General features: G+C 33.3%; 2 protein-coding genes across 2 annotated transcripts in view; one reads left to right on the top strand and one right to left on the bottom strand.

The window, feature by feature from the left end:
* LOC145284576 (uncharacterized) overlaps positions 1–16076 on the top strand; it is a 103129-nt gene extending 87053 nt beyond the window's left edge. The window contains exon 4 of the mRNA XM_080133490.1: positions 13517–16076. Within this exon, the coding sequence (XP_079989616.1) occupies positions 13517–14158 (642 nt within the window). The 3' untranslated portion in view covers positions 14159–16076. The remainder of the gene's footprint in view (positions 1–13516) is intronic.
* A 15277-nt stretch (positions 16077–31353) lies between these two features.
* Positions 31354–57541, bottom strand: LOC145284577 (26S proteasome non-ATPase regulatory subunit 7-like). Its single transcript, XM_080133491.1, has 6 exons — positions 56760–57541; positions 52272–52364; positions 51268–51365; positions 41076–41156; positions 38047–38138; positions 31354–31880 (listed from the first exon to the last, which is right to left on the bottom strand). The coding sequence occupies exons 1-6, from the start codon at positions 56932–56934 to the stop codon at positions 31421–31423; spliced, it is 999 nt and encodes a 332-aa protein (XP_079989617.1). The 5' UTR covers positions 56935–57541; the 3' UTR covers positions 31354–31420.
* Positions 57542–72089: the final 14548 nt, after the last annotated feature.

Consider the following 72089-nt stretch of genomic DNA (forward strand, 5'->3'; position numbering starts at 1 on the left):
AGTTACATTTGTAGTTAGTTCTCCTTCAAAATTTATTTTTTCTCCAGTTACCGTTTTTGCTGACGCCAGTTTTATGCATAGTCGGCCTATTTAAATTTCTCCACGTCTGTAAATTTATTATCGATGTCCGACCCTGAGTCTAACTGTAATTTAACGTCCTTGTTTAAAATTCTAACTAGGACGTATTTTCGACTGTTATTTTCGTCTTTCTTGTTCATTCTCGTCTGTTGAACCCGAATTTTACTTTTCTTCTGCCATTTGCAGTGTGAGCTTTTGTGACCTAGTTTTTTTGCAATTAAAACATTCTTTTGTACGAAAAAGGCAATCCTTAGACCAATGCAAGTTTCCGCAGCGAAAACAAGGGGTTGAAGCCTTCTGGGTACCTTGTCTTTTGTGCTTAAGTGGAAGATAGCGTTTAGTTTTCGTTTTGTTTTTTGGAGAGTACCCCTAAGTTCTTCTCTGTATGTTCTTTATGTGTGCAATACCAGATTCTTCGGTGTTCTTTGAGTCATTCTTGATACTAATGACTATTTGGCAATCTTCCGCCAGCTTTTGTACAGTTAAACCTGGTTCACTTTCCAGTTTTGACAAAACTCTTCACCGGATCTCAGAGTCTCTTGTCGAAATTAACCCCTGGACGAATATGAGGCACTTGAAATCATCGGCACTCAATTCTGACAATTTAAAATCGTCACAGTGTTTGTTAACAATTGAGGCGAAAGTCAAGTAGTTCACATCGTCTTTTTTTCGTAAGGTCCAAGCATGTCTACCGTCTATGGAACAGTGGCGATTTTGAACTAAATAGTTCAGTTAGCCATTTAACGGTTTCCGTAAACGTCAGATCGCTAGTCTTGTGGCAAGATATAGTCAAATTTGTCGCGTTCCGTAGCCCCTAATTTGCTGAGTAACAAACGGACATCTTTTTGCCCTGCCCAATTTCCACAGTCGATATTGTACAGATCTTCATACCGTCTGAAATACGTTTCAACTGTTTGATTTTCTTCAGGACAGTAGGTGAAATTATTTATTGTACTTAGTACCGCAATCTGGGAAAACGCTGTATCGCTCTCTGTAGCTTGATTCTTATTCTTTAAGACATGGAGTAGTGCTTCAATTCTCTCTTTCTGCTCTGTTTGCAATACAAAAAATCTGTCATCAGCTCTTTTGCATTTGGATCATTCTTTTTTCTGCTTGCTGTAGTCTATCGTCAGCTCTTCTTTGCTGGTCCATTTGAAATTCAATTAGACGGGCTATCGTCTCTTTCACATCTTCCATTGTGTCTTTATTTTATTTTCTCAAAGAGAATTTCTAAAAAATTCTTTTAAGAGTATTTATAACTTAAACGAAAGTCACAACAAGGGAAAACTTTTAGAATTTATGGACTAGTATACTCTTCAGTAGCTGTAGCAGAAATGCAAAAATTTTAGACTCATTTTGCATACACTTATTTTCTCGTTGACACGTGTTCCTCTTGTCTGATATGCCAATAGTTCAGAAATGAGGACAGATTTGTTTTACCGTAGAGAAAAAAATAGTACAATATACTACATACACCATGCAATATACAACATGAAATATACAATAAAATATAAAATATACAATATTAAACATGCAATGTAAAATATACGATATAACATCAAATATACGATATAACACATACAATGTAAAATATACAAGTGGACTGGTGTTCAGCAAAGTTACGGTTAAAAAAGAAATTGTTCCGAGTTCCAGTTTTCAATAATAGATATCGTTATGCGGGCAGTATTTTTCTCACTCCGCTGGCGAGAAAAAGTTTAACCAACCGAAAAGAGTCTTTATTTTAAAGTGTTTTAAAAAATTGACAGGTGAAAAAAAAATAGAAAGTATCATTTCCTTTCGGTGTCCGTGCATGCCGTTGCAAAAAAAAGAAATGGGTTGGACGAAAAAAATAAACAGATTCTTTTTTTTTTAAGTCATCAAAACAAAAAATGGCTTCCCAGCCCGTAAAAAGAATATTTGCCTTTTTCACACTGTCTCTTTTCCTTGTCATCTCTCGGTATAGTTCAAACAAACAACTAGTCGATCACAATAACCACTTTGTCATAAAACAAGAATTCATTTCCCGAAATTTCCGTAACAGAGAAAAAAATCTTCAACATAAAGCCCATATGTAATTTGCATAAACAATTGCGTCGACCCGTTCTACGGCAAATTAATCAAGATTTCTTTTTTTTCTTCTTCTTTTCTAGCAAGCAGGAAAAAAAATCCACTTACAATTTCTTTGAGTAGATAAATTTAAGTGTAGACTTCTTTTGTATGTTGCAGTTTTTCGTCGTTGAATTTTTGAGATTTTGCGTTGTAACTTAGAGAGTTTGCAATTGACTATTTCGTACAGATGGAAAGTTGAAGTTTTTGCGCGTGAGTTCTTTTTTAAAAAAAAATTTTTTTTTTTTTACATCCTTGTCGCCATTTTAGTGGAGTCGGTAAAGGTGAAAGTAGGAAAATACGACGACTGGTGAGAATACGAAGAGCATTTATATCCAGAACAGGGTTAGTGATACAGGAAGATTAGTAAGTCCGTGGGGAGTCGTCTCTGTACGACATCCGGGTAGCTCTCATTGAGCGGTCTATACTTGCTGCTTAAATCGTTATAATATATGCAGATATATTGTGTTTGTATTTCGGCAGATGTGATTCTAGTGTGTTAATATTTTCTCGTTATTGTTCTATGCAAAAATAGGTAATAAAATGCCATGTTTTAATGAACAATAATAAACTTGCCATAAAAATACACTATGCGCACACTTTCAAATTTATTTTGCATGATTAATAAATAAAACGTTTGTACCATTCCAATGAAAAGTGTAATGCCATAGGCTCGGCTCGCGAGGCTGAAACAAAGGCAAAAGAAAAAAGAATCAAAGACAAAAAGATAGACGCATAGTTTCAATAACCGCCGGAGTGAAACTGCCTTTTTATTTCCGGTACTTGAAATGCACGTGTAAATATTTGTGTGTTATAAAAATAATTTGAAAAAAATAAATAAGTCATATTTATTTGTAAAAGATATTAGCCTTTATGGGATCGGATACAGGCAGAGCAGTGTAAAATTTTATTTTTATAAATTTTATGTCATAAACGAGAAATTCCTTCATTAAAAAAAATCTTCATTGTCGGTCTATAAAAGAAATGAAATCGAATTACATTTTTTAAAGCAAAGATAAAAAGGCATAAATAGCTGGTCAGAAACAAACGTCGATTTGTCAGATGCAACGCTATTACAGCTTTATTCAACATATGGAAAATTCTAAATTGTATTCAGAGAAAATATATTACAAAGTGTAAACGTTTGAGTCGCTAGTTAAGTTTCCTAAGGTCATATTTTAATTGGTTAAGTTTCCTAAGGTCATATTTTAATTGGTTAAGTTTTCTAAGGTCATATTTTAATTAGTTAAGTTTCCTAAGGTCATATTTTAATTGGTTAAGTTTTCTAAGGTCATATTTTAATTGGTTAAGGAAGGCATCATAATGATGTTGGTAGTTGGTGTTTACTTTCATTCTCTCCATTTACTACATTTTCATGTGACCTCTGATACTTTATCATAAAATCACTGTATAACTCTATCTTTACAATTCACACGAGTTTGAGGATGATTTCTTGAAAGACTGAAAGTACTCAGTCAAGCACCAACCACCATAAGGATCCTTCTCTATTTTCAATCTGGTGTTAGAAACTTTATTTGAACGAATCTCCTACAGAATGTTTCAACAGAAAATGGACCAGCTTCATTTTCTTCTTTTTTTTTTTATATCTTTAACCGAAACAAATCAGTTCCCATCATCGCGAAACCGCATTTAACAGAAACGCAATAAATAGACACTTATTTAATAGACATAAATAAATACAAATAAAATAGGTCCTGGATATGACCTTAAACTTTATCCGATGGTGAGGCCCCAGCTTGCGGGCTTTGGGGAGTGTGGAGCCACCCTTTAATTACCATTGCTCCCAGGTTTACTCTGACCCGGAGTGGTAGTACCTGTTAGGGTCCCAACTATGGGTTAAATAGAAACCGACTTGAAAAAAAGTAAATATATTCTATTTAAAAAATTTTCTTCAAAATCACTGGATTCGGCATTAAATAACCTGAAAAGGGTTGATATGCCGTAAAACAACCAACCAAACAACAAATAAAATAGATCGTATACAGAATAAAATAAATAAATGGATGAATAATAAATAAATGAATAAATAAATAAAACCAATAAAAAAATTACAAATAAAAACAAATAAAAAATAAAACAATCGTTAAGACCCTATTTGCTTGGCAAAGACGATTTTCCTTGACCAATCAATATGCACTTAATATTTCTAGGTTAAATAAAAAAAAAACAAAGTTATTATTCCTCTTTTTGAATGGGAGACCGATAAATCAACAAATAAGGAAAATTCTCTTCCTTAATTTGAATATAACAAATTGAGTTTGAATATTCATAGGTCGTCCATTTTCTTGGACGTTAAAGAGCTTTTTTTTTACATTATAATTGGTTAGCTTAATTTGCAAACACAATTACTTTTGCAAAGACTTTTTATATTATTGTTAAATTTAATACACGTTATCCTTTATATCTTCTGCGTGTTTTTTCAACGTTTTTCTAACTTTGCCAAGCAACAAATGAACCATTCTCTTGCCAAATCATGTTATCAGTTGCAAATCCATTACATCAGAAATGCTCACTTCTCGCAGCTGTAAGCCCATTCTTTACTTTTGAACTGTACAAAGATATGTTGTCTTTGCTTTTAACTGATCACCCAATGCTGTTGTTGTCCTTTTCTTTACACGCTTTGCAATTAAATAAAGATTGTCAAGTTGTCCGTTAACGAGCGTTGAATATTAAGTGAAGTCGTTCTGGTGATGTTACTCAACAGAGCAGAACATGAAAATCACCAATGGTTTTATTCGAAATCGATCAGCGGCTGAGCGAAGTGCGTGTATCTGTTCGTCTGTCACGTACACGTAGACCACCTGCTGGAAGCTCAGCTATAGCAAATAAACCCCGTCTTGAATCGACATGTTGACTAACGCCAGGTCAAGATTCGATCAATTATTTATTTATTGTTTTTTTTTGCATATATGCGTGCGTGCCTGTAAATGTTGGTTAATCCACAAACAAGACCTTACTTATTAAGCGGCACATCGTTTGTACAATGGATACAGATGTGGACTATGAAATTTATATAATCATGTTGTCTTATGAACTGCTTAAGGTTCATAAGAAAGACCCAACTCAGTATTTAGTGGAAGCAAAATATATTGCAAAAAAAAGACAAATATAAGGAAAGTGTCTGCACGTAAGTCTCTCTGTCAAGTACGCTTAACTTGTGGATTAACCCTAACCCTATCGACGCAAGGCATATTCTCCTAGTCTTTATATTAAGACGAAGTGTTCTTTGTAATCTGGAAAGTGACTACCATAACATGTTAACACACTGGTTCCTATCAGATCACTAAAGTTAAGCGACACTGAACGTGGTCAATACCAGATGAGTGGCTATTTGGGAATAACAGGCGCTGTATATATGAGGACGTTAAAAAGCAACATCATCATGTACCCTGGCCAGATTATTCATGCGACTGGGGACCGCTTGTGAATTTAATTCCCTAGTAAATTCCTCTTGTGAAGTAAGCTACCTCATTCTAAGCAGAGTGAATTTCACTCCAGGTATCACCAAGAACATAGCTTAATTTAAAACTTATTGGAATCTTCTTTAGAAGAGCCCTACCATTAACAGAAAAAATGCGTTAATATAATCAGATCCTTTCAAGACAAGAGAAAAATCCAGGTTCTCGATGACCGTACGTTCAAACATGATATTAATACAGGTGTGTTTCAGGGGTTGATCTTTAGACCTTTATCATTCCTGATATTCATGAACGAACTTCCTGGCAAAATTGTATCTGAGATTGATATATTTTCTGATGACACCATACTCTGTCAAACATGAGAGAAAAAAGGATGTACACATATCCGAAACAATGGTAGAAACTTTAGAAAACGACCTTCAGTCTGAAGTGGAATGTGGCCACAAATGGGTGGTAACAAAATGGCGGTTTTTCCTCATTTTCTCCACTAACTATTAATATGCTGTTGTTTCAGTGATTACTGTACGCTCATTAACTCTTATCCTTGGGCCTTGATAATAGGTGACTCCCATGTCAAAAAAACAAAAAGAAAAAAAAACAAAAAAAAACAAATAACATCCTACATAAGAGTTGATCCTTCAAACTCCTCGGTTCAACATTCACAGGCAACATGAATTGGAACAAAAAAATTGACGACATTGTCAAAGCTGCTATAAGAAAGTGGGTTCCCTCTATCGTGCTAGAAAATTACTCACACCAGAGAGTATCATTTACCTTTACAAAACCACCATTCACCCATGCACGGAGTATTGTTGCCACATCTGAGCTGGTGCATCTACCACTGGTCTCTCACTCTTGAACAGGGCCCAAAAAAAGAGTCTCAAATCTAATAGGTACCACACTATCGGTGAAGCTCCAACCTCCAAGTCGCATCACTGCAATATTGCGCCTGTATCTGTTTTACAAGTATTTTAATGGAATGTGCTCTGATGAACTTATGATACTTGCGCCCCCTCGACGCCAATACTCCTGGCTAGCCTGAAAAGCAGAAAAATCCCACCCCTTCACTGTAGAGATCCTTAGATGCCGAAAAGACTTCTACTCTAATAGTTTCTTTCCTCAGAGTGCTAGACTTTGTAATTCTATCCCTGTTTTCTGTTTCCAAACTAACCCGCTGAAGTTTAAATGTGATGTAAACAGACGTTTCGCTGCTCAATTCCCCACAGTCCTCTGTTAGGCATGATCCCAAATAGTAACCCCTTACACCCAAGTAGTAATATGCCTTATTTGGTATAAATGAAAAAAAAATTTGGTGTTAGAAACCTTATTTGAACGAATCTACAACAGGATGTGTCAACAGAAAATAGCTCAGCTGTGTTTTGGGTTTTTTAAAAAAATTTTTAATCTCATATAGAGATAACCCCAGGAACTTTAACCGAAACAAATCAGTTTCAATCATCGCGAAACCGCATTTAATAGAAACACAATAAATAAACACATATTTAATAGACTTAAATAAATACAAATAAAATAGATCTTATACAGAATAAAATAAATAAATAAATGAATAATAAATAAATAGATATTCGAATGTTCCATCAATGTTCAAACATAACTTTCTTCTCCCCAATTGAGCAATGAAATACGTTATAATATATCTTTCTTGTTGTATCTTATTCTTGCTGCATTCCTGGACAAGAAATCATCTAGTATAACGGAAAACCTAGCTTCGTGCTATTACTTGATGTAATATCACTTGGAGACCGTGCGCCATTTCTCATAAAAGCCAGTGTTGGTTAGCCATACTGAGAAGATCTTATTTGAGCCGTGAATACTTTATTATTTTCAATATTTACCGTTTATTTGTAGGGAAAATTATCTTCATACCAGGTTGTCCTGACAAACCCCTATACACTCGGTGATAGTGTTTCCTAGGAATTCAAGTTCTCTCCAGTAGATATTCAAGTTCTCTCAAGTGGGCATTGAAATAAGTTTAAATTTGTTTTAGAAATCATTGTCATTCATTGAATTTAATCATGTAGAGACAGTATTAATATTTTGTTTAATTAAATTTGATTTATTTTTTGTATTTTTTAAAACATTATTTGTATTATTTAAAATTTGTATTATTTAAAATTTGTCGTTATTTATTTTATATTCGCTGTGTCCTTTCTAAGCCCCTATATAAAAGGGAGACAACAATGATGCTATTCTCTATCTATATAAGAGCCAGGTACGTCCAAGGATGGAATACTGTTGCCACATCTGGGCAGGAGCTGCTAGAAAGGACTTGTTCTGCCTTGATAGAGTTCAAAATAGACTTCGTAGCTTCGTAGGAGATGTCCTTTTCTCCTCCTTGCAACCTCTATCTCACAGAAGAGATGTTGCGAGTTTGTCTATGTATCGTTATTTTCATGGAAAGTGTTCGACTGAGCTTCAATCTATGGTCCTCCCTCGCCAAACTTTCACCAAAAACACTCGTCTAGCTGTAAACACTATCAATAATTCCCCCCACTCTTTATCTGTGCCTAAACCTAAACGTAGATTCCATGAACAAAGCTTCTTTCATAGAACTGCACGCCTGTGGAATTGTCTTCCGTTTTCCTGCTTTCCGGCTGACTACAATATGGTTGTGTTCAAGTCTAACGTAAATAAGTTCTTGATGAGCCGTTCCATATAAGTTATCAAATTTACTAAATTTTCATTACTAATGATTACTATATTGTCCAATTTCTACTGTACACTCTTTAACCCTTATCCTTGAGTGGCCTCTTGGCCTTGATAATGTGGTGATGCCTTTGTAAAAAAAAAAAAAAAAAATTATTATGTATAAACTTATGTTTGATTAATTATATGCAATGAATCGCCTTAAATAGTTAATGTGCTTTAGCAATGTTACGTGGTTGAAAGTGTAGCAAAATAAGAAATTAAATGAGAATAACGAGGAGATTTAAATATAAGCTTTACTTAACACATACACACACATACAAACACACACACACATACACACACACACATTAGCATGCACAAAAAACAAATACGAAAATATCTTTATTTAAGCTAACAACAAAATCGCTAAACCTAATGTTAGAAAAGTGAATGCGGGTATTATGAAAAGGAGTTCAAAGTATTCTAAGAAGTAGTTAATTAGTCACGAAAAGAAATCTCAAAATTTTTAATTCATGGTATCTTTGGTCAGAAAAATATTTCAAAAGATGTGAACTTTTGTTAACAGGAAGTTAAAAAGAGGATTCTATCGATTGGAATCACAACAGACCAGAGATTGAACTCACCACGTCGAGACAAACCAACAGTTGCAGAGTTAGTGTGAAAACCTCTTTTATACAGAGCTCCACACAGTATTAGAATATGCTAGAACGCTCTCGATCCTTCTTGAAGGTTCTGTAAAGTTCTTGGACTTTCTGGATTTTTCTAAATCTTTCTACTTGCTTTTCTCCATTATTGTAGACTTTTATGAAAGAAAATCTTTCTGAAACAGCAGATAAAACTTCTTTATATATATATATATATATATATATATATATATATATATATATATATATATATATATATATATATATATATATATATATATATATAGGGAAGATAAATTAAACTCTCATATCAGCAGTAAATAACCCAGAACGGGTTGATACACCATAAAACATCCAATCCAAGCGAGGTCTGTAGGTATCAGACCGTGACAGATTTCTGAAGATTTGATTATGCAATTGCAGAGTTCTTTTTTCCAATAGATCAATAAATACATATCTGGGGGAGGCTTGTGTAACCAACGTTTTTGCTGTGCAGATTGTCATCTTTCAGCATGACTGCAACATACCAGCCGAGCATTTTATCGTTTTGATCAGTTTCTGACTATTGGCTTGAAGTATACAACTAAATTACATGAAGAAAGGCTTGCATGGAGAATATTGCTGATGTCTAGATGAGATTAGATAGTCAGACACGCATACAACACAATTAACTGTCACCATTTGGATTGATTTAAGCATTGCTTTCATTGCATATGCTCCTCATTTAGTGTTCTTTTTATAATCATGTACTTTCACACGACACTGACTCAACATTTATTAAGGTTTTGGAGCCACTCGAGGATAAGTGTAAAAAAAAGAATTGTTGGTTAGATGATGATCGCCACCATAGGAGGGGGGATTGGAAATAGTGTGTGGAACAAGCAGATGGTTACATGAGAGAACTTGATTTTCTAAAAGAACGCGTCAGAAAGTATTTATTTACATTAGACTTGGAAACGACCATGCTGTAGTTGGTTGGGAAGCAGACTCGTGGTATCTTGACCCACAGATAGCGTGTTCTAGGAAAGAAACTTTGTTCATGGAAGTTCCGTTTGACTTTTGGTAAAGATAGAAAGAAATGAAATTTTGTTGCTGGGGCTGTAGCTATGAATACTTTTCATAAAGTGGAGGGGGCAGGGATTTGAGTTCAGTCAAACACTTACCATGAACATAGCAATACAAGAGAGAGACTAGCAACATTACCTTTGTGTTAACCCCATCGAATATCTCTGGTCAATATTAAAAAGAGGAGTTTATGAGGGAGGAGAGCAATTTACTTCAAAGGATGTCTTGTCGAGGAGTATAGTTGATGACTCCTTTTAAGATCAAAGAATTGATTTTCTCTGGAGACAAAAGGTTGTTTAAAGTTATTTAAAACATTGTTGATGTGTCGATAAATAATTTATATGAGGCCCATACCTAGGATATGTTTTTGTTTATTATTCTTTGACAGAAAAATATAATAAAAAGTAAAGTTCACAAGATAAGATGTTGTATTTTTGCACTAAAACAAAATTTTAAGAGACCTGCAATAAAGCGATGGACAGTGGAAATTCTTCAATAAAGAATAAACTGTTATAACGTTGTGAATATTGCATGAATTTGAATTAAATTTTTAGAAATAACTAACTTTAAAGGAGTCGTTTGATGATATAATTTTCATTTTGTTGGGACGTATATTTAGTGAAATATTGATATTTTACTAATCTGCAATAAAGCGATTGACACAGTATATATAAAGGTAATTTATATTAAAAAAAAATCTACAAAAACTTTACGTTGTTTCTGTGTTCATCTAAAACGAAAAGACATTATTCCTATGTGCATCTAAGACGAAAACTTCTCATGTGTAGGACACACTGCTGTGAGACTGTTTACCTGAAGACTACAACAAGATAACCTTTAAGTTTAATGTTAAGAAATACCTGTCAAATTCTTCTCTTACATAATCAAATTTTGTCCCGTCCGTCTTCTCCTAATCCAAACTAGCAACCTCGTTAACAGTTGATTTATTCGGACTACTGTTGTCGTCTTAAGTGTCATTTTCACAATGTTCCAGTCGATGTAACCTCTGACCTTTTTTGAGTGTATCTCGTCAAACTCGGGGAATTTTTCTGTTGAACTTGGAAATCTCTACAGAATTTTGAACAGCACGCTTATTTAATCCATGGTGTTGGCATGTTCTTATTCTGTCAGTCACGACTGAGTAAAAATCTTAAGTAATTTGCAATTGTATTTTGAGCATCACTCATCATACTGAGCATTGATTCAGGTATGTCCAAGGATGGAGTACTGTTGTCACATCTGGGCATGAGCTGCTTTGAGTTCAAAATAGACTTTGTAGCCTAGTGGGGATGCCCTTTTCTCTTCCCTGCAACCTCTTTCTCACAAAAGAGATGTTACGAGCCTGTCTCTGCTTTATCATTATTTTCATAGCAAGTGCTCATCTGAGCTCCAATCTATGGTCCCACCTCACCAAACTTGCATGAGAAACACTCGTCTAGCTGAAAACACTTATCAATAATTCCCCCTACTCTTTATCCGTGCCTAAACCTAAACGTAGATTCCATGAACAAAGCTTCTTTCTTAGATCTACACACCTGTGGAACTCTCTTCCGTTTGCCTGCTTTCCGTCTGACTATAATATGGTCGTCTTCAAGTCCAACGTAAATAAGTTCTTGAGGATCCGTCCCCCTTAAGTAATCCAATTTACCAAATTTCCACTACTAACGATTACTACGTCATTGTCCCATTGACCACTGTACACTTATTAACCCTTATCCCCGAGTGGCCTCTAAGCCTTGATAAATGGTGACTCTTTTGTAAAAAAAAAAAAAAATCTGTAACTTCTAAAACGATGTCACTTAGAACTGAATTTTACTTAATACATTATTAGTTATACCATGGCTTCTTATGGACAATGGTAGTATGAATTTTGGAAGCCTTAAACCTATTCTTGCTTTTAAATGTGCAGTCTTACTATGTATCACCATCACTACTTATTCCTACATATTACTATTTATACATGATGGACTCTCCTGTCGATTCGACACGTGAGCTTCTGGCACAACAACTAAGTTGCTCAGAAATCCACACAGATGATTTTTTATAGCGGTGAAGGCTTTGTGTAGAACCACCCACACTTTTTGGTATATTACTGCTAATTTTTGTCGGTGCAGATGACTGCCACAGGATAGGGTATACAGTAAACCACAGGTTTTTACATTAGTTTCCTTCTTTTAGATGCACATCTTAACGAAGACTGGAGATGCATCTCTCCCAGTGAATTAATGTGCTCCGGATACTAACCTGGAAATTTCTACGACTCGGTATGGTACATACAGCGCCTAGCCTTCCCAAATGATCACCCATCTGGTACTAGCCAGGCTCGACATTGCTTAACTGCGGTGATCTAGTGAGAACTGGTGTGTCAACATGATTGTGCCACACACACACACACACACGTGTGTGTACATGTGTGTGTGTGTGTGTGTGTGTGTGTGTATAATTCCAAGATGGCATAACTAAAAGAAAACAATTGCAACTTCTCTTCCAATTTTGTAATCATATTTCTTTATTTTCTTTTAAAGTTGATGAGTTCCTTTTGATAAGTTAAAGGTGGAATAAATTTAAAAAAATTGACATAATAATTACATGAATGATTCTGCGCTATGAAAGGTGCTGTCAAGAATTGAACATGTTTAACATGTTGAAAGAAATAAATGGTAAGGTGGACAACATCTTGACATTTGGTATATAGACTTTTTGTCATTTATTTATATGCATGTATGTGGATCTTTTTTTGTTGGTGATCTTATTATTTATACTTATAAGAATTCTATAAAGATTTCCGAATTCAACAAGATACACCCGAAGAATGTTGGTTATATCAGCTGAAATGTTGTGAGAATAGCACCCAAGCTGAACAATCTAAAAAATACAAATTATGAATCCTAATCTAAAAAATTAAGAAATCATTACCCCTTATCCACGAATGGCTTTTGGCCTTAGCAAGTGGTAACTCATTATTATAATCAAATTTTGTTATTAAAGTTCTGAATTTTTTATTACTTGTATTCTGAATTGTTTATATTACTTGTATTGAACGGACTAGTGTTCTCATCTTGAGTGTTATTTGAGTGTTGTTTGTTGTTTGGAAAAGGAAAGAGAAAAGTCATTGGCTCCGTTGAGATTTTTGTATTCTTTGAGTTAGTCTCTATTTTATGGCCATGGTTTCGTATCTGTGAAAAAATTAGTTGACAAAGAGGAGGCAATACTAATAAAAATCGACAGTGGATTATTCCCCTTTCATCGCCGAAATTTCCAGGGTGTACAATGTTTTATTTTCTCTACAATTAGAGGCTCTCAAATGCTACTAATCTCAAGACTTGGTAATTTTTTACATATGTGTTGCCTCCTTGAGTCGTCTGACCTTCCGCCTGCATCCCCATTAATTATGTTGACCTTGTTCCACAAAGGGAAGTGTGTTTCCTTTTCAAATGATATAAACAGATTTTGTTAGTCGATAAACATTCATGAGTAAGTTATTTAACTTTGCATTGGTTTGTCTCTTTACAGAACCCCCAACAAAATGGAGAATCAGAAGCAAATCCGGAAAACACAGAGGAGAACCAACCATCCATTATGAAGATGAATAACCAGCTTCCTCAAACAGATGTAGCAGACATGTCACTTGTTAGCTCTGGGGTTCCATTTTCAGATCAAGAATCCCACCCCCTGTCGGACAAAAAATATCCGATACAATCTCCAACACGAAGGAAGTCTTTAGAAAAAAAACAAGACTTAAATCAACAAGAAAACCTTAATGAATACAAAAATGACACTGCAATGAGGCAGACCCCAAACGCTGTTGATAATCAAATAAACAATACCTTAAAAGATAACCCGGTCACTGAACCTAATAAATCTGATCAATCAGTGAAATCAAATGGTGCAAGTGAAAACCATTGGCCAGAAAAATCTAGAAATGGGTTTGTTGGTAAAAGTCCTAAAGAGACAGTTTCTGCAAATGAGGATTTAGACTCAATGGATTATTCTGAATTGGAAGCATTGGAGAAAATGGTTGATCAGGATTTGCAGAGTTTAGTATCAGGAACTAATTCCGAAGAAAACATACCAGTCATAAACAAAGACCTTAAAAATAAAGTGCTCAGTGAAGAATTCCAAAGAAAAATCGACAGATTTTTAAACGATATCTGAAACACAAATACACAAGTGTATATACGATTTAAAGTGAATCTGAGTAAAAGCATCTTTGCTTCATCACGGATTAAAAAAAAAAACAAACAAAAAACAAGTGAAGCATGCATGGTCCCCCGTGAGTGCACAGTGAACGAAGCATAAAAAAAATGACTAAGTTCAGCATTTGCTTCCCCTCCCCATTTAGCCCCAAAAGTCCTCAAGGGACATCAAATCCTGGTGAAAATGAACAAACGGTGCTATTTTAGGCCTTAACATATGTAAATTTGAGTTCTGCATCATGCAAAAAAATAAATGACTAAGTCCATCATTTGCCCCCTCTTCCTGCCAAAAGTGCCCAAGGCCCTAACATATTTAAATTTGAGTTCAGCACCATGCAAAACTGCTAAATAAACATACACAGAAAATTTGGGACAAATATGGTAAAATAGTCCCAAAAATGGAGTGTTTTTATTAGCCCTAAAAGAACTCCTGGCGCACACCCAAGTGTTATTGCGAAGTATAGACAAACAAAATTATACAGAAATCAGTTAGTTACAACTTTTCAGAAAATTTTATCAAAATCCAAGGCATCGATTTTTTTAAATAAGCACAAAAATGTCAATTTTAGCCATTTTAACCCGAAAGGCACCCCTAGGGGGGCAAATCAGAGTTTTCCCCGGAAAATCCGTTCTGTTACTTTTTTACTCATATCATGTTTAAGATTTGTGCAAAATTTCAAAAAATTCCAAGGTTTAGTGTTTAGAGAAAAGTGTCGACAGATGAATGGGCAAGGGTGAATTTACAGATCCACCCTCCTTTTGTTGGGGGACCAAAAACAAAAAAAAAAACTGGTTACTTCCATATTTTTGCCTTGTGCCAGTTGTTTTAGTAATAAAGGATGCTTTGAAACGTGCATAAATTCTGACTCCTGCAACTTGATTTAAATGTTATTTTCTATCCATATACACTGATATGAATTGATTTTAATTTCATCAGCTGAAAAAATATTGAGCTTTCTCCTTTCTCTGCAAGTTTCAAAAGATTTGTACAGAGAACTCCAAGTGAGATTTTTCTAAAAGGGTTTTAAATAAATTAATTATACACAGAGTGGAACAATAAAAGTGTCACCCTCAAAAAAACAACACTACAGCTTTATTTTAAAACTTTTATTGAAAAATCAATTCAGGTAAGTTGATTATGTAGTAGAACTGACATCTATTCAATGTAGCCGTCTTCAGCCTCAATCACCACTTCGATACTGGTCCAGAACTGGGAGCATGCCTTTTCCACAAGCGCCGGTGGGAGCTTAACAGATAGTGGCGATCAGGTTGGTTTTGGTGCTGTGGGAGGTTATGTTGGTGATGTTCTCGACATATGACCAAATGAAGTAGCACGATATGGTTCAGATCGAGTGAGGTGGTGGGGGGTCAGTAATAGAAGGGTACAAAGTTGTAGCACTTCTTCTGAAGTCAAGCCTGGGTCTCTTTGGACTTGTGGACCGGTGCCCTGCTGCTACATTCAGGGTCTGCAGCCACCCGATTGCACCAGGGGATCACCACACTCTTCAGCACATCTAGGTACAGTTTGGTGTTGACTTTCAAACCGACTTCAAAGATGTAAGGTGACATGATATAGCTCTCACTTGATGACCATGGCCGGAAACTTTGTTTTCATCACCCTGGGCATGTCCCTGTTATTCGTGACAATCCAGCAATGCATTTTGAGGGTGCTGGCAATGGTCCTGTTGTCATAACTTGGATCGGTAGAGAGCATGAGTTGTACAGCGGCACATCTCTTATCTTGCTCGTTGAATATTGTGTCACTTTCAGACATGAAAGAAAGCTTATATCGCTTTTGGGATTTGTACACAACTGGCCAACTAGTAGATGGCCTGCAACAAAAAAAAGAAAGCCGGTTTGCATCAAACAGAAATGGAATCATGTTGTCTTTTCTGAGGCGATAATTTTATCGTTCCACCCTATAATTTATACACCTCTCCCTCTAGCTTTCTCTCTATATATATGTATAGAAAAATAGAAAGGCAAAAAAAATTAACACAAGAAGAAATAAAAATCAAACAAGAGATTGATTGGTTTCATCTGAATCAACAAATGTCTTCCGAAAAAGCAAAAACTATAATCTTCCCATTTATCCAAACAAAACTGGGCAATCTCTCGATCAATTTTTATTTCTTCCTGTGTTTGTTTTTCTTTTATGTCTTTCATTTTATGGCATATCATGTATTTTATTTTCATATATGGAAAATGAAAAAAGAGAAAACTAAAATTATTTATATATTCATCAATGTTTCATCTTTATTTCAAGACTTCCTTAAGATGATTGATTTGCAAAAGATAAAATAAGAGTACATCTTCAAATCAATCATCCCAATGATATCTGAAATAAAGATGTAACGTTCATGAATATATAAATACTTTTAGGCTTGGCTTTTTTTTCTCCCATCACAGAGGAATATTATTTTCATAATATATACATATACATATATATATATTTGGGTAGAGCACTGTCATAAATAAACTCACTCGCTACTTAATTGGCTGAAAAATGCGAAGCTTGCTGTTTGTTTATAAACAGGCGGTTTGAGCACTATAAAAGTGGTGGACAGATGTTTGCTTAAAATAGACATTCAGCGAGGTTATTTGCGGACATCGCTTCCGTGGTCGAGTGGTAGAACCGCTGACTGTCAACATGACGGTTCTAGGTTTAATCCTTGACTGGGGAGAGGTGCTAGTCTAGCGGCACTGATGAGTTGTGATACAACAAAACAGGACTGTATGTCGATGACTACATACATATATATATATATATATATATATACATATATATATATATATGTATACACACACACACACACACACACACACACACACACAGATTTATCCAGTATCACCTAGGTATCAAATAAGTTGAAAATAACTAATAAAACTTGGGAAAGGTATGAATTCTCTCATTCTCTCCATGTATATGTTAAATAGTACAAAAACTGTTCTTTCAACTATACGTTTACAAAATTAAAACATTTGTTTCAAAATATGGTTCTGTAAAGGTTGATAAACCATTAAACTAAATAACCCAACTCTTTACATTATTAAAACAGATAAATTTTATATGTTGGATCTTTCGGCTTGTGTGGTAATAAAACTTCTCTAATGTACTTGTGAAGTTAGGCTGCGTAAGATGTTTACTTTGATCAAAATTCATCGGATTATTTCAATTATTGATACTTATCGATAAAAAACCTATTTAAGAACGCTGCAAGGCACATTAAGTACCTTTGTGTGACATTTCATAAAAATCGGTCCAGCCATTTTCGATTCCATAGGAAACAAACATAGGTTGGCAGTATTTTGCGCGAACAGTTGGCAGAGATGGCGGAAATTTTCTGTTTCTATGTCTACCCTTGTAGCCATGTCACTAGTAAGGGTGCTGGAGGTAAACGTTTTGTCTGGGCTGACGTTATCCGCCTGATAGTCAGGGACACGAACCTTGGATTAACCACCAAGGAGGCTGTCCTATCAGCAGGTGCAAAGTACTGGAGTTGCTGTATTGCCATTTGGTGAATGGATTCTGGACCATGCAGTAGCTTTTGGTGGGGCCTCTCGATGCCATACTAGTGGGTAATTGTTACGGCTTTACCTTATCATTAGCTACAAATAAAAAAAAAAAAAATTCTTCGTTTCTTTTTCTCTCTTAGTTTCCCCTCTCTGTCCTGCTCTAAGTAAATCTGACGACCTAGTCCACAAATTCCAAAAATTCATCATGACAAGTTTCAAGAAAAAATACACGATTAAACCCGGTTCTCCAACTTCCAACGTAGACCCCTACTACCATGTCTCCTTCTCCAACATCAGGGGTCTTCGTTCTAACCTTCCAGAGGTTGAAACCCAATTACAGGAGACTAAACCAGACCTTTTATTTTTAAGTGAAACTGGCATTGGACAGGCTATTTCCCTAGAAGAGTTCGCAATTAAAGGATACTCTAACTTAACTTCTAAATCTGACCCCCAAGATCGCCATGGGCATGGAATATGTGCCTATATTAGGGATAACTTTCCATGTGGTAGGGACATCTCCCGGGAAGATCCTAACTTACCCTATATGTGCTTCCGGGTTGCTTTAGCTCACACTACGGCATTTATATTTACTCTCTATCGCCCCCATAACAGCGGAGTTACTATCTTTCAAAGCATATCTAAGAAAATTGACCAAGTCTTATCTGCTTATCCTTCAGCTAACATTCACGTATGTGGTGACTTCAATGTTCACAACGTCGAATGGTTGACCCACTCTAACAAGACCGATGATGAGGGAAGGTTCTGTCATGATTTCTCCATTGCCTATGACCTCACTCAGATTGTTCAGGAACCCACCTGTGTGTCCGACAATGATGGCCAGTATGCGAGCCTACTAGACCTTTTTCTCACAACTTGCCCTGAACTATGTTCAGTTTTGGTTCTGTCGCCTCTTGGATCTTCCGACCACTCTGTTGTATCAATTAAGATAAAAATGAAATGTAATAAGTCCCCAGACATACCTATCCATCGTACAGTCTATCGATACACTAAGGCTGACTGGGATAGCTTCCGTACATTTATATCTGATCTACCTCTGCATTCCATGTTTAAAAAGGATGTGTCCTCTATAGTATTAGACCTGACGGAATGGTTAATTGTAGATATTGACCGTTTCATACCCTCGAAAAAGTTTCAGCAAAAACCTAACAGCCAGCCATGGTTCTCTCCAGAATGTGCTGCTGCCATTGCGCACAGAAATCACTTTTTCCACTGTTTCCAACGTAATAGATGTATGAAAACTAAAGCCTCTTTCAGGACTGCCAGCAACCATTGTAAGAAAGTAATAAAGAATGAAAGAGAGTTGTATGCTCTATCTGTTAAGTCCAAAGTAGCTGAGCAGCGGCTTGGTTCCCACCAGTTTTGGCAAATAGCAAACAGAATCCTGAACAGAAGCGTGTGCTCCATCCCAACTATTATCAATGGACCTGAGGTAATCTCGTCAGCATCAGACAAAGCCAAACTCTTTGTCAAGAACTTCGCAGCTAATTCTACCCTTTGCGATCAAGGCTGCCAACCCCCAATATTTCCTCCTGTATCAGAAAACACGCTATGTGATATACGTATATCTGTACGTGATGTTGCCAAGCTAATCAAAAACTTTGATTCCAGTAAAGCAACTGGCCCTGACGGTATTCCAATTATAGTACTCAAAAAACTTCAACCAGAACTAGCGCCCATACTTACAAAACTGTTTAAACATTGTCTTAAGGAGAATAGTTTCCCATCTCCCTGGAAAATTTCATCAGTATGCCCTGTATTTAAGAATTCAGGTGATCGCTCATCCCCCTCTCAGTACAGGCCAATAAGTCTCCTGTGCGTCATGAGTAAGTTGCTGGAATCTGTATTAAATACAGAAGTAATCAAACATCTCAACAAAAATAACCTTCTTAGTGACACTCAATATGGTTTCCGTTCTGCTAGATCTACAGCAGATGTGCTTACAGTTATATCTCATAGGATTAGCAAATCTCTCGACGGAGGCAACCTTTCTAGGGCAATTGCTCTTGACATATCTAAGGCCTTTGATAGGGTATGGCATAAAGGTTTACTTCATAAGATCTCTAGCTATGGTATTGCTGGAAATGTCTTCTCAATTATTAAATCATTTCTTTCTGATAGGTTCATAAGAGTAGTAGTTGAGGGGCAAAAATCAGAAGCTCACAGTAATAATGCCGGTGTCCCTCAGGGGTCCATCCTGGGCCCAACTCTTTTCCTGATCTACATTAATGATCTTCCAAATCACATCCTTACATCATTTGTAGACATCTATGCTGACGACACTACCATTTATGGTAGCACATCTAAGACAGTAAACGACCTAGTTCTTTCCAATTCTCTCTCCTCTGATCTTGAGCACGTAGTACAATGGGGTAAAGAATGGCTGGTTACTTTTAATGCATCTAAAACCAAGCTTCTCTCTTTACATCATCAACATTCTGATCCACATCTGACATCAATTGAAATGAATGGCTCTCGTCTTCAGGAGGCCTCAAGTTTTGACAAACTTCTTGGCTTGACCATTACTCCTGATCTTAAATGGAACACGTACATCAAATCTGTTGCCAAGGCCGCTGGAAAAATGGTGGGATCTTTCTATCGATCCGGTAGATATCTCACTGCTGATGCAATTCTCTATCTATATAAGAGCCAGGTACGTCCAAGGATGGAATACTGTTGCCACATCTGGGCAGGAGCTGCTAGAAAGGACTTGGCCTGCCTTGATAGAGTTCAAAATAGACTTCGTATCCCCGTAGGAGATGTCCTTTTCTCTTCCTTACAACCTTTATCTCACAGACGAGATGTTGCGAGTTTGTCTCTGATGTATCGTTATTTTCATGGAAAGTGTTCGAATGAGCTTCAATCTATGGTCCCGCCTCGCCAAACTTTCACAAGAAACACTCGTCTAGCTGTAAACACTATCAATAATTCCCCCCACTCTTTATCTGTGCCTAAACCTAAACGTAGATTCCATGAACAAAGCTTTTTTCTTAGAACTGCACGCCTGTGGAATTGTCTTCCGTTTTCCTGCTTTCCGGCTGACTACAATATGGTTGTCTTCAAGTCTAACGTAAATAAGTTCTTGATGAGCCGTTCCATATAAGTTATCAACTTTACCAAATTTTCATTTCTAATGATTACTATATTGTCCAATTTCTACTGTACACTCTTTAACCCTTATCCTTGAGTGGCCTCTTGGCCTTGATAATGTGGTTATGCCTATGTAAAAAAAAAAAAAAAAAAAAAAAACTCACACACGAAGTTCCTTTTATATAACAATATACAAAGAATCATAAGTTTGAGGATGGCTTCTAGGCAGACCTGCACAATTTAAATGTCAAAAAAAAATTTTTTCTTCTTTTTTTCCTCCCAATTCTCTTTATCTTTTCATTTTTGCTGGGGATAGGACATTTTAACGGATACTAGACATTCACTTGCTATTTCAGACACTCCAACCGAGAGATCTTTATAAGATTCTAACTGTCCCTTCAAATGCAATTGTTTGTTTTACTCTTGCATTTAATTCATCAGGAAGATTTTGAAATTTTTTTTTTCATGAAAGTCTGATTGCTCCTATAATTACTGCACTGATGAAAATCTTAAGATTCCGCTGTCTTTTTACATAATTACATACTTTTATACATAAGACCTTGGCATTTTGTTATCTTTTCTCTCACAGCTCTATTTAAACCAGCATCATTAGAGACACTGACTTCAACTAGGGTTGTGTCTGTTGTATTTTAAGTTCGATTATTATTATTTAGATGATGAATGTTCTTTTGTTGTTCATGTTAAGAAGTGATGGGATGGAGACATTAACAAGTATATATAAAGAGAGAGAGAGTACATATAAATACACTTTGAGAAGGTGATTCGATATATAGATAGATAGACCGAGAGATTGGCATTTATGCTATTGACAGTTCTGTATGAAACGGGAGTGTTTATATAACATTTATAGTTTGACACATTCTTTCTAACACATATTTTTTAGATGATGATTTTATCAAAGGTTCTTATACATAAATGGACAATACGTTTTTCCGTTGAATTACAACACAAAGACGCATATTATGAAAAACATGATGATCATTTATTTCTTCCATATGACCGGTCATTGACTTTGCATCGAGGAATTCAAAGTCTTACATGATTTCTTCTTCTAACCTCGCTTCCAAGGTTCCATCAGCTCTCTCTCTCTCTCTTCTCCCCGACTCTGATCTGGCTCTCCGACTCTCTCTAACTAACTTTGAACTCTTTCCTATATTGAGAAATCACATGTATGTCTGGCCAACGTGACTATAATTCACGTGTCATCAACATGCGCGATTTGCACGTTTTTGAAACATTTCTGATGACCAGAAAATTTCCCATTTTCGTTTGTTGTTTTACAAAGGAATTTAACCTACTGATCTAATTCATATAACCCATATTTTATTATGCATTCTTTCTAACAATGTGCATAGTTTCCAGCCAAATTTGTATTTATTAAATATTTTAACAGAATCAACAATTTACTGGATATTCCATTTAAAACCTATTGTTCTTTAAAACTTATCTACAGGGTTCGATTCCCGTTTTATCTGATATTATTTTCATTTAACTAATTCTCTTTATTTTTACTTACATGAAAAAGGCTTGTCCCCTTTTTCATGTAAAACTACTTTCTCCCTCTCATTCAATATCACTGTCAGGTTTAGCAGCTTTATCTTTTATGTACGTAGCAGTAGGAATGGCATAGTCATAGTGAATGGTGCATGACTTATTTCCAACTGTTCTTTCTGGTATATGTTCTCAGGACTTGCTGCTGCATTCGATATTGAATCTTTTACAAGTTATCCAGTGGAGATATTTACACACTCCATTGTGTTGCTTTGTACAGTAGTGATCCGCCAGCAGGACCTTAAAACTGGATGTCATATGGTAGAACCTGTACTTGCTATCATTGCTGAGACCACTCACATTCTTTAAAAGCACTGGTCACCAAGCTTTGATCTTGAGCAGCTATTATCTTCCTTTTCTGATCAGAGTGAAGTAATCATCTTTTCAGCCAGTCTACAGAGCCTTATTTATATTCCTGGGATAGCTCATCCAGAAAATATGACATTCTTAGTTTTTTTTTTGCAATGGAAAGTCTTGCAGTGCTTCTGGTGGCTCTTTTGGGCTATTTCCAAAATGTTTCGCAAGTTTTGTGGTTTTACTGGATCTTGTTTCTTAATGCTCCATCGTAAGGTTTGATTCTGGGACTTTATAAAATATTGGTCGTTGCTCAAAACAAGTGGCTCTATATTGATGATCAATTTTTCTTCCAAGTCTTTGATGTCAGTATTTTCAAGCTGTAAGTTTTCTGTATGGATTTTTTTCAGCTCTAAGAGGGCATTTGATACATTTGTTTAAGTCAAACTTTATTCAAATATTTTTGGAGAAGGTATATACAACCTACAAACGTCAAATTAAGTTAGCATTTGAACTGGCATACAGTTTGACATCATTCACGAAGAGTAGGTGGTTTACGCTTTTGTCTGGGTCTTGTATAAAGTACTAACCTTTAAATGATACATGTCAAAATTTATGCTTAATCTGATTACAAATTAAAGTTATTTAAGTAAAGCTACAATTGGAAATTTTAAAAACAATCAAAAAATTTAAATTTCATGATTTAATAAAGCATTGATGGGAAAAATACTTTTCAAGCAAACCAATGATTTTATGAATGTTATAAGGAATAGAGATACCCCATCGTTCCATACTCTGTTTCTGTAAGTATTAAGCATGATTTATAAGACTGATACGTAAATTGCTAAAAGCCCTTTTTTCTTCTTTTCACTTATAAAGATCAAAAGTCACTTGAGGATAAGAGTTAACGAGATGGATGGATTATCATTTAAATGATCAGAAATATTATGAGAAGACTGAAAATGATGCATAGAGTGGAGAAAATTTGAACACCTATACAAACAGTTAATAACAAATACTTGACATTGGATGCTGTAGTCTGCAGTAAAACAGTCCTGTAATAACAGTCCACAGACAGGAAGTTATCTGAAAGAAATCCTGTTCATGAAAAATCCGTTTGATGGTAGGTACATAGAACAAATAATTTTTGCAGTTGTGGTAGGAAGACGAATTCTTGCTGTGAATGTCTGGCAAGGAGAAACTTGAGATTGGAGCTCAGTCGAGCATCTTCCAGGGAAATAACGACAGAGTAAAGAAAGACTAGCAACATATCTTCAGTGAAAAAAGTATGTAGAAGACAGAAGAGATCATTCCCCACTAGATTATGAAATTGATATTATACTCCGTCAAAAGAAAAAGCCAGGTATGTCAAACATGCGGCCCACACAAATGATCTTTCTCACACAACACATTGGCATGGGGTTTAGTGGGTTTCAGCATAGTAAAAGTGGGAGGAGATAATTTTCAGTTAAGTTTTAGAAAAAATAAAACATTTAAGCTAAATAATAATTTAGTCTAAATGTTTTTGTGTATGGGTACACCTAAATACTAGAATTAACTAAAGTTTCCATATTCTAATGTGCAGTTTTTGCGATTTTAGAATTATATATTTATCATATGGGTGCTACCATCCTTTATGTAAAACTAGCCTGGGTGCCCGACATTGCCTGGGTGTGTGGAGGTGTATGTTGAGCAAAAAAAAAAAAAAAAAAAAGTGGTAGTAGGCAGGCAGGCTCGAACCTGTTCTGCGGAGGAGGAAAAGAATGTGAAAAAAACCCAAAAAACAAAAAGTGACGTTTTTGCTGTTGCGCCCATCGCCAGACCGGAAGTGACATAGGTTTAAATTAAGGCTAGACCATCGAAAATATCGGTGAAAAAAGTGACTCCTTCTTGTAGAAAAGTGCCCAATTGAGAGTGAATGAATTCATGTTTTTGGTCAATTTTTTGATATTTGTCATGTGAAAGGTCGAGTTTCAAAACGATACAGATCTAGTGAAAACCCGTCGCCTCTGCCAAAAGTTTTTGCGAGATATACAAACATACATACATTTAAACAGACAGGTGAGATTTATATTATGAACGTTAGTTATATTAAATTTTGAGGATTATCTCCCTTAAAAAATGCGGTAAAAACTATTTTTTGAATCTGTTTTTACAAAAAATGATTTAATTAAAAAATTTATGAAAGAAATTTTCTTACAATATTTTGTCAATCAAGCATGGAGCCACTTATTAGTCATTATTTTTTGTCATAAGTATTTTTTTGAATTTATTTAGATTTATAAATTTTGAATTTGACTTTGGAATTTAGTGATAAAATTTCTTTTTTTTTTCGTTCAAAGAATTTAAGTATACTACCACAGAACACTAATAAAAAATTGAAATTATGATTCAAACTTACATATTTCAAAGTTAAGAATGGCGAAGTAAACATGAAATCTATTTTAACAACAATCAATATTTGCCATCTTGCCTTTATAACAGCTTTTATTCATTTTTTGCATATGATTGGCTAAATTGTTGCAGGTAATAGGATCTATTTCTTGTCACTCTTCATGAAGTTTGGCCTCTAATTCTTTTTTGATGAACATTTGTGCATTCTCACTCTTTTCTCTAGATGGGACCATGTTTGAATGGGATTTAGGTCTGGGGATTGGGCAGGCCACTTTATTACTGTAATACCTTTTTTCCTCAAACCAACCCATTAAATCTTTTGACATATGTTGGAAGATTACATCACTTGGAAAATATTATTTAATATCTTAGTCAAAGAGGTTTGGTAAACTTGGTCCAGCATGTTAGTATAAATTGTGGCGTTCATTCTGCCCTCACATGAAGAAGGCATGCAGCTCCAAACCATTACTCCTCCTCCAATTTTGACAGTTGGAACCACACAATAAGGATGAAATGCTTCTCCTTCCCTATAGTGAACATAAACCGCTCCAGGGATGCCAAAAATTTGATGAAAAAATGAGAATTTGCTACAGTTTTTGGATATATGTTATGGATTTGTATTTACATAAAAAATTCAATTGTTCCTTTCAAAGTTTAAGAAAGAAGCTGTTAACTTCTCTCAAAGTTACTTTCATCAAACCAAACTATTTTGGCCCAATCATCAAGTGTCCAAGTTTCATGTTTTTTTTTGTTTTTTTTTTGCAAATTCCAGTCATTTTTTCTTGTTGGCCTGAAACAAGTATGGATTCTTCCTTGTTTTGCATCCTTTTAATCCTGCTTCTAATAACCTTCTTACTGGTCGATCTGATATGTATCCTCCCTAAGTTCAGCAGCAAGCCCTGAAGAACTTTTCTTCCTATCTGCAAGGGATGTTTTTTTAAAGATCTGTCTTTGCTGGTTGTTGTAGACTTTTTTTTTTTTTTTTTTTTTTTTACAGCCTTGTCCTTTTCTATTTTTGAAAGACTGTTTGAACTCCCTTCCTTGAACATTCAATCTTCCTGGCAATTTCTACCTGAGAATATCCTTCACCAGATAAAGCAACAATTTGTGCCTTTTTAATCTCTAAAAGCTGCTTCTCTGGAGACATTTTCAATTAAATATACTATTATAGCATTGGAAGGAATCAAATATTACTTGACAAATAAGAAACAACTTTTATCATGACAATGAATCATTTTGAATATTGGAATAAATTTAGTATCAAACTCAGCTAAAACTATTGACAAAGGCTTTAAAGCAAATAAATACTACAATCTATTGTTAAATATTTTACATTTGCTCTCAACTCTTCACTGTACAATTCTTAACCTTAAACTATTTAAGTTGTTTAATATGTGCTCCACAATTTTGACCATGGTTGTATTTTCCTTTTTTCTTATATTATGCCAGGGCAACATACAGTTACCTTGCTGATAGTTGATTTAGGAAATCGACAATTATTAAAAAAGTAAAATGTTAGATAATGAACATTGTTTTGTAACTTATGTATAAAAAAGGTATGCAGAGAGAATGTTATTGAAAGAAAGGAATCTTTAGTAAAATATTTTGGTTAACTTAGAGCAATCAAGGAAAAGAATGTGGTGGGCATAAGCAGAGTAGGGTTTCAAACCTAGGAATAAAAACAATAAATTTGGCCAGAAAATGTGACCAAAATGTCACATGCTGGGTCTTTGTGTAGTCGAGGGATGTAAGCACAAAGGAATAGACATATATATGAGAGTTAAAAAGAGGAGAGAAGAGACAGAGCTAGGAGAGGGCTAGATGGACATGGAAAGTATTGGAGACAGGGTCATAATGGCCCTGTATAGGGATGAAGCAGAGTCTAAGACAAGCGGACAATCTTCCAACAAGGAAACAGTAAAATAAAAGCTATCTGAAATATAACCGGAGACTCCTGGTCTTTTCTTTGGAAGAAATGTTCATTTCAGCTTTTGGCAGATTCATTAACCAAGACCCCAGATGAATAAAAGTAATGTTTCCCTATTTGGCAAGAGATAATTCCCCCAGAAAATGTTCTATCTCTTTGTTGTTAAGGAAATGTTTATTGTTAAATGTTATGTCCTGTTGAGCTGTATATATATATATATATGTGTAAGCATTTATGAACATTAGACGACACGAAGAAACTTCAATATATACACAACACATTTTATATACAACGCCTTTATATATATATATATATATATATATAGATAGAGAGAGAGAGAGACTTTATAACCTTCACAAGGAACCATATTTGTTCTGGCACCGTAATGTCATATGGAATACATGTTTTTTTATTATTAAAGCTTTCATCTTTGCTGGTTTTATTAAAAAAAAATTTTAAATAAAGGCTCAATATGCATTTTTACAGGTAGTAAGGAATTTGACATGCCTGCTTTAAGCAGCAGGCTCCACAAATGTGTCAACAGTGCTCCATCCTAAAATGTTTGAAAACTATGGTATTGCATGCTAGAACTTTGAACACCATGGCATGGGAGATAAACTTGGAATCACATATAACCAAGAGAGATATCCCCTTCCATTATTTACAACTTTTTAAAATAAGTGGGTGAAGGGTCATTCCATTCTCATAAGTATTTTAGGATTGATTCTTAAATTGACAAGAATCTTGAAATAGCTAGAAATTTAATAAAAATTTCCATAATGAGAAAAAGAAAAATACTTATCTACAATATAGGAATGCAATATCAAAATTGATGAGCCATGAAAATAATGAATATTACTCAAGTAAAATAAAATTCTTGATGAAGAAGAGAAAAAAATTAACATTAATATTGAAATCATTAGCTTCCAAATAGGTGTTATTAAGTGATAAAGCCTACTTTTTACTGTCAACCCACATCAATAGCTGGGGACCTCAAGCACCAGATAAGATTTTTCAGGTCACTGCAATCTATGAAGTACAAAAAATTACCATTAATGGACGAATGTAACAGAGTAATTGACAATTATGTCATCAGTGCTGAGGGTCTTGTAAAATTTTAATTTTACACCGAGAGATCGAGTAAACACAGACCTGTGTTTATTCAGAGACTTAATTACCATTTTAGCTTTTCTTATCTGAATGTGTAGATAAGTCATGTTTTTATAGATACACATGTAAAAAAAAAAAAAGTTAGAATTTTATTAATCTGTACAAAGAAAAATATGAGAAGTGGAGATTTTTTACATTGAACCAAGGGAGATACTTTGACAAAAACATATGGAGTTAATTCTCTATTTTCTTTAAACTGCTTTCTTCTTGTGTAATAAACAAGGGAGAAAACTTGGAAAAAACCCAACATTATTCATAACTAGCGGGGGTTTTAAAAAATGTTATGGTAGGTAAGTAGGAAGGATCAAACCCGGAGTCATGAGTAAAAGTAGGAAAATAAAGTGTGGAAAAAAAAAAAAAAAAAACATCTGCAACATTAACAGTTCGGCCACCAAGTAAAGTCCATTCCAGTTGTTTAGGAAAAAAAAAAAACAAAAAAAAAAAAAAAAAAAAAACCGACTACGGTAGGTCGGCGCGAACGTGAAAATATAATGTGAATTGTCCAGCACGCTAACCACTACGCCACAGAGCACTGCAGCTTAGTTTAGTGATTTAAATAACTTCACATGAAAGAACTACGAAGCCAAACCGGTGTTCTCTTCTCAACTGTTCCTTGTGAACGATCCCCAAACGGTGTTAAGTGGTGGCAGGGGGAGGAGGAATTTATTAGAGAGAAAATATTTTACCACTTCCATTGATCTTAACCGATTTTGGCCGTGACTTCTCAGCAGAAAAAGTATAGAAATCTAAGATTATCGAGGAATTTGAGAAATAATAAGCCTATAACACACCTCAGATATTGTTCTGCCGTTTGTGCATATTATATTTGCATGAAATATCTTGATTTTTAATCCTATTAATGTCAAAATCAGACGGGAAAAAATGAGTTCATTTTATTTATATAGAGACTATGACAGTCATAAAACCAGGTAAAGAACAGTGTTAACATTTATTTACTTTCTGATTTTGATTTGTGAATGATCAAAATAAAGTCCGTAAAAAAATTATTTCAACGTTGACAAATATTTTAAAAAGCATTATATGGAGCTCTAAGATCTCATATTCTGGTTTCGGCTCCATTGTCCTCTATTCATTTGACATCACTTTTCGTTTGTTCAGAGGAAAGACGTTTTAATATTATGCAAGCCAGTTGTAACAGTTCAACAGTCTTCAAATTCCACTGTGCAATTTTGTCCAATAACTTGCTCCAAAGTTTTCCTTGGCTGGCCAACCTTCCTACAATTTAAGACATCCATGCTTCTGCAATGTTTTATCTAGGAGGATGAACGTTTCACGCGACTATACCAGCATAATCTATTCATTCTTAGGATAATGTCTATTCTCACCAAATTGTAGCGCTTTAAGCAAATACTCAGAGCTGATGTGTTGTGTTTGATCAAATCTCCAACTGCAAATTAATCTAATCAGATCTGCAGTCGGGTGGTATCATGACACTCCTCACAACTGCTATACAGCTTGCGCCAAATGTTGAGAGGGACAGCATGCGATGTTATCAGAAGAAACTACTCACAAAATTTTGCCCAATGGCAACAATAGGCTTAAAAGTATTAGGGCTTGGTGTTGATTCCATAACCTGTAATAACATCCATTAAAAATTCACACACACAAGATTAAACAACCTATGAAAAAAATGCCTGAATGAAAAAAATGTTCATATGTTTTGAAAATTTCCCTCTTAAATATTAACAATGATCAAGATGGGCAGCTGTGCGCGATGAAAAATTCTACATGCTATTAAAGAAAATATCAGATGCAGACAAAAAAAAAAAAAATGGAATCTTTCTTCAAACCATAAGTCTCCATTGTCATCTTCAACAACAATTATGTTTGAAAAATAAGTGCCCCATGAATTTCATTGATTGTTGTTTTACAACACTTTTCAAGATCTTCAGAGAAAATTAAAGTTTTCAAAGCAAAATTTCATATATAAACAATGATATAATCAACCAAAAAACTTAGCAACTGAAAACAGGAAAAGTATCATTTATCTTAGTTATAAGACAAAGGGACGTAACTCGTTTCGAATATACCGGAAATAATAAGATGCAATTTTAGAAGTATTTATTTAGATTTTATTTGTAATATTCAAAACATGTTTTAGAATTATTTTAATTAATGATTTAAAAAAAAAAAAAAAAAAAAAAGAAAAAAAAAATTATAGTATTTAGATTTTCTTTTAAATATTCCAACACAGATTTTTACTGGATATCAAGGCCTTTCCTTATTTTCAAGATTTTTTCAAGGTAATAATAGAAGTAAAACAGAAGAAAACTAAAACGTCAAGGCCTTTACAAGGGTTGTCCGAACCCTGTCTTAATAGATTATTTTATGCCAGATCTTTATATCAAATTTAATTATATGCATATGTTTATGCATTTTTTTGTACAGGATCCATTCTTAAACTAAGTTTTATGAATTTGGGAATACAGCTACTAGGCATGAGAGTGGATAATGTTGGCTATATTTAATTTTGTTTAGTTTAAGTGCAGAAGTTCTTCATAAAAATTCAGATACCTGTTCATTTGATAAATTTAAAATACAAAATTTTACTTTCTTTGGGGTATTTTAAAACATTTTTAGGGAATATAATATAGACATAACCTTCTATTTTAAAATTCAAATATTTCAGACATGCATTGAATTTGATCCAGTCAGGAGTCATCAATAAAGCAAGATTCCCTAAATCTTAAATTTATAATCATTTTATCGAATCCAAATCATAGAAGGATTTTGATCGAAATTAAAATAAAGATTTGGTAGTATTATATCTTGATTTCTATTTTTGTGAAAGGACAGAAAAGTGGTGCAAAACTGTTGATCAGAAAAATTAATTTTACGTCTTGAAATGAGTATCCTTCTAGTTTATTACAAAGTCACTTGTTTCCTTCTTGTTCTTTTAAAAGAAAAGTTTATAGCAGAGTGGTTTGTGGATTGATTTGGTTTTGATGGCATCTCAAATGTGTTAAATGTTTGATATTTTAAATTTGCTCCTTGAAGACTGTTACCTGCCTAATGAAAGCTACTAATGAAAGCATGCACATCTCAACTTGCAATTGCCTTCATGAAGCACATATTTTCCAAGCTCAAGTCTGATATAAAAAAAAAATAGCGATTATGATGTGAAAGATAGAAGAATGATAAAATTTGTAATATTTAAGATAAATGAAACGTTTGCATTTAATAACACTGTAGTACATAAGAAAAAACTGTTTATAGCTATCACTTGGACTTAGAACCACTAGCATCTTTTTTATCAGAGTCTTTCTTATCCTTATCGCTGTCCTTGTCATCTTTTTTATCTTTCTTATCTTTATCGTCACTCTTGTCTTTCTTATCTTTTCCCTCGCTTTTCTCAGCATCTCGGTTCTGTATTTTGTTGTTGATCAAATTATGCAGGGCAATGATGCAGCGAATGAGGGCAGCCAAGTAGACGACGAGATGTTGATCATTGGTCTTGACATAGACGGCTTTGACGAAATCTTGCAGGTTCACATCAGGAAGCAGGTTGAACACATCCTGAAGATGGTAGATGATTTGATGGTTGACAGGCAATTGACCTGATGCTACCTTCTCCAGATACCTGTTCACATCGTCTATATGACTGTGCAAACCTTTCAGACCCATCAGTTGGTTGGTAATCCTTTGTGATAAGGTGCCTACAGTTGTGTCTTTAATATCCCTACAACAAAGAGAAGGATTTTAGAAGATATTCAACAAGGAAAAGTGAAGGAGGTAACAAGTATTTAAGGGTGTGTAGCAGATTTTATCATGGAATCATAAGTCTGTTTATAAGTTCTTCAATAACTCAAGAATTAATTTAGTTGTTTAACCATCTAAAACAGAAGATTCTAAACGAAGAGTTATTTTTGTGGGGTTGCAAAGCTATCAAGATAATTATAAGAATCATTCAAATATCGAAAACAGAAATAGTAACAAGATTGCTTAAAATGCAGGTACACAACTGGTTTATTTCCTTTTCATTGAAATAAAATTAGAATGGAAGATTAAATCACTGTGTTAACTGTGTCATTAAAAACAAAACTTGTTACTTTTTCAATTTGAAAGTATTTTTCACAAATATTTCATGTATTTTAGTTTTTATGAAAGAAAAGAGAGCTAAGGTAACGCCCTTCAGAGGTTGATTGTGAATAGCCAATCAACAGTCCAACTGGCACTCAGTAGGTGTATATGCAATATGCTTTAGTCAGCTATATCACCATAGAATGCAAACGATGTCTAATGTAAAATTTAGAACTGGTAGGTCTCGGCCACCATAAAAGCTGACGGAGTTGTCAACCACGAAAAAGTGTTGGGTAAGGGAAGAGTATCCACCATAAAACTTTTGCTTTAAAGAAATCTTCATGCATATTTCTGTGCATGCAGCTAGCTAAAAGGGTGTTCATCAATATGGATGATACCCCTCAACCCGCATTATGGAGAAGATAGACTCAGGATACAAAGTTATCTCAGGAGATGAACCCGACACTTAAACTGACATAAACAACTTTGATTCTGACTAACCAATTTTCATTTGTTGTACCATGTTAAGCATTACGATAACATACTTCACTACAGTTTATTAAAAATTAGTCTCACCCATACAACTAGTAATATGGAAACATTTTCAGTCATGATGAAGAAATAAAAATCAGTGAGAAAGCGTATATCATTTTAATTGAAGAACATTTAAAAAGCGGTCTCCCTTAAAACTAAACTTTGTTTTTCTTTAATAAGTTTAAAAAATGCCCAAGCAAATAGAAATTAAAATGATTTCACAATATCCCAGGCAATTCCAAGTATGTGTGTAATTATATGTATATACACACACACACACACATACTTTTTATTTATTTTTCCATAAACATTTAGGTATCACTAAACATTCATGAGTATGTTTCAGTTAACTAGAGACATTATCAGGTGATGTTGCTTTTACAAAAGTTCAGTTCTTAATGGATGTTGGAGAAAGTTCGGCAAAGTTATAGTCTGGAGAACAATCACGATATTAAAAAGAAAAGATTAAAAATTAGGATAACCCAATTTAATTATTGAAGAAAAAATATATAAGAAATACATTGAGAAAAATAAAACAAAAAAAGACAATGTATAAAAGCATAGAAATAAGCCTGCAATGTCTCAAGGGGAAAAAAGGAGTAAGAAGAAAAAGGAAGCGAAATGGAGGAGGTGAGGCAGTGGGTTGAAATTATAGTGGCATGTAGGAGGATATAGGTCACAATAGACATCACATAGACAGGCTGTCTGGCTTTAAACAAGAAACAGTGGCCAGTAATGTAATGCATTCATTTGCTTTTTTTATTTGTTTATTAGTATAAACTTATTTTATGTCTGGCTAGGGTAAATAAATGAAATTAAGTTTTTCATTTAATTGCAAGCGATGAAAAATAGCGATTTAAAAATTCAAATAACAGTTAATTATAAATAAAATGGAAATCCAGTTGGTCATATGTGAAAAATGAATATTCTGATCTATAATACAATAAATGTAATTTTAAACAAGCAGCGCGTGGTCCCTCTTCTCGTGCTGCATGTGAGATGATGCCACAAAAAATAGTGGAAAAATGATGAATGTGAGAAGTGTTAAGGGCCAACATTGCCTTCACATTTTCGCCAAGTTTCAAAAAATCTAACGGATGGGCACAAGTTATGGGGTAAAAAGTATCATTTTTTGCAATTTTGGGGCATTTGTGACCCCTTTTGAACTACCGGGAACATCGAATCCCAGTGAAAAATGGACAAACAATGCAGTTTCACGCCTTAAGACATGTATATTTGAATTCAGCACCATGGAAAACTACTATATAGACACACATATCAAGTTCTTGATTACGAGGCGCATGCAATAAGTAATGCCTCTGACCCACTTCCAGTTGTCTGATCTAGCTGAAATTTTACATGTGCAATAATTTATATCTCTACGGGTTATGTGGCAAATTACAGCTCTGCACTAATTGTGGTTTCTGTTTTACAGGTGCTTGAACTAAGTCAGGTGTGAAATGGAGCCTGTTGAATATCGAGCAGTGATCCAGTTTTTGTATTTGAAAAGATGCACACCACAGGAGACTTGATGAAATGAAAGAAACTTATGGTGATAATGTCCCATCATATGACCTAAAACACTGGCATTGTGAATTCAAACATGGACGGAAGTCTGGAAACAGCTCCAAGACCTGGTCCCCCCACCCCATGCCATTGATGAGGCATCTGTTTGTCAAGTTGAGGCTGCCATTTTGGAAGATTGACACATTACTATTTGCCAAATACCCCAAGATGTCAAGATTAGTACAGGGTCTGTGGAAACTATCATTCATGACCATTTGCATAAGGTGTCTGCCAGATGGATTCCCAGGTTGCTCACACCATTCCAGAAGCGAGAACGTGCCAAGTGCTAGAGGATTAATTTGGAGATGTGCCAAGAAGAGGAATCAAAGTTTTTTTAAAAGACTGATTACATAGGATGAAACCTGGGTCCATCACTATGATCCAGGGACCAAAGCCCAGTCAATGCAGTGGAAGCACTTGGACTCACCACCTTCAAAGAAGGCAAGGGTGCAGCCCTCCGCTGGCAAGGTCATGCTCACAGTCTTCTGGGACCAGGACGGAGTAGTGATGACAGATTTCCTGGCAAAGGGTACCACAATTACAGGAGCCTATTATGCTTCACTTTTGAGGAAATTAAGGGAAGCTATCAAAATCAAGAAGCGTGGCAAGATCAGCAAAGGTACCCTGCTCCTGCAGCACAACGCTCCGGTCCACAACTCGCAAGTCGCCAGATCAGAAGCACGGATGTGTGGTTATGAAATCCTTCCTCATCCTCCCTACTCTCCTGACCTTGCACCCTCTGACTTTCACCTCTTCCCAGCCATGAAGTTGTTTTTGAAAAGAAAGCATGTCCCACATGATGCAGCCTTGATTTCTGAAGTCACGTCATGGTTGGAGGACCAACCTGGGGTGTTCTACAAAAACGGTCTCCAAAGTTGCATCAAACGATGGGAGAAATGCATAACTCTGGGTGGTTCCTATGTAGAGAAAGACTAATAACTGTGCCAAGTTTCGTTGCTCTACTGCTAGGGGCATTACTTATTGCACACCCGTTGTATTATGAAAAAAGAGCTCCAAAAAGTCATGTTTTTTTTAGCCCTAAAAATTCCAGAGGGATGCGAATCAGAATTTTGCTAGGGTCATCCATACAGAATTTATATTAAGAACAATGGCTTCCACATTTTGCCCAAGTTTCAGTAAAATCTAATGGATGGATCAGATGCTATGGGGTAAAAAGTGCCACTTTGGGGCATTTTTGACCTCTTTTGAGCCCCCTGGAGATTCTGAATCCCAGTGTAAATCACCATGAAAAACTTGATATATCTGACTATATAGTGGTTTTTCATGGTGGTCAACTCAAATATACATGTTAAGGCCTGAAACTGCACTGTTATCCATTTACACTGGGATTCAGAATCCTCAGGGACTCAAAAGAGGTCAAAAATGACCCCAAAATGGCCAAAAATGACACTTTGCTCCATAGCGTTTGATCCATCCATTAAATTTTCCTGAAACTTGGGCAAAAAGTTTTTGTTGAGAAACATGAAAAAAGAGCCACAAAAGCAGGCGTTTTAGCACTGAAAATCCCCGAGGATGCGAACCAGAATTTTGCCAGGGTCACACATACTGGATTTATATTAAGAACAATGGGCTCCACATTTTGGTCAAGTTTCAAAAAAAATCTAATGGATGGATCAAAAGTTATGGGGCAAAATGTGCCATTTTTGGCCATTTTGGGGCATTTTTGACGTCTTTGGAGCCCCTGGAGACGCAACGGGAATTTTTGTAAAAAACATTTTTTACTGTGCACATCTATTTAATGAAATACAATTTATGGCAAAATTTCAGGAAAAACTAAAGGACGGTTATCTGGGAATAGTCTGGACTAATGGGCGCCACTGAAAACATAAGTTCCTCACCGATAAATCGGGAGACCAATATATATGGTAAGAATATTAACTGGGAATAAACATATATACACACACATAATGCCCACACTTTAAGTTATCATGCAAGCTTAGAAGGTATACCTGCATAAGAAAGAATACAAGACAAATTTTCCAAATTCACAAAAAAGATTAAGTTTTGTGAACCCATTTTTGTATTACTATTAGTTTTGATCATATCACTCAACATTATATCAGGATTGCTTTGTTTGGCTCAATCTTCAGTTATAAAATAATGGTGTAAAAAACATTTGAAATAATTGTATTAGTAATATATAATAAAGACAAATCTTCATGACTCGATAAGTTGCTTCCTCTATGTATTAGAATTTAAATTCATTACATTTTTATCTGTTAAGATCCGAGATACATATTGATTTTATTATAGATTTAGGACAAAGTAAAGAATAGATTCCCTATAGCAGAAGACAATGATTGATGCACATTTTAAGTGACGCCAGTGATTTGACCTTGACACAACCACATGGTGTTTGTAAACACGTCAAATAGTAGACATAGTTGAATGTTTGCGAGCAAAACTTAAAAAATATATTTACCAAAACTTTTTAAGATTTAAGAGAAAAAAATATATATTAAAAAAAAACATTTTAATATTAAATATTTACAAAACTTAAGGATTAAAAAAAAACAAAAAAAAAACTTTTCTATTTACACAAAATTTTTTAATGTGAGTAACAAAACGAACGTATTTAAACAAAATATATTTAAATATATGGCTGTCTTTCTGAGTGCATTTTTTAAATATATTTACAAAACTTTAATAAAACAAATAATAATGATAATAAAATAAATAAAAAGAATGAACTATATTAATTACAAAACAGACGTTATAACAAAGAATTTCTACATAACATTAAAAGCTTACTTGTATTTATTTTGCCCTTGTGGAGAAGTAAGCAAATAGCTTTTTTTTTTTTAAATAAAAATAAAAGTTTTAAAAAAAATTATGTTCTGTCATATTATATTTCATCTTTATATAATTAAAAGATGAAAAAGATATGTGAATAAAATATATTTTTAATCTCGGTTGCTTATACTTGTGGTTTTATTATACATAACAATTGCCTCGATCTAGAAGGATTTCTCCTTCATGGACCACCGACATACATCGGATTTTAAATAAATATTGAATTGTATTAAAAAACGCACAAACCACTGTACATAAAAATTAATCTTGGTTGCAAAAAACATGAAACATTTGCAAAAATCCCAACAAGTCAGTTATTTTTATATTTGTTTCTACCATTAAAAAGTTTGTTTAAATAATTTTATTTAAAAGCTTTTAAAAATGTATTTTTTTTTTTTAGAGAGAGGAGAGATCAGTGTCCGAAAGGAGTAATATGAAAAAAGAGCCCCCAAAACGGGCGTTTTTAGCACTAAATTTTGCCAGGGTCACCCATACTGGATTTATATTAAGAACAATGGGCTCCACATTTTGGCCAAGTTTCAAAAAAATTTAATAGATGGATAAAAAATTATGGGGCAAAACGTGTCATTTTTACCTCTTTTTTTTTTTTTTTGAGCCCCTGGAGACGCAACGAGAATTTTTGCAAAAAAAAATTTCTTTTTTACTGTACACATTTATTTAACGAAATACAATTTATGGCAAAACTAATAGGTTATCTGGCAATCGTCCGAACTAACGGATGCCACTGAAAACTTAGGTCCCTCTCCGATAAATCAGGTGACCAACAAAATAGAAAATCAAACTGACTTGGAATAGTTGAAATGTTGAAGAGAGGGGAAAAAAAAAAAAAAAAAAAAAAAGGAATATTTTCATGTAAATACTTTTGAAGTAGAAACTATCAACAATGTTACCTTAATAAATGCTCTACACCAACTTCTTCAGCTTCTTCTGCTCCAATTTCACTGCTCACATGTTCAAATGTTTTGGTTGTAGGGGTTCCATCCTAGGAAAAGATACAAATTGAAATTATGAGTTTTTTTGGGGTTTTTTTTTGTTTTAAATCATAGGGAAAATACCGATTGAAAAATTTCCACGAGGCTATTTAAAAAATATAATTACATTGATAGCAAATTTTTTTTTTATAAAATAAAAGCATGATTTTTGATATTTGTGTTTACAATAAAAACATTTATCTTAAATTGGAAGCCATGTTTAATTTCAGAATAATTTCCAATGGGTAGCTTTTCTATACACGTCTTGAATATGAAGAATTTTCAGTAGGCAGCCGTTTTGTACACGTTCTGGACTTCATAATTTCGTAAACAAAGAGCAGAAGATTTTTCTCGCGTCGACACAAAAAAAAAAAAAAAAAAAAAAAAAATCATGTGTTGGAATGCTAAAAGATTCGATTTTTATGATGCAATTCTGGTTTTTGATTGATGTGAATCAATTTGATTCGTCAGTTGTTATTAGCAGTGTTTATAAATACAACATCCCAACTTTCAGGAAGCAGACCCCATTATCAATCAAAAATATTGCAACACGACCCTATTTTATATACGAGAAAATCCTTTCAGTTTATGTTTAATTCTGTTCAAAAATATATAAAATAAAAGTTACAGCATGTAAAATAAAAACAGAAGTCATTTAGATTCTACAATTTTAAGTATATAAAAAGAAAGTCATTTTTGATTTTGTTCAAATGTCAAAAATGTGTGTAAAAAAAGGAGAAATAAAATAATTTTTATTTTTACCTTGAAAAAGGTGAGCATGGGAAATTATAGCCATTTTTTATTTTAATTATGCATTCCCATTCTAAAATACATACATATATATATATATATATATGTATCTCCGTAAAAGAAAATTTATTATTTTTTTTTTATATATATTGTTTTAATTTTACTTAACAAAAAACAAAGCAAAAGGAGAAAATAGGAAATTTTTTTGTAAATTAAAAAGAGTATTGTACACAAAAGAAAAGTAAAAAATTTTTAATTTATGTGTTGCTTAAAATAAGCATATCTAAGAAGTATTTGTAAAAAAAAAAAAAAAGAAAAATGTTTTCAAAAGTGATTTTTTTTGTACAAGTTTCAACATTTGTTACACATTAGTATGTTAAAGTGTTAAATACAAACAAAATGGATGCAGATGTTATGTTGATTTGGGTGTTATTGCACAACGTTTCAGTCGCTGCGACCTTCTTCAGGTGTTAAAAACATGCTTCTTTTTCTCTAAGGAAAAGAGTTAGCTCTGCATTACAAGAATTCAAACCGTGGGTTTGAGAGTGGGTCTGTAGATCATAAAAAAAGGTTCAATCTTCAGGGGTCACTACGATATTTTTTAAAGGCTTAAGAATTAGTATAGATATCTCGAAAAATGGAGTCATAGGAAAGCCTTTAAAAAATATCTTAATGTCCCCTGAAGACGGAACATTCTTTATGATCTACGAACCCACCCTCAAACCCATGGTTCGAATTCTTGTAATGCAGAGCCAACCCTCTTTTCCTTAGTAGAGAAAAAGACGCAAGTTTTCAACACCCGAAGAAGGTCGCAGGTTGCAGCGACCGAAAAGTTGTGCTAATAACACCTAAGATGAGAATAATAGTCCGATTAATCAAAATAACACAAACATTCACATCTCATCTAAAAAATTCAGAATTGCAAAATGGATGCAGTTTAACATCTTGCTCAGGACAATTTTTAATATATATCTGGGCTTGTGAAAAATTATCCAAAGTCAAATTCTGACAAGTTTAGAAGCAAAACGTTTCAATTTTATGTTGTTGCCAGTTTTGTAAATATATCAGCGATATTTTGTTCTGATACTATGTAATTTACAATAATGAATTCCTTTTTTACTTCATTTCTTATGAAGTGATATTTAATATCTATAGGCTTAGATCTTTGATGAATTACTGTGTTCTGCGCTAAGACTATACTGACTTGATTATCACAATTATTACAGGAATGCTTCTCACGCTGTATGTGTGAGCACAATGAATTCCACCTCACGTGTAGAGAGAGAAACAATCTGCAGCTTTTTAGTTTTCCATGAAATAATAGGCCCATTTTTTGATAGTCTGAAATAATACCCAGATATACTTTTTCGAACTTCATCATTTCTCCAATGTGAAAACCTAATTTAAGAGGACTTGATTTTCTAAACACTTAAACGAGGATAAAAGTTAGAGTGTACAGTAGTCAATGGTCATAGTAATCGTTAGAAGTGTAAATTTGGTAAATTGGATCACTTGAGGGGAACGGCTCATCAAGAACTTGTTTGCATTGGACTTCAAAACGATCATATTGTAGTCAGCTGGATAGCAGGCAAACGGAAAACAGTTCCACAGGTGTGCAGTTCTAAGAAAGAAGCTTTGTTCATGGAATCTACGTTTAGGTACAGATAAAGAGTAGGGGAAATTATTGATAAGTGTTTTCAGCTAGACGTGTGTTTATCGTGACAGTTTGGTGTGGGGTGACCATAGATTGGAGCTCAGATGAGCACTTGCCATGAAAATAACGATAAAGCAGACACAGGTTCGCAACGTCTCTTCTGTGAGAAAGAGGTTGCATAAAGACATTCAATAATTTGAAAATAGTTTTTCATGTATTACCCATGACCAAAAATTATAGTATATGTAGAAAAAAAAACCAAAAAAAAAAACCTAAAGAATTGTATATTTATAAAAAAGACAAATATGGCTTACATTCAAATTTTATATAAAAAAACAATAAGCACGAAATGTTGCATGTTAAAAATTGAATAGAATTTTACCAGGTTTGTTTTTGTACTTTAAACTAGGCTAATTTGTGATACCTACTACTGTAGGTATCACAAATTAGCCTAAATCACCTAAAAGTATCAAATTCAGATAAATTTTCATGAATTTTATAAATTAAGAAAAAACTTTCAAGTTGAAAATGAATAAATGCTTACATCATGTACTTCTTCAACAGCAATATATGCTTCAGTTGGTAAACCAAGATCTTTAGGTTTAGCATCAATAACAACCAATACCTAAAAGAAAAGCAAATAAAATAACATTTGTGAGAAAATTAATAAAAATATACAGATATATTGCTTAGAAAAAAAAGGAAAAAAGAAAGGAATCTATATTTTACTCAAAATGTCAATTTGAATATATAATTCCTGAGAAATTCAACAAATAAAGCAAGTTTTTTTTCACTACCATATCAATCAAATTATGACATTTTATGAATGAGGTAGTCATATCTTATTTGCGAGTTGTGTCCACTCAAAAATAATGTTATTTTGATGTATTTTGATAAATAGAATGGCCTTTTTTTTTTTTAATAGAGGTAATTGGTAAGTTAAAATCCTAGATATGTATTGATAAATCAGAGTTTTTTGAATGTGCAATTCAATTTATTTTTTAGGACATTTAGATATAACCAATTGTAGATTTAAAATTGGACTTGTGATGCTGAACTATGACAACATTATGCCCCATACCATAGACTCAACATTGATAATTTAGATTTCTATGTTAAATAATTGAATTGTTAAATATTTCAATTATGCATTTTTAATAAGATTTCATGCAAATAAAGAAATTTTCAGAAAAATCAGGATAACTTTAAATTTTGCCAATAAAAATAGCTGGTCATCATGGAAAAGGATTATAGACCCACTCTCAAAATGCCACTTTTATATACCTTAAACTATGAATTAGAAATTAAATGTGTAAATTTCTAAGTTTTCTTTCAAACATGCATACTGTGAGGCATTTCAATATAGTTTTTATTTCTTTTGTCACAACATAATATCCATATAACAGTGACCATACTATAATATCTGCTTTCAAGAAACTGTAGAATTGAACATTTTTTACACTATTACACCTCACTAGAATGTTTCTTTTCACAAAGTTGAAGCAGGTTAGTTTTAGTGCTTCACGGTAAGATCTGGTATATATTTCCTCCATAAAATACTTGGAAAAATATATTAGATAAAATTGGTAACCCTAGCACTGACACTCGGATGCAAAGTCCGAATGGCAACTAACTCAGATACTAAATTCTTCTAGAACACAGCAATTTCAATTTTAGTTCTAATCCAGAGTGCCCTTTTGGGGAGCTGACAGTTTCCCTATTAAAAACCATCTTGTATCAAATTCTACTCTCTTGGGGAGGCAAGTAAACAGGGAGGGAGGAATAAAAACAATAAAAATTTACTTTAATTTTATCACTTAATTCAGTCTATTTTGCTAATAATAGGTTTGGTTTGATTCTTTTCTTTTATGGCACTTGAACCCTTTTCGAATTATTTAATGCTGAATCCAGTTATTTTGGAAATAGTATTCATGTTGCATACAGTTTTGTAGAATTTTTTTTCTTCTTTAAGTTCTATGTATCTTCAGTCGCTAGATTGCAATGTTTTTTTTTTTTTTTTTTTTTTATTATTATAGTGGATTTTATTGTTTTTGTTCCCTACCCTGCAGAACATGAATGAGTCTTGCAATGGGAGAGGGAAAGGGTTACAGTATTAATGTTTGATACATTTTAAGTTAGGAAACCAGTCAGGAAATGGGGGAGATAGAAATAGAAAGGGGAAATAGGAAGAAAAAGGGGGAAAAGATGGGTCATTGTTTTTGTAGAACACAAGTTTTGCAAAAAAAAAAGTATAAAAACAAAAAGCATCAATGTTAGATGCATTTAGTCTCAGGAAGCCAATATCTTCAGACAGCCTTATCTGGTAGCACCAGTGCTAATAATAACTTTGTAAACAGAATAAAAAGTAAAAAAGACTATTACATAGAAAAACAAAAAGATAAATATGAATTAAAAATGCAAATTTTCATTTTTAAGTAAAATAAGTGGGATACATTAACAAAAAACTTCAAAGAATAAATAACATAAGGACAGTGTGGAAAACTATACAAAAGAGAGACGTTGTCCACTAAAAGTAAGGTTAGAGGAACATCGAAAAGCCGTAATACATAGAGAGATCAAAAAGTCGAGTATAGCTGACCATATATGGAGGAAAATATCTTTTATAGGAAAGAGTAAAAACTATAGACAGAAGAACAGTGGAGAATAAGACGACTCAAACAAGCAGCACATGATGGGTGACAATCAATTACTAAATACATCTAGTATAGAATTTAACACCATATATATTAATACGATAGCATGTGTGTTATTTTCTGTGTCACACTTACATCCGGGTTGATTAACTTTATATACTTCCATTTCTTGTAATAAATAATTTTACCAAGAATTCTTCATAAGTTATGGTTTCGGTTATAGCTGATGGCACTCAAGTCATTTAATTTTTTTATAATTTTACTAAAAATTCCTCATAAGTTTTGGTTTTGATTATAGCTAATGGCACTCCAATAATTTATTTTTAAAAAATAATTTTATCAAGAATTCTTCATAAGTTTTGGTTTCGGTTTTGATTATAGCTAAAAGGAACTAAAGTTTATATATATATAGGTTGGGGATTCGGTTCAAGCTGATGAACCCAAGTCATATAGATATATTTTTTTATTTTTGAAATCGCAACTTTATAATAAAAAAAAAGTATATTAACTCAATAATATATACAAAATCTGCAAGCATTAAAATATATTTAAGCATACTTTACGATCATGCTATGCCGGGTGTCGCTGTTAGCTTAAATAAATACTTTTGCAGTTTTAACAAGAGCTACAATAATATCAGAGCGTATCCATTTACGTTGAACATCTACAGAATGCCAGCATCAATATATTACATACGAATGAGTCCTTTGTGGAATTTCCACAGGTCCCACTAGTTAATCTATAAATATAAAAGCGAAAATGTATGTATGTATGTGTGTGTTCGCTTTTTCTGTATGTATACAAAAGGCTTCTTTCAGAGAAGCGGTCGGTCGCTTCACAACTTTTTAAAACTTTTTATAGCACATATAAATCGTAATATCTCACAGTTAACAAAACTTGCCTGTCTATTTAATTTGCTTGAATTCGGGAAGATAAATATTCAACATTTGGCGCTCGCTGCATGTGGATTAGTCTTTTTCCTATAACATCTTGGGAAAATAAAAATGCCGCAGTCAAACTTGACCTCATTAACTCATTAAAACGGGCACCTGCCAAATCCAAGTAATGAAATAAATTTAAACGTGTTTCCGTTAGCATCTCGTGGTGGGGCAATCGTTAACGTCGCACATTTTTTTTTTTTTTCACACTTTAATTTACAACTTTGCCCCAACGGTTTGGGTTCGATCCTCATATTTACTTTTTTTTTACCCCCCCCCCCCCCCACACCTCCAAACACCCGGGCAACACCGGGATGTCTGCCTAAAACATACGAAAGAGGTGACAAATTTTCACGAGATCGGTATCATTTTGAAGCTCGACGTCTTGGATGACAAATATAAAAAAATTGGCCACTAACATTAATTCCTTCACCCTGAACTGGGCAGTTTCCTACAAGGAGAGGTCGATTTTTTGCGAGCCATTTTTGCAAGTCGTTGTATCGGTTGGATTGACTTTGCCTAATTTTAACGTTCCGAACTTCCGGTCGCGTCAGAGTAGTAAGATGTCAGATTTTCTTTCACTTTCTCTTCCGCCTTTGCATCATGGGTTCGAGCCTGTCTACCTACTACCACTTTTGTTTTTTTGCTCAACACACTCCTCCAAACACCTAGGCAATACCGGGCACCCAGATTAGTTATAACTAATAGAAAATATATACAGTACTACACCTACTACTAATAATATATGCATATATGTACAGTAATATATATAGTAATAAATGATAATTATATTTAGGAATAAAGTAGGCTATATACTCCTAAAATTCATACTAGAATTGTCAGCAAGGACCCATAGCTCAGTGGTTAGAGTACTTAAAAGAAAAAAAAATAAATAAATAAATTGTGAAGGAATATTCTCGTGAAGGTTGAAAGTTTAATCCTCAGTGGCGAATTACTTAGGACCTCTATCCAGTCATAACTGACAGAACAAGAACATGCTATCACTGAAGTAAATAAAGAGTTCAGTTTGGAATTCCATACAGATTCCAGACTTCGACAAGATACACCTGAAGAAGGTCGGAGGTTACATCAATCAAAATGTTGTGAAAATAACACTCAAGATGACAACAGTAGTATGAAGAGTTCAAATAATATGAATAGATCTTTTTAATATCATACTTCCACAGTGTCGTATGCTTTTGATGTCAAAAAGGATTGCTATCAAATGCTCCTTAACAAATCATTCCTTTATAAACGTTTCAAGTTAGATCAATAAGGTGGCTTCTTTTCCTGTAATCTGATCTGTAATAAAGTTTTTCGTTTCTACATACCATGTTAGTCTTTAACTACTCTTTCGAAGGTCTTACACAGGCAACTAGTGAAGGTAATCGATCGATAATTTATTAGATCTGTATGGTCTTTTTTTTGTTTGGGTATTGGAATCACTGCAGCCTGCTTTCAGCTTTCTGAGATACTGTTATTTGTCTATATTTCATTACATATTCGTAGTAGATAGTCAAGAGATGGTTTTGGCAGTCATTTTTTTTTAGGGTCAACAGCTGTATCATGAGAGTTATGCATGGCTTCTTAATTCTATTCGATTGAATGGTTGGTTGTACTTTTAATTTTTTTATCTAACTTTTTTCTTTTCTTTATTCTGTTTTGTTTATGAGAAATTTATAGAAAATTGTTCTGCTTTGTGGTTTGTAATGTTTTCCTTGTTAATGATCTTCATGTTATTGCATGGAAAATGTTTGGTTCTTGTTCTTCCCGACATCTCCAATACTTTTTTGGGTTTAGTGTTTACATTTATTTTTGATAGATAATTTTTTTCCATGTGTTCCGTTTTGATAGTTTTTTTGTGCAGATGCAAATTTTCTTTTGTTGGGTTAATTTTTAAATTTTCTTAAGTTAGCATGTCATGTTCTCACAGCTTTTAGGCATTTCTTGTTGAATACTAGTTTGTTGCATTTTGAGAAAGTGGAGCTTTTTGGCACGTTCTCTTAGAAAGCAAGGTAATACTGAAATATGTAAGATGTTGTTTTGAGTTTGTGCTCGCTTGTGCTATTAGTCTGTATTAGAATGCATATTGGAATTTTTCCCAATTTGCTTTTTGTAGATTCCAGCAGGATATTTTGTTATCTAATTTTAGTCCTCGTTTTCTAGTATAAGAAAGTGGTTGCTTCCGCATATGTTGTCATAAGTTCTCCAGCTATAGTCCATGTATACAGTTGGATCACATTGTTAAGTCTATTGCTGAAAGAGTACCTGTTGCAGAATGTAGGTATATGTTCTCGTTATTATTAAGCAAACGTAACTGGTTTTGGTTAAGTAGGTTTGGGATAATTTGGCCCTTTTTGTTTTTACTGCCCTATAGATCATTATAACTGTTTAAATCTCCCATTAATGTGAAAGGCATTGGTAATTGAATTATTTCTGTTTCAATAAAATCATTTATTTCTGTTTCATCCATTGTTGCATTTGGTGGCATGTAAAGCAGAAGGTTATTGCTTTATGTAGAGTCGCAGTTATTGCAATCATTTGCATATCCGTTTTTATGTTTACTTCACTGTGTAAAATATTTTTATTGATGAGTAACGATGATCCACCAATGGCTATATTTGATTTTTTGTTCCTGTACTTGTATGCATAATGTTTTATATGGTGTCATTCTTCTTTAGGTAAGTTTCTTGTAGGCAGATTATTGCAGGGCAGACATTTTGAGGAGTAATATTTCTTTAAGATCTACTTTTGTGCCTCTTATATTCCATCGTAGTATTCTGTTTACCATAGTTTATATTCCCTTTTCTTGGTTTGGATTGTTGGCATTACTGTCAACATCCACGAATTCAGAAATTTTTTGTTTTAGTTTGTGATCATGATGTGTTGTGGGGGTTTGGGTTCTTGTTTTGCGACGATTGCTTTATTCCTTTTTTATTTATTCTCTCTTGAATCAAGGATTGTTTCGTTTCAGATGTGCCAAGAATTTGTGATGGTTCTATTCTTGTTTTATCTGATGGTTTGATTTATTTGATTTTGGTTTTAGTTTATCTCGGGGTAGGTGTTCATATTTATGATATTCGTGATTGCAGGTTTGATTTATAAATATATTTTATAAATTTTTACCAGCATTTAGACCTGGGTTCATTAATTCTTCAACGAGAGTGTTATATTTATCCCTTTTTCTGAAGTTTCTTTTTTTTTCTTTGTAATTTGTGCATACCCTGTATGTATGTATCTTTACTTCAGAAAAAGAGATGCTTTGTTCTTGTTTTACTGTTATAATCCCCCTCCATACATTGCAGATCCTTGTATAAGCTGGATGACACTTTGTACATGTTTGTGCATATGTTTGTAGTGTGGTTGAGTTTAGTGCATACTGACCTGTTGTAACATGCATCTTCATGATGCCCAAATTTCTAGCATTGAAAGAGGGGGTTGTTTTGAAAAATTCAATATTTTCAATTAAATAACCAATTCTTATTTCTTTTATAACTTTTGGTGCATTAAAAGTCATGATGCAAGTGTTTATTAGTATGATACATCCATTGTTTTTAATGGAAACTATTTTGATGTCTTTTAAACCATGGGATTTTAATTGTTTTATTTTGTCAATTGCGCAGCTTACTTTGAATTACACCCTTTAATGCAATCATTTTTCCATATGGTAGAATTTTATTATCATGAACTATTCCATTTTTAGTAAAATATTAGCATATCTTTTTATTACCTCCATTAATATTGTCTAATTTTGTTAATTTTTAACTATTTTGGGTGTTATTTTTGTTAAATTACCTTTTTGTATTAAAAAATGGGGTACTTGTACAGTTTAGTCAAGACATTAAAAAATGAAAATACCGAGAAAAAAAAAAAAAGTTTAAATTGTATGTATCAGTTACAGAACAAAGTTCTCCGAAAAAAAAGTTTCACTTAATTTCATCAAGTAGTTTGTTTTTTTTACAGCGGAAAAACACGTTTTTATGAGAGCGCGTTGAAGGCAGCCATCTTGGATGTAAAAAAAAAAAAAAAAAAAAAAATGAATTTTAGAAATGCCAAAGGGAGATAACTCCAGTTTAAGCACTGACACCTTTCCCATCTTTAATACTAGCTTTTCTTCCTAAAAATTGAACACTTTGCTTGGTATCATAAATTGTTTTTTCGCTGTAAAAAAAAAAAAAAAAAAAAAAAAACACTACTTGATGAAATTAAGTGAAATATTTTTTCAGAGAACTTCGTTCCATAACAAATACATACAATTTAAATTTTTTTTTGATATTTTCATTTTTTAATGTCTTGACTAAACTGTACAAGTACCAAAAAAAAATGGAGATAATTTTGTCAATGAGGTGTTCTCTTCTGTTTCCAAGATAAATCTCAGGAAGTTTTTATTTTCAGTATCCAAATCGGAATCAGTGTGTGGTTTCTTGGTTGATTTAGTGACCATTAAAATATTTGTAGGATTTCATCATTCCCACTCTCCATCTGCCACACAGAGTCCAATTTAATGGGAAATATGAAGGGTGAAACACTTCACCCTAGTAGGACAGAGCTAGAGAAGCGGTATACTCATATTTAAGGGGTCTATAAGCACTTGTTTTTCCTTCTTATTTCACCATCCAGGAAAATAGTGAAACAGACTGGGGAGTCACAGATGGAAAGAGACTGGCTGAAAGTTTATGAACATGAAAATCACTGGACAACATTTATTGCCAACTCATTTAGTTTTTAACTAAGCACATACTTTTTTTTAACAGGAGTCAAATAGCCAGACACCAGTCTAAATATTTTTAAATTAGGCAAATATGGAAGACATATTTCCACATAAAATATAAAAGTCTGTTCTGGAAAGATTATGTAAGGTAAAATTTTTAACATCAAGCTGTAAACTAAGTGCTGAATAAAATCACTGTCTGAACGATGTGGAGAAGTGGAATATTTGCAGTGATTAGCAATATTCAGCAATTACTAATTTCATTGTATTCTGAGAATGTCATTCACAGTTTGTCTCCAATGCCACTATGTACTTGAAAAACACATTGAATAGTGTCACAGAAAAACAGGGCATAATGCAGAAGTGACCCCCTCTCTCTTTTAAAATTTTATTTTGAATATCAGCCAGACACCCCCACCCCACTGCTATCGAAACATTCAAAGAAATATCTACACGTTAACCATAAAAGAAAGCGAGTTAGACACCCCACCCCCTCATCAAGTCATTCGTCAAAAGCACGTGCCAAGGTCACGACGAGAAACCATCCAGAAACTCCACCTCCACCCCAAACAAAACAGCGTGTGGGGGGAAAAAAAACCTGGCGAGGGTGGCGTGTGAGAAAAAAGCAGCAGCAGGGGCAGTTAAAAAAAAAAAAAAAAAAAAAAAATGAGCTGATCACATTGCCGAACAAACGTTGATAATAAAATGCGACAGATATCAGCCAATATGATTTGCTCCATAAATTGGAAGTTCACTCGACTTAATCCTCATTCCTGAAGCCAAAAAGGGAACACAGAAAAATTATGAAAACATCTTGGCTTAGAGATATCGGAATGGAATACATCCCTGAGTGGAGAGGACGCGATGAACAGCAGCAACGCGATTTATGTGGTGAAATGGCGACTCAACTGAGTCTTATTCCTGGAGTCGAAACGGGAACTCATCAAAACTACGAAATTACCTTGGCTTGAGATATGGGAATGAGAGATCCAAACATTGGTGGTTGAGAAAACGAGCGAGAAAGAAAAACGCAGGAAGACAAGTGGACAAGCAAACTTCGAAGGATATCGACCCGCGCGTCGGCGAGATGGTACTGCCTTACATTATCACATCGGAACATTGAATTTTATTGGATACCTAACCATCAGTTGAATGCACGTCCTCATAGCTAAGTATTGTTCAATACACCCCCTCCCCCATTTCACAAGCATCGAATTGCTGGACTGAACATTTCACGACGGAAGTATCTGTCCAGAATCTGGATAGGTGCTACTTGGTTGTGATAATTTTATGGCCGGAATGTACATCATTTTTTATTTCATTTTATGATGTGTTTCGGGGACAAATTCCCTTTTGGGATTTTTCAACTGGGATGCATCGTTACAATAGCAAATTTCAGATGTCTGCATTAGTTTAGCATTAGCATGCTAACGGATTTCTAATCCAATTCATGGTACCAAACCTAATACTAGTGAAAGCAACAATGAGAACTGTTCAAAACATAACTAACAGTGGTGATATTCTACCAAGTAGCAATCACTGGTTTTCCACAGTGCATCATGAATGTCTGGAGATCACCATGTAGGACACTGAAAACCAATTGCTTTGCATTTGGTGGTACTTATTAGAGAACCTGTCCAAATAAAGAAAAGAACCTTCTTGGATGATAACTGACACAAATATAGACTTATTCAATGTTATGACAATAAAATTTAACAGTTTCTGATTTCAAACACAAAACCTTTGACTAACTCCTATATTTGGCACTCCCGACTCCTTTTTATTTAATTAACTGATTATAACCTATACACCTTAAAGCTTATGCATATGCTCTTAACTTGTGAAGATCTATAACTTAATTGGTTTATATCAAATAAATAAACCATCGTCAGAGTCAGTAGAGATTTATTGATAGACTTGAGCGATTCCTTAATTGATCCAGACTCCTCATTCCTGATCTCATTTCAAATCATCTAGTTTGGTGAATAATTTTTTGATTTCTTTACAAACAGGTTTTGTGATATTTAGCAAACATCAATTTCTTGGATTTTATAACAGTTGTTGAACTGGATTTATAAACTAGACAATCAAAATCAAGGTTCAACTTGAAACTGTTATCCAACTACAAACATTTTATCTTTAGTAGACATTTTTTATCATGCATACTTTCTTTTTTTTTTTTTTTTTTTTCAATATAACTATAATTATTTAGAATAGCATAATACTAGATATTTCTGTAACCTTATGATTATTATCTTTGCTAGCATTATATTTGGTGTATACAATCAAATATCTAACATTCATACAAATTTAGTAATAGTTAAAACGGTAATACTTTCAACAGCCGCATTGTAAAATATTTATTACAGAAACACTGTTAAGATATTTCAAGTTGAGAAATTAGTTTGGGAAAAAATATTTATGTCAACTTACTGAGTTTGGACAGTATTTTCTCATTAGTTCATTAATAGACACGTCATTTTGATGCAACTTTGGGCCAGTGTGATACCATCCAACAACTTTTTCCCGTGCTATAAACAAAAAGGTATTATTAATGAACTATTGCTTTTATGATCATAAAAAATTGCTTTTAATAGCATGAAGTGAAGAGATTATTGAATCGTATATAATTTTAAATTAACAAATTAATTGAACATTTAAAAGCAGGCACTGTTATATGAATTAAAATACAAAACACAGCAATATTTTTTATGATTTGGAAGTCTACATGAATTTAGAGAAATATTAAGATTTTAAAATCATTCAAAATTGTAATTTTATAATACAAACAATTATTTCAAGTGATACTTTTTCAGCAAGTTGACACTGTCAAATAGATGTCAAATATCTAAAGATATCAATATAGTCTAATAAACATGAAACACTTAGTAACTTGCATAAAGTAAATGTTTATACTATATATACCATCTAATCATTTAAAAAACATTGATATCAAATATACATGTGTGCTCCTTACATTTTATAAGAATAGGATGATAAAAAAATATTTGACAACAAAGAGTAAAAATATAAAAAAGAAACATTTTGTGCCCTTTCTGAATATCAAAGGCAAAAAAATATACATCACTTGCTTTTTTAACTAACTTAATAAATTACATATTTGATTTGTTAATATTAAACTCAGGAATGAGCAATTACATTTTTAATAATTCTATGATTTTTAAAGTGAGGAAACACCTGTGTATTCTTCCATCAAAATCACATTTCTTTTTTTTGCTGTTAATATTAAGATTAACCAATTATATGATTGATTAGTCATAGATTTTGTATAGAGAAAGTGCAAAATATTACAATGCAAAAATTAGAAAATTGCAAAATATTACAAGTTAAAATATAGATTCATGTTATTTTGATTAATTACATTTTAATAGGGATGAAATCTCATCAAAACAATAATGTCAAAATTATTTTCTTACCATTGACTTTTTTGAACATTCCATACATATTTTCAAGATAGTCATGGTCCAAAAACCACACAGATTTGTCCTTATCATCCTCATCAAATGGAACTGAAAAATAAGTTTATAACATTAACAAAAAAAAAATTGCATTATTTTTTCTAAAAATGATATGCAGTAAAAAGTTTGAGGTTTTCTTACAAGTGTTGTGCCAACCCTGTTTAAAACAATGTTTAATCCTTGAACACCTTAGCCAATGTGAGAGAACTCAGTCTTTTTCTGCACATCACTCAAGCGGAAATATCAGATCACATCAAAACATTGTATAAGGAACAAAAGGAAAAAAGTATAATGGGAATACATGTAAATTATTTAATTAGAATTCATTCTTGAGATGAGTATTATTTTTTTAATTTATTTATTGTGGAGTATTATCCTCATCTTACCTTAGTTGTCCACCTGACGAAGGCCAGAGGAATAGTTGGCCGAAATGTTATGAAACAACAACTAAGGAAAGATGAGGATAATAATCCGAAATAAATATAAATTAAGGAATACATGTCTTCACTCAACTGCTCATTCATGAAACTTTGTCTCCTGGTCTTGAGATCTGATAGGATGATATCCCCGCCAACTATATCCCCTCTACAAATTCTTCCTAGTCATTACAGCACTATTTCACCACTGCAACAACATTCAACAGCCCCCCCCCCCTTTAAATCTCTACTGGGCAAAACAGGATTTTTTTTTTATTACCATGACAAAAGCAGTAGCAACACTGGCCTTTCCTTTTACAGCATGTCAACAATGACTGCCATCATAATCACTATCATCATAGCAACTATAGTAGCAACAAATTGTAGTTGGAGCAAAAGGACCCAAGGATATTACAGTCAGGATAACCACCATCCTTTGAAATAAATGCTATACTTTGCTACTTTCAAATGAGAGTATTCATAAAAATACTTGTGATATGTCATTTCATAATGACAAAGGGAGATAATCTAGTTTTATTTTGATCAAGTTATCCAATAATGTGAACAGACATCTTTAAACAAAGATTTAAAAATGTTTTTCTAGGGAGTTTATATACAATATAAATTAAAATAAACAAACACTAAACACACATTAAAGAAAAGGTATGCTCATTCCATTAAAAAAAAAGAAAAAAAAAAAGAAAAAAAATCAGTACTGCCCAATTTAAAAACATTCTTTAGCAAACAAAAGTTTGCAATAAAAATTAAAATGTATTTTGCTTTGCTGTTTATTTTTATTGTTCCTCATAATAGAATACTTGAAAGATGGAAAAATTAAACTCACATTAATTATGTCATGAAAATCATTTTTTATTTTAAATATTTATCAAATAAATTTCATAATCTAAGGCGGTTTATTGCTTATTCAGTTTAACATTCATTTTACATGCTGGCATGCATTGTATGGATCTGAAAAAAATTTACTTATAATCTGACGAGGTTTTTATTTATCCCTCTTTCTCTCAAATCCATTTTCAGAACACTCTTCCAATGTTTTCCTTGGCCTTCCCCTGTGAACTGGGCTCATCTACCTTAGCTGTTCTATCTACTAATCCAAGAACTCTTATCCATTCTTTCAAAGTAATCATACCATCAAGGTCTTCTGTTCTGAAGACATCTCCCTATTACTGCTAAAATTTAATCTTCTTTTGAGCTCATCAGAACTAAACTTGTCTTTAAGACAAGCATTATACATCCATCGTATCATTTTCATATCATTCATGTCCATGCAATGCATGTCCTCAACACTCATTGACCAGGTTTCACTTCAATACATCAATAACACTGCATACACATGCAGGATAGACTCTTCTCTTGATTGACAGTGGTAATGCTCTGTTTGTTAGTAATGGCAGAAATTCCTTGACCAATTAGTACATAATTTTTTTGCCGATTTTTGAGGTGCTGGATCTCCTCCACATTAACAAATGACCTTGTGCCTAACTTTACTTTCATGGGATAGAAAGCAATTAGAAACCTTTTAGGTACTTATGCATCTATGTTACCACACTGAAGTAACATTATTTAGAAAGCCATTCTTAACATGGGAGAGTGTTACTGTTTAGTAACTAAATAGCACAGTAACACCGATGCACAAGTAGCACCTTCTGTATTAAACATTTTGGGCATTTTTACACAAACAATCGTACAATAATTTTACACACACTGTCTTCAATCGTACAAAAATGTAATGTTTAACCAAAATGTATATTTTTATGACAGTATTTTTGTAATTTTCGAATTTTGAGAGAGTATCAAGACTTATTGGGGTGATTATCTAATGTCTCATGTTTATTCTCATTCTAACTTGATTGTAGTTACGTATAAAATTGAAAATCCTTTGAAATAAAACACAAAACACTTATTCAGCTAGGTAAAAGAGTAACTTATCTTTGATTTGGTAACATTTGTTGGATATGTTTTATTGACTCTTGTTAAAATGGCCAACATTAAAAAAAAAAAAAAAAAAAAAAAAAAAGAAACAATGAGATATGTTTTTGTAGATACAAAAATTATTATTAATGGTTGTAGATTTCAACACTGTCACTATTTACCATTTCTTTTTCAGTCCAAGAGAAAATGGATTTAAAATCAAGAAATCATTTATATTGAGTCGCAACTAATATAACAGCATTTAAGGTAATTAAGCACCTTATTATATTTACTTAGGTTTAAAAAAAAAAAAAAAAAAAAAAGGGGTGCTTGTTGTTAACCCTATGTTAGTCTCATGGGGTTATATTGTCATCCGAATTTTGCTTAAGTGCTCATAATTCCTAGTTAGCAACTTATTTTTCTTCCCTCCCAGTATTCTCCTGACTCAGTGAACGAAAACAATATTACGTACTGGGTTTGTTTTATTGTACACAGATTCGAAAAAGTTGTCACAAAACAAATATATAACAAATAAATGTTATCAAAGGCAAGATAAGTTACTTTTCTACCTAACTGGATATGTTTTTAGTGTTTATATTTAATGTAACATGTTTATTCAGTTCGAAAAACTGAGTGTTTACCGATGTATTGGAAAATTAAAAATGGTAGCCGACTCTCTCTTTGAGGCGGTATGTTTGGGAAAATGAGTTATAAATAAATAAAAAAACAAACAGACAAAATACTGTTAGAAACTCGCTCAACGCGCTCAATATATATTACCGTGACATAGGCTGACATATTTGGCGAGTTTCTACTAGTATTTTGACTTTTTTTATTATTTATAACTCCTTTTCCCAAACTTACCATCTCCGAGAGAGAGTCGGCCGCCATTTTGAATTTTTCAATACATCGGTAAATACTGTATGTTTTTCGAGCCGATTAAACATGTTACATTAAATATAAACACTAAAAACATATCCAGTTTGGCAGAAAAGTAACTTATCTTGCCTTTGATAACATTTATTTGTTATATATTTGTTTTGTGACAACTTTTTCGAATCTTTGTGTACAGTAAAACAAACCCCGTAATTTTTTCAAGACATTTAGTCAATGCTTCCTTTTTTTTTCATTTAGTAAACCAAATAGTTATAAGGACTTAAAAAAAAAGAAAATTATGAGGCCATTGTTGCCAATATTGTCTAGCTAACGAATTATAACAGCTGAAAGGTGATCACACAAAATGAAACCAAGATTTCTAAAATGGAAATCGAAATATAAAAACTAATGTTGTTTTGTATTTATTTTTATATATTTTTTGTGATTGTTTTCGTGTCATTTTTCTAATCATACTTGTTTTAATAATCGAAATTAAAAACACACACATAAATAAATAAAAATACAATGTAAATAAAGGAGGAAGAAACCAGAAACCCCAACTTCCTATTTTGGTTCGCTTACTCTTATTGTTTGCCAAGTTTTGTACTCATTTTTATTGATTAAATTGTTAGGTGAAAGTACATAATTGTTAACAAAGCCAACTCTATGTTAAGAATGACTTTCTAAATAATATTGTTCAGTTTAATTTACTGACTGTGCTGAAATAACGTTATTATTTAGACAGAATTCTTAATATGGGGCGAGGCTTTATTTTCACCTAACAATTTAATAAATTGAAATTATCATTGAAAGTTATGGTGGTGGTCTGAATCTTCGGACTTTAAGTCGCCTATTTTTCTGGTTTGTCATAAACCAGTAAATATTTTTTTTTTTTTCAAGAATCAGAGTTTGATTTTGTAGTGGTTTTCGGTTTACTGTATATTAGCGAGTCAATAGGACAAGCCATGATGGGGACTGAAGCAGAAGCACTTGAGCGAAGAATTTTATTTAAAATAAAAAGCACATTTAATCAAAAAATATATAATAATAAAATCAAACTGATTTTAAAGACAAAATGTCTTTAAAAATCATATTCATTTTATTATAAAACCCAAATAGTTTTAAGTGTATAGGAATAAGTGCTTTAAAATAGATTTTTTAAATTTATTTTTCAAATAATAAAACAAAGCAGAAAAAAAAAGTAAAACTGGAGAAAGCTTACCGGCAAAACTGTTAGATACATCGAGGACTCCTTGTCGGTTGGAGCCAAGCAAAACTCCACAAACCCGTTTAATATTTCCAACTTTTTTCATTCGATTGAAATGGTCAACAACGCTTAATAAGACCAACGGATGGACGACCACTTTGTGGATGGGTTTGCTGTCAGCGACCGGCATGATGGAATCTTAAATATATATTAGTTTACTCAACAGTAAACACGTTATTTTTCACTTATTAAACCCGTGTAAGTAAATTGTCCAGTGACGATGCCTTTACAGAAAAAAAAGCCCAAATAAACACTAAACAACGTAAGCGAAATTTGCGAAAAAAAAAACTAAGCTGATTCAGTAAATATGCAAACGGCGTTTTATAAGACGTGCATGACTAGTAATTTTTCCGCAACAAACAACATGGCGGACTCGACGTTTCCGGTTTGTTCTGCGCATGCTTGATAAAAAAAACAATGTATGTAACCCTTTAGACGGTGTCTGTTTACTTAGATCCGTACGCTTGACACAATGTCGGTTTATTTTAAAGTAATAAAAGTATTTATTTCTCTCCCCACAGTGAAAAATGTAAAACAAAGATCGGAAAGTGGGATTAAAAAGTCAGTGCACCTTAGGGCGAACTTCGACCCTGCAAAAGATGCCTGGCCAGCCAGCTCTGTCGGTATTCCCAGGTAGAGCCGCCTGAGGGATTAGCCCCTTTCTCTAAGAGAACCTCCCAGAACTGCACAAGACCAGTATTACATTACAAGCAACAGGAAAAGGTCGTTACACGTATGGGAACTAGAGAGCTATATTCCCTCCTTGGCATTACCTTCCTCGATAAAAGTGAAGAATAGTAATTGTAAAAGAAAAGCAAATGTCTTTCTTTTTTTTTTTTTTTTTACACAGGCATCACCACATTATCAAGGCCAAGAGGCCAGTCGAGGATATACCAAACGCAGTAAACCGTTAAGACGCAAGTCCAGCCAGATTTCAGCTTAATTTAAAAAAAAAAAAAGAAGAAAATGCAGAGTACCCGTCATGGAATGAAAATGTCATATTCCAAAGATTATGTAAATTGACTATTTTTTTTTGTATAGAAAATAATTTTCTTTTAGGATTTTTAGCGATCAAGGTTGATTTTGATTTCGGTAGTTCGAATTGAGTTGTCTTCTCTTATTTATTAAATATGGCGAATCAAGGCACAACAATATTCTCGTTTCTTCATAAAATTTGATTTTCTAAATTAAAAAAAAATCTACTTGATCACTTCATGTAATTTTTTGAATATGACATTTTCATTCGGTGACGGGTCTGTACATGATGATGATTTTTATTTATTTATTTAGTAGTAACCCCTTACATCAAAGTGGCGCTGAATTTTGTTTGGGGTGAAAATACGATTTAAAAAAAAGTCTGACGGTGGCTTTGACACTCAGACTTAGGGTTAGTCGTAAGGTAAGTCATTTTATTTTATCTAATTTTTCAGGCATAAAGCCCAACGCTTAAGTAAGAGCTGTTGATTTTCTTTTTTCTTTTCACTGTAAAGACTGCTTTGAAGAAAACAATATTTTGACATGCAAAACCTTAAAAACAGTTTCAGCACATTAAAAGTATAGAGATCGGAGATACATATATATATATATATATATATATATATATATATATATATATATATATATATATAAATCCAGGCTTGAGATGTTCAAAAATAGGGGCTAATGAATTCAACGAGGTTGTGCTTAATAACAAAAGCAAAATATGTTTTTATTATTTATTCGAAGGTAAACAGTTACATTTGGTCGCTACATACAGCCATCTGTTTCAGTCAATGAACCATTTGACACTATGGAAAAAAAAGTCGAATCGTTTAGGGTCGCCTGACGAAGTGTCATTGACTGAAACAGATGACTATTTGTAGCTACCAAATGTAACTGTTTACCTTCGAATAATATGTGTGTGTGTGTGAGTGTGTATATATATATATATATAAATATATATATATAATTAGAAAGATAAATATAAATATTATCTTAAAACTGGAACCTATTAGAATAATAAAAAGCTCAACATATTAGACAGAGCAATTAAAGAACTAAGGAAAATTGATGATAAACACTTAAATTGAATAAATGACAATATTTATTGATTCACCAAAAATTGAAACAAGGAATAATAATTAATAAAAATCGTTAACCTATGAATAAGCTCTTTTTTATGAGAGGATAAGCATTAATAAAAAAAATGCATTACTGGTTATTATGAATTTGAAAATATATAAAAAATATATAAGACACTATTTTACGAAAAATGAAAGACATTAAAAGACAGTATGGTCACCATGATATATGCGTGGCATTGGAACTGTAACACTGGCTGGCACTAGTCTTCATTAGTTATTGGAATAATAAAAATAATACAACTTTATTTGCCTTTTTACATTTTGGAGTGAGTACACCTCTTGTTAATAATGTTCACCGGCAAAATACGTCTTGTTGGTTTTGAGGCTAAGAGTGTACTACCTACTCGCCTGTCATGCTGGCTAGGGATTGGTTAAGGAGAAAGAGAGAGAGAAAGGGAGAGGGAGATGATGAGGGAATCTGGATAGCAGTTCCTGATTTGTGTCCGGTTTATGAGAAGGAGAAAGAGAGGGATTCTTGGGGAATGGTATTATTTTCGTCCTGATTCTTGGCTCTTAGGGGTGACTCAGGTCAGTCCTACAATATTCCTCTACCAATTTACAGAGTGTTTTTTTTTTTTTTTAAAGTTTAATAATAAATGTATTTATCATCTTTTTTCATGTGACTCTCCTACCTGAAGTTCCTGTTTTTATTTTATTTCCTGCACTTTTTCAGAAGGTAAACTATCAGGCTTTTTATTTGTAGTTGTATTTTGAGTGCATTTTTGTTTGTTTTCAATGTAAGGTTTCAAACGGTCTATTGAAACTTGTGTATGTGTGTTTGGGTTAGTTTCTATTAAGAAATATTTTGGTGCTTGTTCGAGTACCATGTAAGGACCTAAATAGGGTGCTGCTAGCGGTTTTTGAACACAGTCTATCCTAACCCAAACTTTATTACAGGTTTGAAATTGATCTGGAACCTATGATTTTCTTGTTGATTTTTCTCTGTTTGAAAAGTCTGTCAGATCAAAATTTGCCCTAGTTTTATGCAGTTTTCTTGTAAAATTCTGTGTAACCATTTCTGCATTTTCTGTACCTATCATTAGTAATTAGTAATAGCATTCGTGCATCTGTGACCGCATAAAAAGGGGAAAAATTGGAGCAGTTGGGCATACTTCGAATTCCAAAGAGGACTATTGGTAGAGCTGAAATCCAAGATTCTTTTTTGGACCATTATAGCCGCTTTAATAGTTTGTAGCAACCCCCCCCCCAATGAACTATACTCTCTGGCGGATCAATGCTTCCCTGTAAGTTCTTCGGCCATAGACTGGCCAATCGACAGGCAGGGCACATTGATCCTACTGTCTCTATTGACAGAATAAAAAAAGCCTTTCTGGACACGAAAACGCAAGAGCCACACATTCCCCCTACATACATGCATCATCAACATACACCTGAAGCAAGTACTCCCAATGCAGACAGCTACGTTACTACCACGCGTAGTGGTCATAGAGTGCATTGGCCAAAGAAGTTGTACAAGACTTTATATATATAAAAAAAAAAAAAAAATTTTTTCCTCACACAAAATTTTTTTTGCACAAAGACATTTTCTTCTTTTATAAAAAAAATAAAATAAAATCCTTTTTCTTTATCCTCAGCATGAAAACCCAGCTTTTCACTGAAAAGCAAGAACATTTTCTCATAAAAAACAACTTTTGTGAACATTTTTTTTCTCTCTTAACAACTGCTACATTTCTTCTTTATCGGCTTTCCGCCTAAGCAGGGGGATGATGTAGCAACCCCCCCTAATGAACTATACTCTCTGGCGGATCAATGCTTCCCTATAAGTTCTTCGGCCATAGACTGGCCAATCGACAGGCAGGGCGCATTGATCCTACTGTCCCCAAAAAGAGTGCAGGGACATCAAACAGTCAGCACAGAGCCGCGAGCGAAGACACACCTTCCTCTCCTCCTCACCCAGCACCGACAGTCCGACTTGGACCTGACTCAATAACTTCGAGCTCCACCACTATTATCCCGTTGAATAAATACTTGCAAATGTTTAATGTAAAAAGGAGTTTGTCATTTTTATCGAGGGTTCTAAAAGATAAATAATTAGCTGGGGTACAACTACGCCACTAAAAGTTCTGTGGGCTCTTTCTCTGAGTCCGTTGCATTGCGGATGATAGGTCATCGTTTGTAGCCTATAAAATCCAATAATTTTTGATAGTTCAAGAAATAGTTTGCTTTCAAATTGTGTGCCTCTGTCTGTTATGACATGGAGCGGAACACCAAAGCAGGTAATCCATGTGTTTACAAAAGCTTCTGCTACAGTTGGTGCTGTTATATCTGCTATGGGTTGTGCTTCTATCCATCGACTGGTTTGATCTATACATGTTAAAATATACCGACATGGATTGATGTAAGGATTGTTGGAGCCTTTTGCTGGGTGTAGTGGTCCAATTATATTAATGTGTACAGTATGGAATCTTGATGATGGTATTTCCAACGTTCAAATTGGTGATTTTGTATGTCTGTATATTTTTGCTTGTTGACAAGATGTGCATGATGCACATACTTCTTTGATGGTTTTATCCATGTGTAGCCAGTAAAATCTAGCCTTAATCATTTTGATAGAGGATTTTATTCCAGGATGTGATACTGAATGTAAGCTGTCGAAGATAGATTTTTGTAGTGTGCATGGTACAAAAGATCTAGGGTATGATGTTGATGTATCGCATAACACAAGTTGATCTTTTCCAGATAATTTGAATGTCTTTAAATCTGGGAAGGACTGTATTTTGGTGTCTGATTTTTGTGCACCTGCCAGTGCTGGGAGGTCATACATATCTATTTGTACAGCAAATGTTGGGCGAGATAGACAATCTGCAACTATATTTTGGTTACCCTTCACATGGGCTATGTCTGAAATTAGTTCTGTAATAATTGCTAGCTGTCTTTGTTGTCTATTTAATTTTGCAGGTTTTAGACTGTGAAATGCACCACATATTGGCTTGTGATTTGTCAGAAGTAACACTTCATGACTTTCTATGAGGTGGCAAAAATGTAATACCGCTAAATATGCTGCTAAAATTTCACGGTCAAAAGTGGAATATCTCTTCTGTGTTGTCGTCAGCTTCTTTGAGAAAAATCCTACTGGTGTTGGAGTTCCATTTATGACTTAATGTAAGGCAACACCTACAGCATATTTGCTGCTTCTGTGATCAGTTGATACTATGTACAAGTTCGTTGAGAATTGGGTAATTCTGTTAGCTCACCAAGTATTTTTACAATGTTAGAAAAGGATTGTTTTTCCAAAGTATTCAAGGCGATTAATCCTCTAGGTGTTAGTCTCATTCTTTCAGATAAGGGTAAAACTAACTTCGCAAATCCTGGTATTAATTTTCTGTAAAATCTTACCATACTGAGAAATCTGCGGAAGCTTTTAGCATCTTTAGGACACAGAAAAGATTCTATTTCTTTGATTTTATTATCAATTGGCTTGATTCCTTTTGAATTAATTCTGAGGCCTAGGAAGTCTAATGATGTTACATTGAAAATAGATTTCAATAATGATGTTTTTAGGTTATTTTCTTGTAAGATTAAAAAAAACTGTGTCTATGTCTCTCTTGTGGGTTTGCTCATCATCACTGAAGATTAAGATATCATCTATATATATAAAAACACAGCCAATATCCCGAAAAATTCCTGCCCATGTATCTTTGAAAAGTTGTCAAAGAATTTTTTAATTCAAACAGAATAAATTCATGCTGAAAAAGTCCCATCGGTGAAATACCAGCGGTTTTGAGAACATCATCGGGATGCATCTTGATTTGATGATACACTGAAATTAAATTAATTTTTGAAAATCGCTGTTTATTAGCGAGTTTAGTTGTAAATGAGTTTATGTTAGGGATGGGGTATCTATCATTTTTAGTGATGCTGTTTAGGGCACGGCAGTCTCCACAACAACGATATCCTCCACTCTGTTTAGGTACCAGATGTAGTGGGCTTGACCACTCGCTTTCTGAAGGAGTTATAATGCCTTCGTTTATGAGTCTTTTAAATTCTTCTTTGGTCGCTAGTTTTTCAGCAGACAGTTGTTTGGATTTGGCAAAAACTGGTGAGTGGCTACCTATGTCTATTCTGTGATAAACACCGCAGTAGTTGTTGTTTTTGCTAGTATGCGGAGAAATAATTTCTGGGTATTTATCCAGGCTGGTTTGAATGAATTTGAGTTGTTTACTGTAGTTGTCTTTTTTAACATTAATTTCTCACTAGTGGTTGTTACTGGGTCATAAATTGTTCTGTTTTTGCAGTCAATAATAAAGCCAAATTTATTTAAGAAGTCAAGTTCGAGGAGGGGATTGGAGATATCTGCGACCACAAATGACCAGGAAAATGACTTTCTCAAACTTGGTAATTTCCAGGCTTGCTTGGCCATGGCATTTTATTCTCTCTCCATTAGTAGTAGTGAGTGATACTGGTGTTGGTTTTAACGTGATGCAGTTTAACATGGACGCCAGTACTATTGAGATACTCGCACCAGTATCTACTATGAATTTTAATATTGTTGTCCCTAATCGTGCATTAATCTGTAGTAGTCAAGGGGATAGACGTGGTTCATACTACTAGTTTTCTGAGTCATTGGTGTTGGTGTGGGTGGACCCGAGCTTGGTAATATTTTTATATTCTGCTTCTTCGGCCATTTACACCAGGGTTTGCAAGTTCTAGCTTGCTCGGCAAAGTAGTGGTGTGCTCTGCATATTTTTGTTTTTTGTTCAGGAAAGTAGGGTTTAATGCCTATCGGTATATGAACGTTGCTTTTGTTTTTATCTGTTTTCTGCATGTTCTCTGTGGTGTACACTGTCACATTAATATTGTTAAGCAAGGGCATGAATTCATCCGCAAGTTTTCCAAGTTAAGATGGGTTTAATTCTTTTTGTGAGGCTATGACGGGGGAAAATTGTGGCTAGTAGGGCATGTAGAAATTTGTGAATTACAATTTCTTCGCCGATACCTATGTTACATGATAAGGGCTGTCCCCTTTTCATGTAAGTATAAAAAAAGAGAGATTTAGTTAAAATGAAAATGAAATAGAATAGACGAAATTCGAACCTCGTAATTTAGGTTTAGAAATAGATTACGAGAGAGAATTAGCAAATGGAATGTAAAACAAACCATTGTTAAGCTTAGAGATAAAATAGTTTTAAGAAAAGAATGTGCATTGTCAATTCTGTTATGAAATTCAATTGAAGGAATGCAACTATAGGATAATTTAATAAACATGTTTTTAACATATTGGAAATATAGGTTACTGGGAATATAGGTTAAAATTCCTTTTGTAAACAAAGGAAAAAGTTTTGGACATGCATTTCCAGAACACGTGAAAGAAGACACATGTTTTAACATGTGTATGACGTCATGGAAAATGGAAAATTCTTGATATAGTTAGAAACTTTAGAGTTAAGTGGAGAGAAACTGAGGGGGAGTCTGAGAGAGAGTCTGAGGACGACAGACGAGAGTCCAGACATGGGATTCGAACGTCTAGAAGCGAGATGGTCACCTTTGAAACTTAGAATGTGAAATTTGAATTCTTGACTCAGAAAACCACGACCGGTCGGAAAAGAAATAAACCCATCATGTGTTTTTATAAACGTCGTCTTTGTGTTGTAATTCTACCAAAAGGTAAAGTGAAAATTGTCATTATATGTCTTGTATATCATGTGTTTTAAAATGTCTTTACATACACAATGTGAACACTAAGACTGTCTCAACACTACCTCCTCACTAACGCTTCTAAGTATGAACATTTTATATATATAAATCTCTTCATAACATGAACACGGAATGCAACAACATCTCTCTCAACAGCAACATCTCTTAATAAGACTCTCTTAATAAGACTCTGTAACATGCACTTTTAATAACAACAATAACAACAACAACAAGAAAAGAATAATCATAATAATAAATATGAAATATATAACAAACACAATTTGGTGCCCGTTGACCAGTTTGCATCAACGATGCAATACCGAACCTGGGGTAAATACAATAAATACAATTTGGAGCCGTAGCGACCAGACCACCCAGCAAGGGTGGGTTTAAAAAAAAAAAAAAAAAAAACTTTGGTTACCACGGAAAAATAAAAAAAAGAAACACAACGTTTTAAAAGGGTCCAAGATAATTAAAAAAATAAATAAATAAATAATACCATGGAAAAAAAAATTACACGATCACAGAAATGCGAACAAAAAGAAAAAAAAAATTTGAACACACACGCACACAGAAATCTAAAGTTTACAAGAAAATATTAAAAAAGAAAAAAAAGGCCGATATGCCGTAATGAATGATAAAAGAGATACGGTCAGTTCAAAAAAACAACCCACGAATATTTCATTCATAAAAACAAGAGAAAAATTGTTGCATTCGGATAATATGTTTTGAAATATACGGCCGCACACAAATAGAAAATAGGACAGTGTGTCATTCATAAGAATGTGTGTTAATGTCTGAATTGTTTAGAGTTAAAACTGTCAATCATAATAAATAACAATTTAGTGTCAAAAGTCGAAAGTACATTTAAAATTCTCGAGTATTAAAAGGAACAATGAATAAATAAATAAAATGAAATACACTCAAAAAGAAGGATGCAGAAATGAAAATCAAATTTATTGTGAATATTTTCGGCTTTTTAGGAGTTTTAATTGTTCTGGTCTTTGAAAAAAAGGGACAATTTATTTTGTGTTAATGGACTTTGAAATGTATAATGTGACATATTTTTTTTTTTGAAAATGTTTTTATATTGTAAAATGACTTAAATGTATGTAAATATAATGTTTTTTTTGCGACAGGAATTCAAAGTCATTATTAGATATATACATTAGAATTAAAATGATCTAGTAGAAAATAAAATTAAGACGAATGGTTGGCTTAGAAATCAGTTAGACTTTTAAGAGTGGGACAAAATAAATTACGTAAACGGGTATGTAGAGAGTTTTTAGATGTGATAAGCCGTAAGAAAGATGTTTTTTTTAGCATTTGTTTTTTTTTTTGGTTTTTATTTAGAGATCCTATAATTTTTTTCCAAGAAAAGTGACTTGGTAGGGATTGATAAGCACAAAATGTGCCCCTATTCGAAAAATTTGGGAACCTGTGTTAATTAAGTGCTTAAAATAAGCTGGTTGCACGTAATGATTCCAAGCAAGTGGTAAGACTTGGCTTAATTAATAAACAGGCGTTGGAAAGAATACGAAAATTCTTAAGGGGACCAGTAAACCGATGATAGGTAGTCCCGGGGCAATCACATATAGCTTAATGAAGTAAGAGACAGGCAAAAATATGCCGTAGATTACGTAAGAAAGATATAACCTTGTATTTTTTTTAGAGACGCATGAATGTGGGATATATCTGCTGGACCTTGGAAGCTCTGGTGAGAGAAAAGAAAAATCACAAAAAATTGGGCAATTAGATAGAATTTAGTGCGCAATTAAGGTGTTGTGGCGCAAAAGGTGTTAGTTAGTTAGGGGGATATTTCTAAATCCTTGTCGAAGTTTCAAGAATTCAAGCAAGGAAATCCGAGTGAATCCGTATGAAAGAAAAAAGGTATATCTTGATAGTTAAAGCCAACCAAGAAGATTAGTTATGAGCTTTGGTATGTCCCGTATAAGATAGTTATAGAATAAAAAACAAAGCCATACTTGATAAGACTAAGCATGCGGAAAGAGACGATCAGGACACTTTTGGGACGAAGGGCGTCGTCCGTTTCGAGGGAGGTGGAAACCTCTAGTCTGCGGCATAAGGGTGGCTGGAAAGTAGCTGATGTGAATCATAGGTAAACACCCTACACCCAAAAAGTAAATGCCAAGAAGATCAGAAAGATAAAAATATAATAATTGTGAAGTCGTCCGAGGAGGGCTGACTGAAAGAGATTTTTGTTTTTAGCCTGATCTATCCTAGCCGTGTGGTTGTGTAGATGTAGAAAAAAAAATGTACTAAATTTAAAAATACATTTTTTTGTGTGAAATATGGAAGGGAGGAATGTTATATGATAAAGGCTGTCCCCTTTTCATGTAAGTATAAAAAAAGAGAAAAAATGAAAATGAAATAGAATAGACGAAATTCGATCCTTGTAAATTAGGTTTAGAAATAGATTACGAGAGAGAATTAGCAAATGGAATGTAAAACAAACCATTGTTAAGCTTAGAGATAAAATAGTTTTAAGAAAAGAATGTGCATTGTCAATTCTGTTATGAAATTCAACTGAAGGAATGCAACTATAGGATAATTTAATAAACATGTTTTTAACATATTGGAAATATAGGTTACTGGGAATATAGGTTAAAATTCCTTTTGTAAACAAAGGAAAAAGTTTTGGACATGCATTTCCAGAACACGTGAAAGAAGACACATGTTTTAACATGTGTATGACGTCATGGAAAATGGAAAGTTCTCGATATAGTTAGAAACTTTAGAGTTAAGTGGAGAGAAACTGAGGGGGAGTCTGAGAGAGAGAGTCTAAAGACGACAGACGACAGTCCAGACATGGGATTCGAACGTCTCGAAGTGAGACGGTCACCTTTGAAACTTAGAATGTGAAATTTGAATTCTTGACTCAGAAAACCACGACCGGTCGGAAAAGAAATAAACCCATCATGTGTTTTTATAAATGTCGTCTTTGTGTTGTAATTCTACCAAAAGGTAAAGTGAAAATTGTCATTATATGTCTTGTATATCATGTGTTTTAAAATGTCTTTACATACACAATGTGAACACTAAGACTATCTCAACACTACCTCCTCACTAACACTTCTAAGTATGAACATTTTATATATATAAATCTCTTCATAACACGAACATCTCTCTCAACAACATCATTTCTCTCTAAGACTCTAAGACTCTCACTATAAATAAGACCTAACAACACCTATTTGTTTTGCTATTGATAGCATCTCTTGTAGGTATGTGGAAGGACGACCTGTAATCGTGGTGGTTGACATTAATTTGTCAAGCAATTCCAGTTTTGTTCTTTCGGTGTGTTTCAATTAAGGAACATCTTAGTTCTTCATAGTTCTTTGCCTCTAAAGTGTATTATGGTATTTTTGCTACCACCTCTGCAGGCAGAGATGATATCACTGTCGAGAATTTCGTTGTTGAAGCTGTTATGTTGCGTAAGTGGAATTGTACTACCAGAAAGGAAAACCAGCCATTCCCTGCCGTTTCCATGAATTCTGGAATTTTTATATTAATTTGTTGCAAGCAGGCTTCTTCCACTTTTATTGTTTTTCTTGTGTGTAAATATATATGTGTATATATATATATATATATATATATATATATATATATATATATATATATATGTATATATATATATATATATTTCAGATGAAAAAAGAAGGAAAAAATGTAGTTTTTGTTTTACTTACGTTGAAGGTTCTTTTTTTTTAAACGTTTGCAACGTGAAGTTGAAAAGTTACTTGCATTTTCTTGAATTCTCCAACAGTTGTGTTTCGTTCCCTTTTATTCAGGGTAATATTTATTCTTTTCTTGTCAGGTTGCATTGTTCTTTTGTAGGGGTCACCATTGTAACACTGACTGGCACTAGTCTTCATTAGTTGTTGGAATAATAAAAATAATATAAATGTTAACCTTTTAAAGGAAAGAACTTTATTTGCCTTTTTACATTTTGGAGTGAGTACACCTCTTATTAATAATGTTCATTGGCAACTTACGTCTCATTGGTTTTGGGGTAAACAGTGTACTGCTTACTCGCCTGTCATGCCGACTAGGGATTGGTTAAGGAGAAAGAGAGAGGGAGATGATGAGGGAATCTGGATAGCAGTTCCTGATTTGTGTCCGGTTTATGAGAAGGAGAAATAGAGGGGCTAATAAACTATTATTTCATGGGAATCGTATTATTTTCGTCCTAATTCTTGGCTTTTCGGGGTGACTCCGGTCAGTCCTACAGAACCATAGGAGTGGTGCAGAGGAGGGCTACAAAATTGGTCCCAGATCTGCATGATCTGTCCTACAAATGGTGACCGAAGCAACTGGATCTTCCAATTAGTGTACCGTCAAATGAAAGTGAATGCCACCCAAGACTTCAAAACATCTGCATGGGAAATACAACATGAAATGTCTCAAGATGCTTCCTTTGAAACAAGATTGTAAAAACCGTGGGCATTCATTGTGTTTGGATAAGCAGCGACATCGGAAGCAGGCAGTTGGGTTTGTTTGAGCATGCTTCTTCTCCCAACGTGTGGTGAACGTGTGAAATCAGAAGTGGTATCTGCAGAGTCACTCAATACTTTCAAAGCTAGACTAGACAAACATTCAAGGAATCACCCGCTTCGCTTTGACTACAAATCTAGAGATGAGACTAAATTCGGGTGTACAGGTCTGTGTTCCTTTTCACTGTACATTGTATGGTATTGTATTGTATTCTATTTCAATAAAATAACAGATAAAAATAATTAATTATTTCACTGAATAACTAGTCAATCAGTTAATTAATGAAATAGTAATCCATACAGTCAAAGAAATAATCTGGAATCCGAGTGTCAATAATCCTATTATGAATTGATTATAAATATGAATTGATCATAAATATGAATTGATTATAAATATGAATTGATCATAAATATGAATTGATTATAAATATGAATTGATCATAAATATGAATTGATCATAAATATGAATTGATTATAAATATGAATTGATCATAAATATGAATTGATTATAAATATAAATTGATTATAAATATAAATTGATCATAAATATGAATTGATCATAAATATGAATTGATTATAAATATGAATTGATCATAAATATGAATTGATCATAAATATGAATTGATTATAAATATGAATTGATTATAAATATGAATTGATCATAAATATGAATTGATTATAAATATGAATTGATCATAAATATGAATTGATCATAAATATGAATTGATTATAAATATGAATTGATTATAAATATGAATTGATCATAAATGCGAATTGATCATAAATATGAATTGATTATAAATATGAATTGATCATAAATATGAATTGATTATAAATATGAATTGATCATAAATATGAATTGATTATAAATATGAATTGATCATAAATATGAATTGATCATAAATATGAATTGATTATAAATATGAATTGATCATAAATATGAATTGATCATAAATATGAATTGATTATAAATATGAATTGATCATAAATATGAATTGATCATAAATATGAATTGATCATAAATATGAATTGATCACAAATATTAATTGATTATAAATGTAAATTGATCATAAATATGAATTGATCATAAATATGAATTGATTATAAATATGAATTGATCATAAATATGAATTGATCATAAATATGAATTGATTATAAATATGAATTGATCATAAATATGAATTAATCATAAATATGAATTGATCATAAATATGAATTGATTATAAATATGAATTGATCATAAATGCGAATTGATCATAAATATGAATTGATCATAAATGTGAATTGATTAAAAATGTGGGCTGATCATAAATGTGAATTGATCATAAATGTGAATTGATTATAGATGTTTATTGATTAAAAATGTGAATTGATCACAAATGTGAATTGAATAAAAATGTTAATTGATCATAAATGTGAATTGATTATAAATGTGAATTGATCATAAATGTGAATTGATTATACATATGAATTGATCATAAATGTGAATTGATTAAAATGTTAATTGGTTTAAAATGTAAACTGATAAATGTGAATTGATTATAAATGAGAATTATAAATGTGAATTGATTATAAATGTGAATTGATCATAAATGTGAACTGATTATAAATGTGAATTGATCAAAATATTAATTGATCATAAATGTGAATTGATCATAAATGTGAACTGATTATAAATATGAATTGATCATAAATGTGAATTAATTATAAATGTGAATTGATCATAAATGTGAATTGATCATAAATGTGAATTGATCATAAATGTGAATTGATTATAAATGTGAATTGATCATAAATGTGAATTGATCATGAATGTGAATTGATTACAAATGTGAATTGATCATAAATGTGAATAGATTAAACATGTGAATTGATCATAAATGTGAATAGATTAAAAATGTAAATTGATTATAAATTTGAATTGATCATAAATGTGAATTGATAAAAAATGTGAATTGATCATAGATGTGAATTAATTAAAAATGTGAATTGATTATAAGTGTAAATTGATTATAAATGTGAATTAATTATAAATGTGAATTGATCATAAATGTGAATTGATCATAAATGTGAATTGATTATAAATGTGAATTGATTATTAGTGTAAATGTAATATAAATGTGAATTGATTGTAAATGTGAATTGATCATAAATGTGAATTGATTATAAATGTGAATTGATCATAAATGTGAATAGATTATAAATGTGAATTGATCAAAATGTGAATTGATCATAAATGTGAATTGATTATAAATGTGAATTGATTATAAATGTGAATTGATAACAAATGTGAATTGATTATAAATGTGAATTGATTATAAATGTGAATTGATCACAAATGTGAATTGATCATAAATGTTAATTGATCATAAATGTGAATTGATTATAAATATGAATTGATTAAAAATGTGAATTGATCACGAATGTGAATTGATCAAAAATGTTAATTGATCATAATGTGAATTTTTAATTTTTTTTAATTACATTCTCACTCCAAACAATGCACATTGCCACTTTGACTATTAGGGACACTGGCTACAGGGGTACTATGTGGGGAGTTGGGCAGCAAGATGTCGGTTCACGTTACACTTGAACTTCTGCATGTCAGTACAGTTTGGGAAGCAGGAATCTGGAAGGAAATTCCAAAGTCTAGCGGTTCTGGGAAAGAAACTACTGGAGTAGAAGGCTCTCTTACATCTAGGGATCTCAACTGTGAAGGGGTGGGATTTTACTGCTTGTCGGGTTTGTCGGGGGTATTTATGTCGAGGGGGTACAAGTGCTTGCAGTTCGTTGGAACATTCACCGTTAAAGTAGAACAGGCATAGGGATGCAACATTTCATCAATGGGACAGAGACTGAAGCTTAGATGACAGTTTAGGACCTATTAGATTGGCGACTCTCTTTTGAATCTTGTCTTGGAGTGAGAGACTAGTAGCAGATGCACCAGCCCAAATATGACAACAATACTCCATACATGGGCGAATGGTGGCCTT

This window comes from Euprymna scolopes, chromosome 9 (assembly GCF_053919585.1).
Source record: "Euprymna scolopes isolate OS-2025 chromosome 9, ASM5391958v1, whole genome shotgun sequence".
Taxonomy (NCBI): Eukaryota; Metazoa; Mollusca; class Cephalopoda; order Sepiida; family Sepiolidae; genus Euprymna; species Euprymna scolopes.

Coding starts and splice junctions, on each gene's coding strand:
- LOC145284577 (XM_080133491.1), bottom strand. CDS start 56,934: ATGCCGGTCGCTGACAGCAAACCCATCCACAAAGTGGTCGTCCATCCG. Junction 52,365..56,759: donor TGTATCTAACAGTTTTGCCG/GTAAGCTTTCTC, acceptor CTTATTTTTCAG/TTCCATTTGATGAGGATGAT. Junction 31,881..38,046: donor GGTGTAGAGCATTTATTAAG/GTAACATTGTTG, acceptor TCTTTGTTGTAG/GGATATTAAAGACACAACTG.